Source organism: Myotis myotis, unplaced genomic scaffold (genome assembly GCF_014108235.1).
Source record: "Myotis myotis isolate mMyoMyo1 unplaced genomic scaffold, mMyoMyo1.p scaffold_m19_p_10, whole genome shotgun sequence".
NCBI lineage: Eukaryota > Metazoa > Chordata > Mammalia > Chiroptera > Vespertilionidae > Myotis > Myotis myotis.
Window position 1 is genome coordinate 37,208,785 of NW_023416314.1, and position 70,496 is coordinate 37,279,280.

At 51.9% G+C, this 70,496-nt stretch overlaps 1 protein-coding gene, 1 long non-coding RNA gene and 1 pseudogene across 4 annotated transcripts; all 3 read left to right on the top strand.

The window, feature by feature from the left end:
• Positions 1-5,374: 5,374 nt before the first annotated feature.
• On the top strand, positions 5,375-18,964 carry LRRC32 (leucine rich repeat containing 32). 3 transcript variants are annotated; one of them, XM_036324904.1, is made up of 3 exons: positions 5,375-5,964; positions 10,061-10,151; positions 15,014-18,964. In XM_036324904.1, exons 2-3 carry the CDS (start codon positions 10,065-10,067, stop codon positions 16,904-16,906), a joined length of 1,980 nt encoding a protein of 659 aa, XP_036180797.1. In that variant the 5' UTR covers positions 5,375-5,964; positions 10,061-10,064; the 3' UTR covers positions 16,907-18,964. The 3 variants fall into 3 exon arrangements, with proteins under 3 accessions (XP_036180797.1, XP_036180798.1, XP_036180796.1); XM_036324905.1 differs by having other exon boundaries at positions 5,375-5,713; XM_036324903.1 differs by having other exon boundaries at positions 5,375-5,520.
• A 565-nt stretch (positions 18,965-19,529) lies between these two features.
• Positions 19,530-23,246, top strand: LOC118664613. The gene is made up of 2 exons (XR_004970371.1): positions 19,530-20,185; positions 22,792-23,246. It is a non-coding gene; the product is annotated as an uncharacterized LOC118664613 (long non-coding RNA).
• An 11,896-nt stretch (positions 23,247-35,142) lies between these two features.
• LOC118664220 lies at positions 35,143-36,400 on the top strand (annotated as a pseudogene).
• The last annotated feature ends 34,096 nt before the right edge of the window (positions 36,401-70,496 follow it).

Consider the following 70,496-nt stretch of genomic DNA (forward strand, 5'->3'; position numbering starts at 1 on the left):
ATGGGAATGCTGCCCCTCTCACTGCCCTTGAAAGGCAGTCACAGCAGGTCCCCTCCCCACATCCCCTGAGCACAGCCAGGGGGAGCTTCACAAACCACTTTTCTCCCCTCCCTGAACTAAATCAGCATGAAGAAGATAGAGTTGCTGCCAAAAATGCAAACAATAACCCCGCCAGGAATCACAAGCCCTGCCACCTGACTGGGCGACTGGGCGAGTGCCATGGGCGGGCGGGTGGGCACTTGACACAAGAAGCTCACTCTTCAAGCAGCCCTAATCGTCCCTCATTGCTCCACTCAACAGAGACAGAATGGGTTCAGAGAGGTCAGGCCACCAACTCAAAGCCACACAGCAGTGGGCAGTACAGAGAGGATGGGAACCCAGGTGGGTCCCTCTCTGAAACCTGGGCTGCTTATCTCCATTGGCTCTGCCCTCCTCAGGCCCCTCCTCAGCCACTCAACAAGGACAAAAAGACAACTCCCAGCAGGCAGTCTGTTTCAACACCCTTGGGGGTTCCAAAGTCTGAGAAGACCTGAGCTAGAACCCAGAGGAGCTTGCTGTGTGAGGCAAGTGAGAGAAGGTAGGGGGAGGGGATTCTCTGACACCTTAAGGGGTGACCATTATCTGTGGGGATCACCTGGGAACACATGCGGCTGTTTCTGGAAGCTCTACCAGCCCTCAGGGCTTTGACCACCCAGATGAAGACAGGAGCCCCTGGCTGGCTGGGAGCTCCGCGTAGCAAAGAACCTGAAGTTTGGAAAGGTTAGGGAGTTGGGAATGGACCTCCAGGGAACCTCTGAGGGCAAGGTACCCCCACCATGGGGTGGCCTATCTGGGCCACAACCGTTCCCCCCATGCAGCCCGGGACCCACCTCTGCTCTGGGACCACTGAGCCTGCAGTGATAGAGTCCCTCCTACTCAGCCCCCTCTCAGTCGTTGTCTCCCATCACTGGGTGCTCCATCTGTCCCTTCAGTCAAACCAACTTCCACATGAGGACGACGATATCAGTAATCATACCGACCCCAACCCCTATCCATTCAGGTTCCCAGTGTCATCATCTCAAAACTCCCCTGAAGTGGCAAAATGACTGCCCAGAGTTACAGATGAGAAGCTGGGCCTGCCGGCCTGAGGAAAATGACTTGCCCAAGGCCACCCAGCTCCCTTATGGCAGGCCTTCCTCTAAATAGTCTGCTGCTCTCTCGCCCTGGGCTTGTCTCTGTAGCCGTTGTGAACGTGAAGATGACACGTTATGACATCATGGGCCTAACCAAAGCCCATACCACTAACTCTGAATCATCAAGAAAAGGGTACGTCGGGTTTAACCTTCACATGGTTAAAACGGGGGACCCACAGGGACAAGCCCTCGGGTTCCCAGCAGCCTGAGCGCTGCAGAGAGCTGTGGTTTCACGGTGCATGACACGGCATACTTCAAGTGAGGAGACGCTTCTGATCCTGCCCTGCCTGCTTCACCCAGTCTCGAGTTTTCTCACCTAACATCCCCTCTCTCCCTTGGGGCTGCTGGGAGCCTCCAGGCCCTCGGCCTCAGTTCTCACTGACCAGACTCAGAGCCGAAAGCCTCTGATGAGGCAGCTGGGGCACATGGGGCCTCACCAACACCTGCTTCCCCTGCACTGGTCGCTCCGAGTGCCACAGTGAGAACAGAACACCAGCCAAGCCAGTTGCCGGCCATGCATGAGGGCCTTGGAGCCTGAGGACTTGGGTGGACATGGCTGCTGTGTCCTGTCCTTCCCCATCTGTTAGCCGTGTGACTCTGCACAAGTCACAGTCCTTCCGAGCCTCAGGCCCTCTTCCATAAAAGACAGGCCATGAGCGTCCCCACTTCGTGGATGGCCGCAAGAAGGAGATAATTCAAGTAAAGTCCCTGGCACCGGGCCCAGTCCTGGAAAGCCCTCATTAATCCCATTTAACACTTCAGCTATTCTTCAGAGCAAGGGACGCGCCACCTGCCCCCTTATAAGTGTTTCCCAAGCACCCAATGTTGGCTTTTGGCCCACAAACGCCCTACAGCTGACGCCCAGCAGCATTTGCTCTCCTCTCCTATGGTTCCTCCAGGAAGTGGCCCACTGTTGGCATGATCTGAGCCCAGTTTCCCTAGGGAGCACGGGCGGTTGGGCAGAAGAACTGGGGAACCCAGGGTTCTGCCCCAAAAGGCGGGGCGGCAATAGGGGCTGATGAGGGAACTTCCTGACTCCTGGGGGCCCACAGGGGTGCTGGCAGGGGCACGGAGTGAGGACAGCCACATCCTTGCACTGAGATCTGGACTGGGAGTCTGGAGACCCCGGTTCAATTCCTGGTTCCAAAGCTGGGTGTCTTGGACCAGTTACCAAACTTCTCTGAGCCTCCGTTTCTTAATAATTGAGAATAAAGACACCTAACTGGAATGCTGTCCGTGGCTGTCTTTACCTTGCTTTCCCACATGAGATGAAGCACTGGCCCACGATGGGTATTCAGCAACGAGTAGTGGAAACTAACTTGGGGTCTGGGGTGCCACCATCCTTCTCACACCAATTCCACAGTTAGCAACCTGTCCAAGGTCACACAGCACATGCGCATCATTGCCGGCCTGAGCCACCCGCTCCTCCCTGGGATCCTTCCGTTTCATTCTGACCTGAGGTGAAACCCTCCTGGGAGGCCTTGAGCCTGACTTGGTGCCTGAAAGGGTTTTCTCACCTCGGGATGGTACTCCTGAGGACACAGGAAAAGATGTGTCTCCTGTTTGCACTGATAGATGCGTACGGGACTGGTAGCGTATCTACAAAAATACCAACACGGTGACGACTGAGCGGCCCATTGATGGGCTGTCCAGCAGGACTCCCTGTCCCGGAGGTGTGTGAGCAGGAGCTAAGTAGGCGACACTGGATAGAAGGCTGGCCTTGGTGGCGTTTAAAGAAAGCAACCAGCTGCCAGGCAGATCCCACCTGCTCAGTCCCAACTTCCCTTCCTTCAGATCAAGCTCCGACTCCCAAACTTAGCCTTCGAGGCCTCAGTCATCCTATGTCCTCCTCTGCCTCCCATCTGGACAGGGAGCTCCACAGGGTAAGTCCACCAGTGCCCTGGGACAAGCCCGAGGAGGGACCATGGGCCAGGCCCTCAGTGAACCACTCTACACGCGTTGTTGCATTTGATCTTCACGGCAAGCCAGGACTTCGGGTGCTAATATTAGTGTCACTTTGTAGAGCAGCAAACGGAGGTCAGAAAGATCAGGCAACCTGCCAAAAATCACACAGCAACACGACTGCTGAAAAAGTGGAGAGGTGAAGGAAGGGGTGCTGAGCACGTGGGGTTCCCAGCGTTTAGTTCCCCCTGGTCCCAAGAGGCAGCTGCAGCAGGTGGGCACCCTTGATTGCCCATCTGTGTCTAACTCTTGGGGAGCCCCATCTGGACGCTGAGTGAGGTAGAACCCGGTGAATTAACCACAACCGCAGCTTTTGGGGTTGTGTGGGGAGGCAGGCTGTCTCCCCAGCCGGCCATGGCTCCAGCCCTGCCCTACTCCAGCCCCATCAGAGTTCGTGCCAGCCCAGCATCTGCTGCTTGGCGGCAGCTCAGGAGAGGGCGTGGCAGTGCTCAGCTGACCTGGGGTGCTGCGTGGGGTTCAGGTCAGGTGGAAGACCCAGGAACTGCCTGAATCCCACCCACTCAGCCATGTTCTGCCCGTATCGGAGAACTGCTAGCAATCCCTTCCTGGGCACTGGCTGGCCTCTTGGATAAGGATCCGGAAAAGGAAGCCTGCAGGGTACTGCAGAGATATCACCAATTACCACCAAGACAGTGAGTAGTTACCTAACACCCACTGGGTGCAGGCCCCAGGCTGGCTCCACGACACTTAGTTCTGGCCCCAACCCAGAGAAGTAGCTACTATCTCCCCCACTTTTCAGACAGGGAAACTGAGCTTCCATTTGACCAGGTGAGCACTAGAGCCCAGAGAAAGGGTTGGGATCACCAGCTGGGACCTCCATGAGCAAAAATCTGAGGCCTCAGGTGGCTGGGAGGGAGGGTGGGGGTCTGGACACCCTGCCCACCGCCTGCAACTTCCCTGCCCATGTCTTCATTGCAGCTCAGTTCCCGCCGTAGGACAGCTCTCCCCATCTCCTCCTCTGAGGCTAGGGTAGGCCTGTCTCCTCTGGGCTGCCCCCTTCTGCCCAGGCCCATCCCCACAGTGAGCCAGATGGGAGAAAGAGAAGGCAGCAGCCACCAAGCAGGCAGGGAACCCAGCTCTAAGCCCAGCGCTACCCCGATTTGCCACAAACTTTGGGGGCCACTTTCCCATCTGTAAAATGGGGCACTCGGGCCACTCTATCAGGAAAGAGAAACAGCGGGCAGAGGAATTCCCTTCTACCCTGGAACCTAAGGAAAGACCTTCCTCCTGCAACACCCCCACCCCAGAGTCCACCCCCAGCAGGGCTCCACAATCCCCATGACTTAGGGCCAAGTCATCTAGAAGAGGGGTGGCTCGGGGGAGGACTTGCCGCAGTCTCTGATGTAAAGGTCAGTAGTGCCACCGTGCTACTCTGCACAGCACCTGAACACAGCACTTGAACCTGAGCACAATGGAGCCTGCAGAGGGGCACTCCGCTGGGCCCGGATTTAGCTTTGTGGCCACAGGGGGCTCGCATCCCTGTCTCCTAGAGACTTTGGATATGCCATCGAACCTTCGCGAGACTCGGTTTCCCAAATATAAATGGGGTCTTAGCAAACGCAGACCGGTTTTTGTTTATATTCGCTGTCCCCGTCCCTAACCTCAGTTTCACAAGCTGAAAGCTGGGAGCGTTGATGGGGCCGGTCACAGGGCTGCTTCAGGGTCGGTGACAGGTCTGGATACTAGGCCACATCCAGAGGGGGGTGACTTGCCTGGACTGTCCAGAGGAGGCAGCGCGGGGTGGGGAATCCCCTCGGCGGCCGCCCCAGGGCCAGTGAAGGGTCATTTCCTTCCGCGTTCGAACCCGCGGTCACTTCTCCTGTTTGCCTCCCTCCCTTCCCCGCCCCCCCCCCCCCCCCCATCCTAAGTGTAGCGGCGCCGGCCGCGGGAACTCGGGACCAGGCAGGATTTCCTCTGCGGACCTGCGGCTCCTAGAGCCGCCCGCCCCTCCAGACCCCACGGGGCCACGAGCTGCACGTGCGGCGGCCCAGGGCTGGCCTCGCTGGCACTGGGCTTCCTCGGCGACCCCGCTCCCTCCGGCCCTTCCATCCCGCCCCCTACAACCCGCCGCTTCCCAGCCGGGGTTTCAGCAGCATCAAGAAGATGCTCCCCTCCCTCTTGGGAACACCGGCCGGCGCTAGGACCCCGCGGCTGGCCCGAAAGGAGGCGTGGTGGGGCGGGAGAGGTATTTAAATTGGAGCCCGAGCCGCCCCCTCGCGGGTTCGGCTCCCGCGGGGCAGTGGATCTGCCGGGCGCCTCCTCGGGCCGCGACCCCGGGGTCTGGCGCGGGGTGGGACCGGGGAGCTGGTTTGCGCAAAATGTGCCGGGGCTGCGCGGGAAAGGAGCGGCGGCCGCGCTGAGCCAGGTAGGAGCCTCCGCGCGAGCGGGGCTGGCCCGCCCTCGGGGGACCCGGCTGCCCCGCGCCCCTCGGGAGCCGAGGACCTGGAGCTGGGCGGGGTCCTCCTCTCGCCGCCGTCCTCCACCCGCACGTGGAGCCAGGGCTGACCCTCCCGGAGCGCTCCCAGGCGGCTAACTCAACAGATCTTTCCCGCAAAGGGGTGAGACCTGTTCCCATTTGACAGATGGGAACACAAGGGCAGAGAGGCCAGCACTTGCCGGGAATGTACATTTAGTCGAGGGCAGACTAGGATTTGAATCCAGATCTCCTACCATCCTCTGCTCTGCGCTGGGCGGCTGGGCGTGAGGCTTCCCATCCCACCGCGCCAGACAGCCTGCCTACCTGCGGTGACGGGGAAGGGGGACGCTCACCTCTCTCCAGGGGTCTCAGAAGCAGCCTTCTTCGAGGGTGGTAAGATGTGAGGGACCCCTACCCCCACCCTGAGCCGCCTGAGATTCTGTCATCACAGCCACACTCCTTTGGGTTAAGGTCTAATTCCTCCGTGGGATGCACATGTCTGCCCCTAGTGATTCACTGCTGGGTAGGGGCTTCCACAGCAGCTCTCAGGACCCCACTCTGCCAGGGATCCCTGATGGGCAGGGAAGGGGAAGCCGGGTCCAGCACTGTGAGCCTGTCCACCTGTGGATGTTGGGGGGAAGCTGTCATTCGAGGGGGTTAGAGAGGGAGATCTTGGCCTGGTGCAGGGGAACATGAGCTTTGGAAGCAGACAGACTGGGTTCTTATCCTGACTCTATTAACTGACTGTGTGACTTTGGGTCAGTCACCTCCCTGAGCCTCGTTTTCCTCCTAGGCCAATTGAGGACATTTATAAAGGGGCCAGGCAGTTCAGCACCTGCTGGGAAACACAGCATTCGGGTCATGTAGACCTGGGCTAAATCCCAAAATACTTATGAGCTGGATAACTATTGGGTAAATCCTCTCATCTTTCTGAGCCTCAGTTTTCTCATCTGTAAAATGGAAATTATAGTAACTACTTTACTGGTTTGTTGTGAGAATTAAGTGAGATAATATAGGTCAGGTACTTAGAAGAATGTCGAACATCCTTAAATGGTAAGGATGGGCTTAGTTATGATAGTAGGCATTGTCCCACCTCATCCCACCCCCTCCACCCTCTCTCTTTCTACACACACACACACACACACACACACACACACACACACATGGTTTAACATTTCCCTTCCCGGTCAGAATCCTAAGATAGCTCTTGCCTCCTCTTGCCTAGGCCTCTAGTCTGCAAGCTTGAGGTCTCCATTCTCAGCATATCTCGCCTAGGCCGTTTAGCTCTGCCGGTCATTGTCCCAGCTAAAAAGACAATCTGTCCAGGACATTATCACAGGCATTATCAGCTTGCTCATCGCAATAGTTGGAGTAGCCAGTGGTAGAATGGGAACCAGGCTATTTGCCCTACTGATGGGGCACTGAGGCATTGAAGGGTTAGGGGACTTGCCCCAGAACAGGATGGGGAGCAGTAGTCTAGATGTCAGCCTGGGTCTAAGTGACCCCAGTCTTCTTCCCTCTTGAGAGAGAGTTGCCCTCAAATTCTACACACTTTGTTTTGGGCACTGCTGATGGATGCCCACTGCTGAGGGGCCCCCTTCTGTCAGATGCCAGCCCGAGTTCCATTGGTGCAGGGACCGTCCCTGCTGAATGCTCTGATGCCCACCTTGGGGGCAGGCAGAGGAGGGGAAAATGAGGGCCCCTTTGGGCGGCAATGCCTTCCAGTTCTGTACTGAGCCAGGGCCTTCCTTGTCCTCACCTCACACTTACCCCTCAGCCCGTTTCAGTAGAGCTTCTACCCCTCGCTCCGCCATTTGTTCAATAGCTCGTTGGTGAGCACCACCTGATAGACTCCTGTCCTCATAGAATAAAAAAATTAATGATCAGGAAATCTTCAATGTGATGAAAACAATAAACCATGTGAGGGTGTGGGGAAGAGCCTTCCAGGTGGAGGGAGCAGCAGGCAAAGGCCCTGAGGTAGGAATGCACGTGCGGTGTTTGAGGACTGGTGAGAAGAAGGGCAAACACGAGAATCTGGTGAGGGAAGGGCAAATGGTAGATGGAGTCAGAGAGGAGAGGTATAAAGCCTGGATTATACTGGAGGTTTTTAGGCAGGGAGATTCATGATCTGATCTATGATTTAACGACACCTCTCTGGCAGCTATGTGTAGGCCAGACTGAAAGGGGTCAGGGTGGAAGTTAGGTGTTGCTGTGGTGGAGGCCCAGGGCCATGGTGGTGACTCTGTTTGTGGCAATGATGGAGGAGGGAGGTGGGCAGCTCTGGGGGTTTCTTCATAGAGAACAGACAGAGCCCACTGTCAGGGAGAAGGAGTGTGGCAGGGAGGTGAAGGGAGAGTCAAGGAGAGCAACTGCTCTCGTCAGTGTCACCATGTCATTGAGACTCCTCCTGTCAATTCTCAGTGCCTTCCCTGGCCTGTCCCTCTGCCCTAGGGGCACTTCCCTTAGGAATATGTGGGAGGGAATACTCATAGAGTGCTCGGTGCTGTGCTCACTGGAAGCTCAGGGGCTGTGGGAACCTGGAGGAAGAGCCAAGCACATAGCCCAGACTTGGGAAACCAGAGTAGGCTCCTTGGAGGAGGTGACATCTTAGCTGAGACCCAAAGGATGAGGAGGTATTCAGCACAGAGAAGGGAGGGAGTGAAGGTTTGGAGCAGTGAAAGGGGCTCTGAGACCTGAAGGCAATAGGAGGCTTCCAGAACCCTGAGTGGGAGAGGGGGCAGTGAGAAATGAAGTTGGAGAGAAGAGCTGGCCGCAAGGCATACTCCCCAAGGGCCTCAAAGGGCCCCTGAGGGGTTTCCACTCAATTCTGCGTATACCAGCTTTCGGATGGGTGGTGATGTTCTGCTTTTTAAACAGCAGAACAAAATTTCCTGTAAAAGCCTGACCCATAATGCAGGTGAGAAGAGCGAGCCTTTGTGGGGGCAGAGGCCCATGGCCTAGGGGAACCCAGGGAACAGGTTTTGAAAGACCACATTTGAACAATAAAGGAACTCAGGGCAGCCACCTTCATTTAAAATTCATTGTAAGGACGCTAATTGGGTCGAATAGTAAAGACCCAGCCCACAAAGGTCCTATAAATGCGTCTTCTCCTAAAGCACCCTCAGAGTCACAACTCAGCACCCACTTACTGATCCCTTTTGGAGACCATATAGTGTAGAGGTTAAGAGCACAGACTAGGAGACAGACTTGTTATCTGTGAGACCTTGAATATGTTACTTAATCTCTCTGGGCCTCAGTTTTCCTGTCTGTAAAATGGGAACGCTAATCATGGAGCCAAGTCATTGAATTATTGTGAGGATTAAATGAGTTAATACATGTAAAGTGTAGAGAAGCGTGCCTGGTACAGGATAAGGGCTCCCTGAGTAGAATATACGTCATTTGATCTTTAAGAAAACTTGGTGACGTCAGCATTAACCCCAGAAAAGGAAACCGAGACTCAGAGAGGTGAAATGATTTGCACACGGTCACCTAGCAGGTTAGTAGAGGAATCAGAGGGAACAGTTGGATATGGGTGACTCTGAGTCCAGTGCTCTTGGAGGGTCCCTCCTTCTTAATGCTCTGTATGTATTATGGTCACTTCTGTGCATTTATTTGTGTTCCTAGTTTCCAGCACAGAGCTAGATGTGAGGAGGCATTCAATAAAAGTGTGAATGAATGAATGAATGAATGAATGAATGAGTGAAATTGATAGATTGAGCTGTGTATTCCTAGCCCCTGAACCAGGTCTTCAGTGAGTGAGCTCCTAGTAGCACTGAGATTCCACCCTGCTGAGGCCCCCCTGGCTGCTCATAAAGGGAAGGGCAGGTCCAACAGGCCCGTGTGTCCCCCTGCCCTGGCACGGGTGGTGGCTTCAGTGAAAGTAAAGGGCCTGGCAGCCTGCTTCTGGGGAAGTTCACAGCCACAATGCCGAGCCAGGGCAAGCCTCCGGTGGGGCTTCCTGTCAGGGCTCCAGGCCCAGCCATCAAACAATGGCAGGGGCTCAAGAATCAGAAAATCAAAAGAAAAAGGGCAAAATAAAGGTGTGTGTGTGTGTGTGTGTGTGTGTGTGTGTGTGTGTGTGTTTGTGTGTAATTCCGTTTGGGGTCTGAGGCGCTACGAAGGGGTGAGCTGCTTGTGGTTTGGGTAGAAAGGGAGTCAGAGGCCCAGCTGCCCACCTCACCTCACCCCAGCCCTGAGGTTGGCCCAGGGCAGCCCGTAGGGTCCCTCTGCCTCCTGCTCACCTCCTCCAGATTGTCCTCCACCAGTTGGAGACTTTTGAAACCCAAATCTGCCCATGTTGCCCACTGTTTAAAAACTCTTTCTGGGGGCATGGCCTAGCTCCTTGGCGTAGCATTGGAGGCCCTCTGTGATGGGCTACACCTTCATTTCAATACAGCTGTGGTCTGAGGGCAGGGTGGGAGGGTGTGGGCTGGCCGTGGGAAGGAGCCTGAGATTTTACAATGTCCCCTTTCCTCCCTGCCCTACGCAGAGCCATGAGCCACCAGATCCTGCTGCTCCTGCCCGTGCTGACCCTGGGCCTGGCTACCTCCCAACAGGGAGACAAGGTGCCCTGTAAGATGGTAAGAAGCCCTGCCCAGGCAGGGTAAGCTCCCCCACCCCCACCCCCACCCAGTCCTAGGGTGTTCTGTCCTCCCAGCCCCAGAAGCCAAAGTTAGAGGAATCAGAAAAGGAAAAGGAATGTATTTAAACCTTGCATTTGATTAGCACCTGCTAGAATGTTTAAATACCTTATTTACTATTGATCCTGCCAGGTAAGTACCATCATTCCCATTTTACAGAATTGGAAGCTGAGGCTTGGAGACGTTAAGTGACTTGTCCAAGGTCATTCAACTGGGACCACTGGGGCCAATATTGGACTCTATTCCCTCTGCCCCCACAAGGTGATACAGAATTTGGGGTCAGTCAGCTGGGAAGGGCTCTTCTGTTTTGGGTCCCTGGGCTCCTTGACTTGGGCCCATCTGCCACAGCCCTGCTGGGAAGCCTCACTCATCACTGCCCAGGTCAAATGCTGCCTCCTTCAGGAAGCCTCTTCTGATTCCTCCCAGGCTGACCTGGTTCTGTTGCTCCCTTTGCTGGTCTTCCCCAGCCCCAAGCTTCCCTCCTCAATATTGAGCACGTGGTATAGTTCGCAAGTGGGCCCAAGCCTGCCTCACCACCAGACCAAAGTTCCCGAGGGCAGGGACTGGGCTTGATTCACTCTGTTCCTTTTTCCTGCCCTTGTTCAGGAGACTAGCCCTGACGTATTGTCACCCTGTGGGATGCAGGGAAAAGAGACCACCCAGGTCCACTTGTGAAGCTGGGCAGTCACTGAGCTCAAGGCAGAAGCTTGCCCTGGGGAAGGGACAGGCCCTGTGGCAGCCCCACTTGGACCTGGGACTGAAAGCTTATGACACAGAATGGCCACCGGCTTCTGGAGGCTGCAGGTGCTGGCAGCCAGGCCCGGAGCCCTCCCCTGGCGTTGCAGTGTCCTGCTGTGGTCACCTTACTTCTTGCTCTTTAGAGCCCTTCTGAGTTCCCAGAACCCAGAATCATAGGCAGAGAGGCCTCAGATGTCACCAGACGCAGCCCCACATTCTGCCCGGGGAGACAGCTCAGAGAAGGGAAGGCCCGGGCCACCCAGCAGGAAGGGGAATGGGGTGAGCTTTGGATTGGGGAGAGATGAGATAATAGGCAGGAAGGTGCCTTCTGGACTGCCATAGAAGGAGTCATGATGATTTTTAAGATAATAAAAAAATTTAAAAAACAATTTTCACATGCCGAGGGCTCGCAAGGTTTGCCTGCTGCATGCTGAGGACATTCTCTCCCTTTCTCCTGCCCAGATTCCTTTTTCAGCAGGAAACTGCGGCCGAGAGAAGAGCTGTGGCCACCAGGGTTATGCAGATCAGAAGTAACAGAGCGGTTTCGAACCCAGCTCCCAGGGCTTATGCTGCCCACTGCGAGTGACTTACTGCCCTGCTGCCCTGCTCTGTGCAGGTGGCAAAATGGAGTTGGGTGGCAAGTCCTCTTCCCTCCAAAAAAACAAAACAAAAAACAAACAAAAAACTTGGGGCAGTGGCATCCTGGCATCCCAGAGAGAGTGGGCAGAGTGTTGCTAAGGGCTGACTCCTCCAAGACCCTTCCCCAAGTAAGGCAGTGGTGCTGGGGGCTCGGAGCTTGGGCCATGGGGGGTGCGCTGGAAGTGAGTGCTGAGAGCTACGCTGGCCTTCAAGCTCCTTCCGACTGAACTGCAGAGCCGGGCGGTGGTGCAGCACTGCCTGCAGCCGCCTCCTCTGGGTCCCTGGCAGGGGTCCTGGGCACCCGGGCAGAAAGCAAGTCTTAGGCTCTGGGCTTGGCCAGCCTGTGTCCTGACTCAGCTCTCAGGGGCTGGTGGCCCAGGGAGCCTTTGAGAATTCAGGGGTGAAATGGGGTATGGGCTTGCCTGCTGGAGAACATGTGATGCCTAGCACAGTGCCCCCCACAGGGTAAATGCTCAGGAAGTGGTAACTGGTGTTACTTACTCTGCTGAAGGACTCAACCTGGGTACTCAACCAGCTGAGGGCGCAGTGGTCAAACGTGGCTGGCAGTAGGAAAAGGAACTCCTAAAGGTAGTTTTGAGCCTCTGACATATGATTTGGGGAAGCCACCTCCCTCCTCCGAGCCTCAGCTTCCTGAGAGGGTACAATGAGGTAAATGTGCCTTCGAAGATTGAATGAGGCAAGGGACCTATGCATTCAGCACAAGCCTGGCACACAGCTGGTGCTCATGGTTAGTGGCAGTCACTGTGTTAATGTTGTTTTTGCTGTGACTTCTTAAATAAGGATGGTGCAGGACTGAGGACAGGATGAGGGACCATGCCTGGTGGCCCCAGGTGGCCGAGAGGTTGGGAGGGAGAAAGGGGCAAGGAGCCAGGCAAGACTGGCCAGGTGGCCAGGATAGGTTTCTGGTTCACATGGTGCCCAACCTCAGGGGCATCCCTGGGCCGCTGTGCACGCTGGTTACTGTGCTGCATAGCATAGGAAGAGGCACACAGGTGCCTGTTGGAGGGCAGTCCATTCCTCGCCCTCCTCACCTTGGGGATCTTGAGAGGAAGCTGACAGCTGGGGCCAGGCAGGGAATCCCCTTACCCTCACCCCATCTCCAGGCCCTGCTGGCTTAGCTACTGACTCACCATGACCTCGTGCAGGTCACTGCCACCTTCAAGCTCCGTCTCCCCATCTTGGAATTGGGTGGGCTGGACCCTTTCTGCTCTAACAGTCTTTGACTTCAGTCTGAATATATGGATCATCCCTTTACTTTCTTTTTAGAAAGGTGGTGACTCAATCCCTCAGGCCTTTACCAAACCAATGATGTCTAGGACTCTTTCATTCATTAAAAAGATTTAGTGAGCACCTTCTGTGGGCCAGGTCCAAGGCCTCCACATCAATCAAACCGATCCGTTTGCTCTGAGCTCACTGTCTAGCAGGTCCCCACACAGACAGCCACAATTCAGGGGCCAAAGCTATGACAGGAAGCACAGAGGCTGTAAGAAAACCCAAAGGAGGCCCCAACCTGGCCAGGAATCAGGGAAGGCTTCCTGGCAGAGGCGATCCTGGACTTAGCATGCAGAGTTCCCCGTGCAGATTTCGTTGGGAAGGACATAACCAGCACAGGGGACAGTAAGGAGGAGACCCAGAGCTGGGGCTGGGAGGGTTAACGGTCAGTGGGCCGATATGGTCCCTGTGGGCTGGGCTGGAGTTGGTTGGGAGGAGAGGGGACAGCTCCTCAGGGGCCACAAACAGCCTTGAACCTGCTGAGAGCCCTGGAGTTTGCCCTGGAGGGGTTTCAACAGAAGGCAGCACTCTCTGAGTGGAATTTGAGAGCAATTGCCAGGCATCTGGTTGGTGGGTGGATCAGAAGGGTCAGTGGAGACAGAAGCTGGGGCAGGAGTGGGCCTGAGCTGGGTGGTGGTAGAAGTCAGACCAGCTGAGAAAGGTTGGGGCTTCTGGTATGCTAGAAAAGACGAGAGGAAGGCTGCACTTACATGGAAAGAATTCTGGCCTCAGAAAGCACATGAGATAGGACAAAAGTGGGGCCTTTAGTTGTTAAAATATCTGGGTTGAAAACCCAGCTCTGTTCCTTAGCAGCTGGGTGATCTGAACCCTTCCTTACCTCTCTGGGCTTGCTTTTCTTAAATGGGGGCAATCATATTGACGGGCCGGCTATTGTGAAGACCCAGTGAGACCACGGGTCTGAAAATGCCAAAAAATCTAAAATGCTGAGTGAGTGAGAGGGAAGTATGAGTTACTTTCTGGATAAGAAACCAGGGTGGGCGTGTGACTTGATGGGGCACGCACCACAAAATCAGAGTGTTGTCATCAGAGAACGTGGGCTGGGACCCGGGACATCGTCCCCCCTGCCCCTTACGCCCACCCCATCTCCAGGACCAGATCAGTACTGGGCCTGGGGAAGCACAGCCACTGACAGGGGTGGGGGTGGGTAGCAGCAGCAGAAAGGGCCCTCCTGGGGAGTGTTACCGGGGAAGCAGGCTCTGGGACCCAGGATGAGGGCTTGAATGAGACCTGAGGACAGGAAGCTAAAAACTGATGACAAGAGGGAAAATTGCCTTTTTTCCTTTTGGAAACAACTCCCCCAAAGTGGGCTCATCTAGTCTTACACCCACTGGGTCAACGTAACTACCCGGGCCCATAGGCGGAAGCCAGGGTGTGGAACCAGGAGGCCTGGGTCCCAGCTCGACTCTGTTCCTCATGGCCCTGGGCGCTCTAGACCAGTGGTTCTCAGCCTTGGCTGCACATTAGAATCACCTGGGAATCTTTTTTAAATCCTGATTTCTGGGCCTCATCCTCTGGAAATTCTGTTTCTTTGTTATGGGGTGGGGTCACAACATTCGTAACAAAGAAACAGAATTTCCGGAGGATGAGGCCCAGAAATCAGGATTTTAAAAAGATCCCCAGGTGATTCTAATGTGCAGCCAAGGTTGAGAACCGCTGCTCTAGATCAAGCATGTCAAACTCGTGGCTGCCGGGCGCATGCCTCATTTACTTAAACAAAGCTTGCAGCCTGCCGGCGGCGGAGAGTTTGGCATGCTTGCTCTGTGGCTCAGTTTCCTGTAAAATGGGTTAATGGCTAGTACAGGGTTTTTGGTCATTTGTCCTTCTAACTTCCTATCATCTCTCTGTCTACCCATCAAAGCTTCCTTGAGTCCCTCCCTGATGCCAGTGCTGCACTGGGTGCCGGAGATGGGGGCAAGGAGCAGGATGGGGGTCATCCGGACATGGGTGATTAGGCTGGGATGGAGGAAAGTCGAGCATCCTGGGAGGCCAGGGGAGAAGCCCAGCCAAGCCTGGCGGGAGCTCAAGGTCACCCTTTCTAGAGGCGCGTGTCCAATTCCAGCTCCTACTGCGCCCATTAATGCCTGCTGCTCTCTCTGCCTCCCCGTCCCCAGGTGAACAAGGAGGTCTTCTGCCAGTTCCTTGGCCTGGTGCAGGTCCCCTCGGTGCTTCCGCGGGACATCGAAGCCCTTGACCTGTCTGGAAACCAGCTTCAGAGCATCCTGGCCTCGCCCCTGGGCCTCTACACAGCACTTCGTCACCTGGACCTGAGCTCCAACGAGATCAGCTTCGTCCAGCCAGGTGTCTTCGAGGCCCTGTCCCACCTGGAGCACCTCAACCTGGCCCACAACCGCCTGGCGCTGAGCACTGGGGGTCTGGGCCCCCTGCTGCACGTGAAGTCTCTGGACCTGTCTGGGAACAGCCTGTACAGCGGCCTGGTGGAGCAGCTGCTGGGGGAGGCGCCAGCCCTGCGCACCCTCGCACTGGCGGAGAACAGCCTGACCCGCCTGGCCCGCCAGACCTTCTGGGGCACACCTGCGCTCGAGCGGCTGGACCTACACAGCAACGTGCTGATGGACATTGAGGATGGGGCTTTCGAGGCCATGCCCCACCTGACCCACCTTAACCTGTCCAGGAACTCCCTCACCTGCATCTCCGACTTCAGCCTCCAGCAGCTGCGGGTGCTGGACCTGAGCTGCAACAGCATCGAGGCCTTTCAGATGGCTCCCGAGCCCCAGGCCGGGTACCAGCTCACCTGGCTCGACCTGCGGGAGAACAGACTGCTCCGCTTCCCTGACTTGGCCGCACTCCCGAGACTCATCTACCTGAACGTGTCCAGCAACCTCATCAGTCTCCCTGCGGGGCCGCCCCAGGGTGGCGAGGCCATCTATGCACCCTCTGAGGGATGGTCAGCCTCGCCCCTCTCAAACCCCAGCCGGAATGCCAGCACCCACCCCTTCTCCCAGCTCTTGAATCTGGATTTGAGCTACAATGAGATTGAGCTCGTCCCCGAGGGCTTTCTGGGGCACCTGACCTCCCTGCGCTTCCTGAACCTCAGCCGAAACTGCTTGAAGGCCTTTGAGGCTCGGAGTGCGGGCTCCCTGCCCTGCCTGGTGCTCCTGGACATCAGCCACAATGCGCTGAAGACACTGGAGCTGGGCACTAGCGCCCTGGGGTCTCTGCGGACGCTGCTCCTACAGCACAATGCCCTGCAGGACCTGCCCCCATACACCTTTGCTGGCCTGGCTAGCTTGCAGAGGCTCAACCTGCAAGGGAACCGGGTCATTCCCTGTGGGGGGCCAGGGGGGCCTGGGCCCTCCGGCTGCGTGGACTTCTCTGGCATCTCCTCCCTCCGCAGCCTAAACTTGGTGGACAACGAGTTGGAGACGCTCTGGGCAGGTGCCTTCCTCCACACACCACTAACGGAGCTGGACCTCTCTTCCAATCCGGGGCTGGATGTGGCCACGGGGGCCTTGGTGGGCCTGGAGGCCTCCTTGGAGGTCCTGGCCCTGCAGGGCAATGGGCTGGAGGTGCTGCAGGTAGACCTGCCCTGCTTCAGCTGCCTCAAGCAGCTCAATCTCGCCGAGAACCGCCTGAGCCGCCTGCCGGCCTGGACGCAGGCTGTGTCTCTGGAGGTGCTGGACCTGAGGAACAACAGCTTCAGCCTGCTGCCCAGCAGTGCCATGGGCGGCCTGGAGACCAGCCTGCGGCGCCTCTACCTGCAGGGGAATCCGCTCAGCTGCTGCGGCAATGGCTGGCTGGCGGCCCAGCTGCACCAGGGCCGTGTGGACGTGGACGCCACCCAGGACCTGATCTGCCGCTTCGACTCCCAGGAGGAGGTGTTCCTGAGCCACGTGCGTCCTGAGGACTGTGAGAAGGGGGGGCTCAAGAATGTCAACCTCATCATCATCCTCACCTTCACTCTCGTCTCTGCCATTGTCCTCACCATGCTGGCCACCTGTTGCTGTGTCCGCCAGCAGAGGTTCAACCAACAGTACAAAGCCTAGAGCAGCCAGGCTGCGGACGAGCTCGGCCGGAGACCCTTCCAGGACAGCGAGGGAGCCCGAGGCACAGAGGAGGGTGAGGTCTAACCCAAGGCCACACAGTGGGCCAGGGTCCCAGAACCCTAATCTCTAAATCCCAGCCCCGGCTTCCTTTCCCTGCATCCTGCTGCATCAGTAGGTGACGCACTTCCCAGGCCTCACGTGCGGTCCAGCTGTGGAAGCTGGATGCTGAGCAGTAGTGGGAGTGACAGAGAATGAGGATGAGCCATCAGATCAACAAATCTTCACCAGACATCTGTTTTGTGCCACACCCTGCGCTGGGCACTGAGGGCACTGATGAAGGAGACACATCAAGCATCTCCCAGTCGGGGTGGGGATGGCATCACAGAGCTGTGCAGCGACCACACAGAGTGTGGGGCCCAGGGCTCCAAAGCTCGGCAGTGTGAGCTGAGTGCTGGGGGGAGAGGGGGAGGGAGGGGAAAGTGGGGAGTCCTGCCCCGCCAGGCCAGGGCCAGGGAGGGGAAAGACCAGGAGGATTTGTCTGAGACCTTGCCAAGCAGACTGTTTGTCACATCTTCTGATAATGACTTGCAGCTTCTCTGGAACATGACGAATTTGTAACTGGAAGAGACCTGGAGCCATGAGTGTGCCGTGGGTCCTGCACTATGGCAGGCTGTGGCGGCTGCAGCAGGTCCGGTTCACAGGCTGTTGCCCTGGGCTGCGGCCAGCACTGGACTGTCATTTCCTGCTCTGGACAGACTTTTTGCCCACCTGGCACTCTGGTGTTGCACACTGGCCCCAATACTGCCGTGGCCTTCACTCCCCGCTCCATCCCAGGAGTGAAGGCCTTAGGTCTCTGGTTCTGTTTTGCCCCAGGCTTGGCAGCAGTAACAAACCCAAGTCTGTGTCTGCCTCTTTAGGACAACCCTCTGAGGCTGGCATTTAATCCCAGTTTATAAAAGAGGCTCCAAGTCTCCCTGCAGGGTGTCCCAGCTACAAAACGCCGCACTGAGATTCAGAATCACATCATCCCGACTCCGGGGACTGAGCTTGGCCACTGCGGGGCTGCAGGCTGTCAGGGGGACAGGAAGTGGCCCCCATGCTGGCACAGGGCCTGGGAGCATCCTGCACTGTACACCCCACCAGCTCCTCTCCCTCCACTCTCCCAGGCCCTCTCCTCCTCTGCCTCAGTTTCCCTCATTCCCCCCTTTGCAGACTGGTCTTTTTTTCTTGTTGCCCTTGCATCCCCATTCTCCAATGAGCACAGTCTAGAATGTGAGACCATTGAGTCCCACCTCCCCCTTACACAGATGGGGAAACTGAGGCTTAGGAAGAGAAGAGGACTTGCTCCGAGATGCACAAGTCAGGGGCAGAGCCTGTGGAAAACAGGAGGAGTCAGACCTCATTACGGGTGTCAGGGGGTGGGTTGGGGGGTTGCACCTGAGTGGTTTTCTTCTCTCTCAGGTGTCACATCACAAGATAATGCTCCAAACGCTCTTTTGGGTCCTCCTCATACAGGGATCCTCCCCTCTTAGAAAAATGGGTTTAAAAAATCTAGTTCTAACCCCTTGTCCCTCATATCCATGGAACCATGGGCTGTCCTGGGACCAGCGCAGGACCCTGTGCTGTTGTCTTCCCCTCCCACCTGTGCTTGGCCATGGTCTGGCTCAGGATGGTGCTGGGTCAAGTGGGAGACAATGAAAACTCCACTCTCTCTGCCCCATTTTACAGATGAAAAGGCTGAGGCCCAGAGAGGATCAAGGACTCAGGGAGTCAGTGGCAAAGCCAGGGCTGGAACTTGATGTCCTGGCCCCATCTGGGGCCCAGGGGGCCCGAGGGGCAGCTCAGGGCCCAGTCCTGGTTGGAATTGTGACTATAGGTGCTCACTGCACACACACTCTTTCTCAGGCGTGGGGCAGGCGTGGGCCCCTCCACGCCTGATCTTTGAAAACACTACACAATGCTGCTCTCACTGCCCAGGAGCCAGGCCACAGCCCAGGCCCTGGGACTAGCTCTTTGTATAACCCACATGAATGTATTAAAAATAATGTTGGAGACGCAGTGCGGCCTGCCAGCCTCCTCCTTGCTTCAGGTCACCTGCACCACTGCATTCACTCCAACCCTGCCCTCCCCTACTCCCACTGTGGTCTTTGAACCCGCATGGCAAACCCCCGGAAGGTAGGACCTGTAGGTGGAAGATTGAGGCTCCGGTCATCACCACCCAGGACCTTGGGGCCTCAGCGCATCATGCCCCTTCACGGTCAGCAAACCCCGCTCCCACCACCACTGAGGAGATGGTGGCTTTCAGCAGTTACACCCTCTCAGGCCCTTTCCCTGAGCTCATCCCCTCTGCCCCGCCTTGGGGTCCTCATCCCTCCTCTCTCATTTGCCCCCTCGCTTTCCTCTCTCCTCAGCCCTTCCTCTCTAGTTACTTCTTCCTCTCAGACCAGCTAAGCTCAAGTGGTGCTCATTTGAAAAACAGTGAAAAGAGCCCAGGCCAGTTGCTCAGTGGTTAGTGTCGGGCTGTGGACCGCAGTGTCCCGGGTTCGATTTACGGTCAAGAGCACGTACCTTGGTTGCAAGTTCCCCAGCCCCAGTAGGGGCGCATGTGGGAGGCAACCGATTGATGTGTCTGTCTCATGTCGATGTTTCCCTCTCTATCCACCCCTGCTCCTCCCTCCCTTCCCTTCTCTCTAGAAATCAATGGGGAAAATATCCTTGGGTGAGGATTAAAAAAATAAAAATAGTGAAAAGATCCTAAAGCCACTTTCCCCTGCCTTCTCCTACTTCATGGGTAAACTTCGTGGTTAAGTAGCTTCTCTTTCCTCCCCCCATATTCAGCCCACCCAGCTGCCTCCCGCTCCTCAGAGCCGCGCACTGCCCTGGCTAAGGTCACCAAGAGTTGGCCAAACTCAGTGCACTTTTCAGTCCGTACCCCCTTGACCTCTCAGCTGCGGGGGCTCCCAGCCCTGTCCTCCCCATCACCCACGCCCTCCCTGGCACACCCTCCCAGCATCTAGGATACGTACCCGGTTTTCACCTTCCTCTCAGGCCCCTTGTTTTCAGGCTCATCTGCCTGGAGCCATCTGAACGACAACTACTAGCACTCCTGTCCCGGGCCTTCTCCCCTCGGGAATGTCATCGCCCCCGTTGCCAGAGCCACCCCAGAGCTCGGACCATGCCACCTCGCTATCTCAGCCCAGCCCCTTCTGAGCTGCAGCCTGACACCCAGAAGCCTCCCAGCTAGAGAACTGAAGGTCGCCCCACGGCAGGAGAACGAGGGTGAGCAGCCGGGCTGCAGTTCACGGTTGGCCTTGGAAGAAGAGCCAGGAGGGTCCAGAAGAAGAGCTCTCCCGGGTTCTGGAAGGGAGCTGGAGGGTCAGGGTGTGGGCTGGGAGGGCTGGGAGAGGAGGCAAGAGCACCTTACATGGGTAGGGGCCGGCAAAGGGCTCTGAGGCAGAGTCTAGAAAGTATGGAGTGGCTCCCACACACTCTTTTCAGCCCCCTGTGCTTGTCCTCATGTGGCCCCTACTTCCCCTGACACCCAGATGCTGCCTCTTTGCAGGTGCCAGCCTCCCCTCCCGCAAGTTCCAGCTTAATGATGCTCTAACCTCCACTCCCCGCGCACCCCCCCACCCCCCCCCCCCCCCCCCCCACACACATCCTGGAGATTTCTCCAACCAGCTTCTTCTCTGGTCTGTGAGCTCTTACCTCCCAACTCTGCTCCCAGTACCTACTCTCCAAAGGAAAAGTTTACATGCCTATTTCATGGATGGGGCTGGGCAGTGCGAGAGCATGAGAATCAACACCCTGGCACACAGTAGGTTTTTGATGAAGTCCTAAGGGGAGGCAGTAGCAGGGGCTGAGCTCAGGCCAGGGCCTTACGGGCCTCCCATCCAGCCAGGATCCCATCAGGCCCCTGACCCCTTTTCCTGGCAAACAGGGGTGTTTGCTCACCTGGTCAAGACCCCCCAGTGAGGCAGAAATTCCTGTTTTTAGCCAAACGTGGACATAGCTGCCAACTAGGTCATCAGAGCATCCGGCAAGAGCCAGGGAGAGGGGAGGTCCTCGCCCGCTCAGTCACAGACAGGCTGTGGAGCAGGTCACCAGGCTCATTCAGCTCAGTGAGCTGTGATGGGGAGGTGGGAAGCACCCATGGCCGGAAGGTGTCTTACCAACTCAGTCCTCTGTCCTGGCACACCCCCAGGACCAGGGATCCCCTGCCTGGGTTCTGTGCCCCTGCCCTGTAGGCAGCTCCCAGGCCAGGTCCCTGAGGCCCTCCAGCCCCATCTCTCTCCGGCCACCTCCTGCCTGTGTTCAGAGCTGACACTGAGCACTTGATGTACATTGTCGTATGTTTTTCTAGCAATATGTGAAGAGATTGCTATTATTATTATCCTCATTTTAGAGAAACAGAGACTCAAGTTCCCACAGCTAAGAAGTGTCCAAACTCAAGAGCCAGCAACCTCAACATGAGGCAGGTCCTCCCCAATACCACCCTCTCTCCCACTTCCTCCACCCGAATGTCTCAGCCATCCTGACCCCACCTGCCAAACTCCTCCTTTTTTAACCACGGCCCCAGTCACCTCCTCTGGGGAGACTACCCTGATTGCACTCCTCCCACTGCTCAAAGCCACAGCACTGGGACGTCTACCTACTAGGCGCTCCTGGAGGGAGGTCCTACTGGAGTCCTTTCCCTGTCCCGGGGGGCCTCACGAGCCAATACAGAAGGTGAGTTCAGAAAAGGTTTCCTGAATGGATGGACTTAAAAACATGTGGAGATTAAGATCTGCCCTCAGATGGAGACTGGGGTGACAGGCTTCTCAGACAGACCCAGGGGACACAGAGACCTCAGAGGCGATGCAGAGCATGGGCTGCCCAGAAGCAGCAGTGGCCAGTGGTGTGGCAAAGAAACAGTCGTCTCTCTTCCCTCCACTTCCCTCCACTTTCTTCTCGCCTCTAGGACCTTGTCTGACCTTCTCCTTCCCCTCCCGACTCTGGCCTCTTTTTTTCCTCCCTTGGTCATCTCTCTCCCCTCCCCCATCTTACTGGAAGCAGTTGGGGCTGTGGTGGCAGAGAACACGGTCGGTGGAGGGGAGGGAGGCCTAAGCTGTTTATAGGAACTGGAGCAACTCCATCCATCAGCTCTGTTTGGAGCTGGAGACCAAGCATAATAAATACCTTGGCTCCTCCCCAGCTGTGCTTTCCCTGAACTTGGCCATTTGAACTCCAAAGCTCTCTGGCCTGCTGGTTCTCAGGACCCAGCTCCCCGTCCACCCTCCCTGCTCCCACCTCCCACCAAGCTGCCCTGGAAAGAGCCCTGCCTCTGGGATCAGAAACGCAGGCCTGAATCTAGGCACTGCTGCAGCATTGCTTTGGAAACAACGGCAGGTCAAGCCACCTGACTGTGCCTCCAGTCCCCTATCCATAAAATGGGATTATAACCACTGCCCCTCACACCCACAGCAGGCCAGAATGGCTTGAGCATCCACTCTGTGCTGGGTTCTGGTGGGATCCCTGGGAACAGACAGAGCCTCTGCCTAGGGTGGGGAGAGGGGAGGGAGGGGCCACACCACAGCACAGGCAGGAAGTGGTCAACACCACGAGGGAGGTCCAGATTTTGTGTTGGGGGGGGGGGGGGGGGTGTTTGCAGCAGGGAGTGGCCCTTCCAGCTGGAGGAGTGAGATGGACTTCGAGGACATCTGGGCTGGCCTGGCTGGGAAGGGTAGGATTTCAGCTTATGAAGATGGGAGAGGCTGCTCCAGACAGAGAAACGCATGAGCACGTTGGCCAGTGGGACAATTCCATCCAGAATGAGACAGGGAAGAGTCTGCCTATGCCCAGCCTTCCTCCCGTCACTCTCAGCTTTGTCTTCTTTGATCCTATAGCACCTCCTGCTTTGACCTTCCAGCTTTCATGGATCTTCCCTTCTTTTCTGGAGAACTTCCTACTCACCCAGCTCTCCCAACTTGTGGATGCATTCCTGGAATTCTGCAGTCATGTCCCTACTCCCACCTTCCCCCAAAAAGCCACCCCAAGGAAACTGAAGACTCATATCCGGAGAAAAGTCATTAGCCAATTGCACATGCTTCTGGAATGAATAAGGGAATAGATGAATAAAGGAATGAATATAACAGTGAGTCAATGAAAAAGAGGATAAGTGAATTACTGAAGTCAACGGAAATTTCTTAAGCCCCTGATACCAACCATGCTAGATGCTGTACTCACAAGATCCCTCTGCTCCTGGCTCACTGCTTATGGGGGGAAATAGACATTAAACATACACACACACACACACACACACACACACACACACACACACATACACACACTCAAATAAAGACAAAATGGCAAATTACGATGAGAACCATGAGAGGAAATAGTAAGGAGACATAATTGAGACGGGTGGACTCAGAGAAATCCTCTCCAAGGATGTAATCTGCAAGCTAAGACTGCTGGAGGACTTAAGGTGAGTGAGTGTGTGAGTTAATATTCCTCCTAACCTCTTCCCCTCACTCCCATGAATTTGCCAAAATGCCTGGGGAGAGAAAGCGCAACACCATAGACTCTGAGGTTCATTTTCATGCACTGAAAACAGCCCCTACACTGGGCCTTCCTGGCCTTCCCCTTCCTCAGTGTCTTGCCTACCCATTCTAGAATCATGGAGGAAAATATGGAAGGCCACATACATGGTGGTGAGAGGAATGGCCAAAGAAGGGTTCTCGGGAGTCAATCCTTGTAAGGGTCCAGTTCCAAGGGCCGCTGCTTCAAAAATTTTAGGGTAGGTGGGTAGGATGGGCTTGGCTCCCTCCTCTAGTCCTGCACCACCCATGTCAGCTTGCCCCAACCCTCCCCTTTTAGCCTAAGTAACTTATTAACATTCTCATATCTAACCTTCTGTGTTTTCTCTATAATCAAGTAATCATTGACAGGCATTTAAATTATATGCAAATACACATATGCATGTCTCCGTGTTTTATAGAAATGGGATTATATTATATACACTTTCCTGCCTCTTGCTTTTTTTATTCAACAATACTTCAAAAAATCCCCCCTAAACAAACTGACATAGCTCTGATTCATTTATGATAGTATATAATATTCCACAGTGTGGATATTCCATAATTTATTTAGGCACTTGTCAATTGATGAACATTCAGTTTGTTATATTTTTTTGAAACTATAAACATGCTGCAAAAATACCCTCGCCCATATGCCTATAGTCTCTGGGACTTGTGTTTCTGTCAGATGAACACTGATAAGTGGAATTCTAGGTCAATGGATAGATATTATGTGTAATATGTGTACTTTAATAAAGATTACCTTTCCAAAAGACACTAATGTTTTACATTTCCACAAGCAGCTTATGAGTGTCTTTTTTGTTTTTACATTTTTCTTGTCAAACTAGAGAAAAGTGATTGGCTTCTGTACATTTATCTTGTGTCCAATAACCTTATAAATTTTTATTAATTCAAATGGTTGTTGTTTTTTAATTTGCTTCTTTGTTGTTGCGCTTATTTTTGACTTTTGTTTCTCTGCTAGGGGCTCTCGGGTTTTCTAGGTATACAGTCTTCTAATGGCCTCATTGTTGCCACAGCTCCTTTGATGCCCTCACCATGGTAGCCTCTGCTTCCATTCAGGCCTGTCCGTGCCCAGCCTGCAGCTAGGTTGCAGGGATCCACACTGCTCCCTGCTCCCCTAACAAAAAAAAGCTCCTTCTCCCATGTCCTCTCTTCCCAAGACCAGGGCTCCAATCCCGTCTCCCTGGTTTTCAGGAACGGAGCGGAGGTGGGGGTGGGGAGCTCAGAATCCCTGTTGCTCTGTTCTGCAGAGTGAACTTGTTCCACCCTAACTGGAATTCTGTTCTCCTCCTAGAGCAAAGGTTGAAAACTGGTGGCCTATGGGCCAGATTTAGCCTTCAGGCATGCTTTATTTGGCCCGCACAGGAGTTTATATAAATCTGGATTAGTTGCCAACATTTAAAAATTGGTAGAACTGTTTTATATGGGAACATATAAAATCTGTATTTCTGATTTTTCTTAAAATTCTGGAAAATCTAAAATGAGTGGCAGGAGATATGAAATTGCATCTCCCACTGAGGCTGTGAGCTACTCAAGGACAGAGGGGCTTTCTATCTTCTGTACCCCAGCACCTGACACCGAGCCTGGCTTCAGTTTAATTCCTTTCCTTCTAAATAATGCACAAGTTTCAAAAACATGTGAATGAAGAGCCCCACATTAAGGGTTCTGACCTTTATTGTGCCATGGACCCTTTGGCAGTTCAAAGAAGCCTATGGGTCCCTTTTCAGAATGAGGTTTTCAAATATATAAAACAAATAATACACATGATAACAAAGGAAAACAATTATATTGACAGCAGTTATCAATATATTTTAAAAAATAATTGTGACTTAGTAATACATGTTTTTTATTAACACACTAGAGGCCCAGTGCACGAAATTCATGCGGGGGGGGGGGGGGTGGGAGGGGAGGTCCCTCAGCCCGACCTGTACCCTCTCCAATCGGGAACCCTCAAGGGATGTCCTACTGATGGCTTAGGCCCGCTCCCCATGGTTCTCTGCTGTCTGTGGGGCCCGCTTGGCTGCTCCCAGGTCACCGCCGGCAATGGCCAAGTGAGCCCCTGCGCACATAGGCCCGGAGCAGCCAGGGGGCGGGACACCCACCCCGCCCCCAGCCACTCAGCGCTTGAACACGTGCGTGCTGCCCACAGGCCTGCCATCTTTGTCGGGTTAATTTGCATACTCACTCCTGATTGGCTGTGGGTGTTGCAGAGGGATGGTCAATTTACATATTTGTCTATTATTAGTATAGATTAAATAATGAGATCTAGTGGCAGGTCTAATAATTATTGTAATTTTGAAGCACTGATGATCATGAACAATATTTTGAGAGATCTGCAACAGCTGTAACAAGGCATGAAAACACCTGAGATTTCTCTCAGCAATGGGGCTGCTAATGTCACAGGGACTGGTAATACCACAGGAATTTGTGGCCTACGTTTATGACAGGAAGAGCTATTACATTTTAATTGCAGGCTAATGATGGAGATAAAGATGTAATTTTTTTCTCATCCAAGTTCACAGACCCCAAGAATTCTACCCAGGGGTCCCATGGATTTCAGGTCAAGACCCCTGTTATTAGGAGAAGGTGCTAATGGCAGCTACAGCGGAACCACAATAACAGAGAAACACAATCCCATAGAAACCACCCCAGTCTTGGGTGTTCTCAGGGCAGGATTGATGTGCAAATTAGATCACTGTTTCTGGAGGGCTCTTTGGCCATGTGTTCCAAGAATCTTAAAAATGTGCATTTTCCTTAACCCAGCAATTCTGCTTCTAGGAAATGAAGATGTAGCCAACAGAAAATTGAGTGTGAGGCTGTTTATCACAGCCAGGGGCACAGCCAGCTTTTGTGGGTCCTGAAGCTTACACCATTTAGAGGGCCCCAATTATAAAAAGAAGACAAAATTGTGAATATAAAATTGCTAGACCCTTTTTGGGCATTTGGAAGGGTCCTGAGGAAGTGAAGGACTCTGCAGCCAAAGCTTCACCAGCTTCACTTGAATTAGCCCAATTACAGCATTATTAAGAATAATCTAAAATTAGAAACAACTGGAAATTGCATCAGAGTTTGATAGTAAATCATAGTATATCCACACAAAGGAATATGACCAGTCATTTAAAATAACATGAATGTAGAGATGTACTTATTGACAAGATGCCCAAAACATAATATGAAGTGAAAAAAGGTAGGTCATAAAATACTAGAGGCCTGGTGCATGAATTCATGCACAGGTGGGGTCCCTCTGGGAGGCCTGCAGGGATCGGGCTGGAATCCACAGCACAATGCTGCCTGCAGCTCTTACCTGCTGCTCCCACTCATCTCAGCCCCACTGTGCCTGCCACGACCTCGCACCCAATCAGTCCCAATTGGAAGAGGCTCATGCTTCTGCAGCAGCACTCATGAGCCCTGCATCTGGCACCCTCACAAGGGGAGTGGCCTGCAGGATTAGGCTGAAACCAGCTCTCTGACATCCCCTGAGGGGTCCTGAATTACGAAAGGGGGCAGGCCAGGCTGAGGGACCCTACAGGTGCACAATCGGGCCAGGGAAAGACCAGGGGAGGGCTCCAGGGCGTGTCCAGCCCATCTTGTTCAGTCCGGATCGGCTGGACCCCAGCAGCAAGCTAACCTACCTTTTGGAGCATCTCCCCCCTGGAGGCCAGTGCATGTCATAGTGACTGGTCGACCAGTTGACTGTCTGCCCCTGGTGGTCAGTGCACATCATAGTGAGCAGTTGAGCAGCCTTAGCATATCATTAGCATATTACGCTTTGATTGGTTGTTCAGTTGTTCTGCCATTTGGTCTATTTGCATATTATCCTTTTATTACATAGGATGTGAAAGATCCCAGTTGTGTGACAATTACGTTAGTTATATGTAATGGGATGTTAAATGGGACTTCTCCTGTCTCAGAATGGCTACTCTCCCCCAGAACCTCAAAGGCAGCACCAGATGCAACCCAGCAAGACTCCGGCAGCGGTTGTGACATCCTCACCCTGTCACCTGCCTCAGCCTCAAGCAGGCACTGACCTGGCAAAGGAGGGTGGGTGCCGAGGCTGTCCCCGGGGAGACGTGTCCAAGCTGCGCGTCACCCTGCACGGCTCAAGCCAAGGGACCTGGAGCTTAGAGGACAGAGAGCCAGAGCCCACCTCGCCCAGGGGGAGGACCTGAAATGAGAGGATGGCGGGAGCTGCCCCAGTGATAGCCGAGGTGGGGGTGGGATGGCTGTGAGAGCGCCCTGTGCTTTCAGAGCTTGGCAGCAAAAGGAAAGAGTGTTTCCAAAAGAGGACCAGTTGGACACAGTGCCAGGTCGCTGGGTGTGAGCCATCCCAAAAGATCCCGGGCCAAGAAGTCTGCCGTTTGCCTACGGAAGAACTTCTCAGTTGGAGTGGAGGGGGCAGGCACAGGTGGTCAGCCAGAGGTGTGTCCCCTGAGCCCAGGAACCAGCAGGATGAGACCCCAAAGAAGGCGCCACAACCCCCAAAAGGTCTGCCTCCTGAGAGCAAGGGCCAGAGTTTGGGCATCTGCCACCCAGAGGTGTCCAATGCCAGTTGACAATGATTCTGCTCCAAACAGACCTGTCACTTTCCTTTACCTTCCCCGAGCCCCACTGAACCCTGAGCCCGAATCAAAGACGTGGACGCAGACCAAAGGAGAGACAGGCAATCCTTTCTCTCCCTGCCACCGGCTGCTGGACTGCGTCTGGCTGAGAGCCGTGGGGGAGGAGAGAAGCTCTGAGAAACTCAGCTTGTTTGTGTAATTGAGATGTAATTTCCATCTGGTAAAATCCCCCCACCTCATGTACGGTTCTGTGTTTTGATAAACACATACAGTTGTGTACCCACTGCCACAGTCAAGATGTAAAACGTTTCCATCACCTGAAAAGTTCTCTTGTGCCCCGCTGTTGTCAACTCCATTGTCTGTCCCCAGTCCTTAGCAACCTGTTTTTCTGCTATACGTCTTCCTTTTGCAGAACGCCGTGTAAATGAAATCCCACAGTACGCACGCAGCCTTTTCCGTCTGGGCTCTTTCCCTGAGTATAATGCACTTGACAGCACTGATTCCTTCCTATTACCGAGTGGTAGTCCATTGAGTGGAGGTACCACAGCTTGTTAAACATTCACCTCCTGAAAACATCTGAGCTGTTTTTTTGGCTGGAATTATAAATAAAACTGCTAAAACATTCACATATAAGTTTTGGTGTTGGCCTAAGTCTTGGGCCAATACCTGGGAATGGGAGTGTTGGGTCTTGCGGCAGGTGTTCGTTTAACTTTCAAAGACACTGCCAAACTGTTGTCCATTTTTAAATTCCCATCAGCAAAGTACAAGAGTTCCAGTCGCTCCTCTTCCTCACCAACACTTGGTATTGATATTATTGTTTTTAATCCATTTCATAGGAGTATGGTAGGAGACTAAAGACTTTGTTGTTGCTGTTAATCCTCACCTGAGGATACTTTTTCTATCAATTTATTTTATTTTATTTTTTTTAGAGAGAGTAGGAGGGAGGGAGGGAGGGAGGGAGGGAGGGAGGGAGGGGAGGGAGAGAGAGAGAGAGAGAGAGAGAGAGAGAGAGAGAGAGAGAGATGTGAGAGCAGTCCTTTATCAGATATGTCCTTTGCAAATATTTTTTTCCAGAGACTGAAGTTTTCTTTGAATTCAACTGGATTTTTTTAAAAAACTTCTAGTTTTGAAATAATTTCAAACTGTCAGAAGAATTGTGAAAATAGTACAATAACTCCCATATATCCTTCACCCAGACTCACCAACTGTTAGCAATTGTTAACATTTTGTGTTGTCACCTTCTGTCTCTAGATACACACACGTTTCCCCCAAACCATTTGGGAATATGTTGCATCATTACCCAAACATTTCAACATGTATTTCCTAAGGGGAAAAAGACATTCCCTTACACACCATAGTAGAGTTATCAGTTCAGGAAATAACACTGTTATTATCTAGTCCTCAGGCCAGATGCAAATTTCATGAAATGCTTCAACAATGTCCTTCCTAGCACTTTCCCTCTGATCCAGGGCCCACTCCAGGATCATGTCTTGAGTCTTCTTTAGTTGGGGACGGAGCCCGGTTTCTCGTTGTCTGGTATGACACTGACACTTTAGATGAGTCTGGTTTTCAATCTGAGTTTGGTATTTCCTCTGTCAGGTTCTGCCCTTTTTGACAGAAATACCACAGAAGTGGTGTCTTTCTCAGATCACCACATCAGGAGATCTTTATACTCCACTGAGAACGGCTTTTAACATGCATTTGGGGGGGGGGGGCGTGGAGATATGCTGGAAGGAGGATACTCACCTAAAAATAGAGTTGGGAGGATGTCAGGGGGTTTTACTTTCTCCTTTGACTTATGCGTAGAGTGGCCTTTGCCCAGCAAGCATTTAATCCAGTCACCCACCATCTCCAAACTCTGCCCTCTTACCCGCTTCAAACTAGACCGTGGCCTTCGATGCTCCCGGGAAAGGAGGTCACAGTCAAAAGGTAAAGAATATTACACAATGGAATCTTTGTCTTCTGAATTTGTAATATCCCAGGTCCTCCCACCAAAGGGATTATCTAGGGTCATTTTTTTACTGAATGCAATTTTCACTTCCTACTCATGAGGTCCAATGACACTGTATTTTCAGAGTTTTTATAAGGTCAACTCATACGATTTGTGAGTGATAAGAAAAAAAATGATATTAAAAAAGGTGAAACGTCATCTGCTTCCATGAATTGACATTTTGAACTGCCCCGGGGGGGGGGGGGGGCTCTTTTTGTTGTTGTTGTTTTGTTTTGTTTTTTTGCTCTCTCACCAAGACTGACAGCTGTCAGAGAGGGGCAGGGGGTGGGGGGACTTTTATGTCACTGTAGACATCATGGAAATTCTCAGTGTGGCATCTTCAGAAGGAGGAGGAGCTTGGAGGCCGGCACCTCAAAGGGGAAAATACCTTCAAATCAGTCAACAGGCTGATGTTTCTTCCTCCTAAATGCCTCTCATCTCTCCATCCTCATGCCCCTGAGGGTTCGGCTCTCACCTGGATTGTGGCCTTCCCCACAGACTTCTTGGTCTCCCTGTCTTCAGGCTGTCCTGTGGCTGAATAATCTTCCCAGGACCTGTTCTGTTTCCTTCTCATGGCTCCCCACTGTCCCACTGACTCCCAGGTAAATAGGTTCCCTGAAACACTGACAACATTCACGTGTCCCACCCTCGGGTCCCACCCTGCTGCTGCCCCTACCGGTATCCCACACCCTAGCCAACCGTGGGTGCCCACCCACCCCCGCATTGCCCTTTCTGGCCTAGGTGCCTTTGTCCATGCCGCTCTCCTCCCTGGAAGGCCTTCCCCTGATAGCTCTGCCTGTCCAAACCTGGCCGCCCTTCAAAGGCAAGCATCCAAGTTACCTCTTTTAAGAAGTCTTCTGCAAACCTTTGCTGAGTGGCTCCTATGGGCTAGGTGCTGTGCCGGGCCCTGAAGAGACAACAATGAGAGTGACACGGGCCTTGTCTCCAAGGGGTTCACAGTCCATCAGGGAGTGAAGAAATATACACACGTAAGCAAGGACACAAAGGTTGAATTAGAAGGGAAGGTTAGAAAAATGATATTGGCAGCAACAATTTTAAAAAGTTGCTTCTGTAGGTGGTGTATTAGTTTTGCTAGGACTGCCAGAACAAAAGACCACAAACTGAGGCAGAGGTGGGGAGCTTAAAAATACAGAGATATATTGTCTTAGTTCTGGGGGCTGGATGGTCAAGGTCAAGGTGTCGGGATGGCTGTCCTCCCTCCGAAGGTGTAAGACAGTGGTTGACAAACCGCGGCTCGCAAGCCACATGTGGCTCTTTGGCCCCTTGAGCGTGGCTCTTCCACAAAATACCATGTGCGGGCGCGCACATACAGTGCGATTGAAACTTCGTGGCCCATGCGCAGGAGTCGGTTTTCGGCCTGGGCGAGTCTATTTTGAAGAAGTGGCGTTAGAAGAAGTGGGGGGTGTTGGTCAGTTGGGTGACAGGAGACGCGGCGAGGGGGAGGTACGTTGTTTTGAGGTACGTTCGCTGAGGTCTCCCATCCACACTCGTCTATCTGAAACAAGTATACAAGACGATTGTGGATGGGAGAGTTGGGAGGGGTCGACCTCAGCGAACGTACCTCAATCAGATTGAGGACGTTTTTAGCAAAGGCCAGCTGAGAAGTACCCTAATTAAGTTAATAACAATGTACCCACCTATATAGTTTAAGTTTAAAAAATTTGGCTCTCAAAAGAAATTTCAATCATTGTACTGTTGATATTTGGCTCTGTTGACTCATGAGTTTGCCGACCACTGGTGTAAGTTAAGGGTCTGTTCTTGGCCTCTCCCCTAGCTCCAGGGGTTCCCCGGCTTGTGCAGCACAATTCTAGTCTTCACAGGGAGTTGTTCCTGTGCATATGTCTTTGTGCCCAAATTGCCCCTTTTTATCAGGGCACCAGTCATGTTGGCTTAGGGGTCCCACCCTACTTCAGTATGATCTCCTCTTAACTAATTAACATCTGCCACCAAATAAGGTCATACTCTGAGGTGCTGGTGGTTTGGACTTCAACATATGAATTTTTTTTTGGCAGGGGCAGGAGAGGTACAAAATTCAACCGATAGCAGGTGAGTAGAGGCCAGAACCCAAAGGACACGGATGAGCATGGAAGGCTAGAACTGGAGGCACAGGCTCAAGCTACAGTCACCCATGGGAGGAAGGCAGCTGTGAGGTCAGAAGAGGGATCTGGGGGAAACGTAGAAGTGGCTCACGGGATTTAAAACGATAAGCTATCTCTGTGTGGCATGCACTGTCAAATCTTCCATGTTCCCACGAAAGCTACCTCTGCTCTATACAGTGGAGTGGGGGAGGGGGTTGCAGCTGTGCTGGCTCAAAGCCAGGACAAGGTCAAACCAGCACTGCCCCCAGGAGGCCAGAGCTCCTGGGTCACATGGGCTAACCCACAGCATGGAGGAGATGGGGCAATCCTGCCCGAGGGAGCAGAGCGAGGAGGAGACTGGGGCAGCAGCTTTGTGAGGGAAGAAAGAAGCAGACATAACGTTGCATTTGGCAGCAGACTTCCATATGTATTCATTTCTGAGGGCACATTTGATTCTCAGAAACATCTTGTATGGTAGAAATTAGTGTCCCTCTTTTACTGCTGAGTGTCACACGCTGCACCAAGGCCTGTGTCATGCTGATTTTGGAGGAACCCAAGCTAAGGCCCTAGCGGGAATGAGGAGGAACCCTTCCCAAGGAGGCCATTCTGAATGGACTCAGAGCCAAACATGAAGAAGCCAGCAAAACCGAATGGGTTATGGACCACTGACTAGGGTCTTGCTTTAGAGGTGAAGTTGGAGAGGGAGGCCTGGGCATATCTCAGAGGTTGGCGAGTTTGGGCTCTACTTAAGTACAGAAGAGACATGCGTGGATTTGTATTTCTGAAGGGCCACTTTGGCTGCTGAATGGAGGATGGATTGGCCGGAGCAACACGAGGGTCAGGGCGATCAATCAGGAGACCATTGTCGTAACTGAGTGTAGATTCGAGGCCCAGACGAGGGCAGTGGCGATGGCCTGGAGAGAAGATGACAGGGTCCAGGGCAGTTCAGAAAGTGGAACTGCAGGACTTGGTCAGAACCTGGATAAGTCAGGGTTTGGAGGCGGAGAGAGGTGAGGGGGAGACTGTCAGGGCTGACGCCAGGCTTCTGGTGTCTTTCCCTGATGGAGGGGACCTGGGGAAGAGTAAGGAGGAAGGGGACATGTTGGGCATCAGCTCTCGTGGTTCACAAAGGTCTCTGGAGCATGTGGAGGTCTGTGTGTGGTGCCCAGGAGGGCGGTTGGGCTTGAAGCAGAGGCATCTACCTAGTGACCTCAGCCATGTCCCTCCTTTCAGGGCCTGTCCCTGCTGCTGAACCAAGAGGGTTGCTCGGGGGGACCTCAGGGTCCTGCAGCAGAGGAAGAGCCTCTGCTGCTTCTCCTCCCCCGACTCCAGTACCTTCTTCACCCCCAGCTTGGAGGTGGAAGCAGACAAGCCGAGTCCAGACCTCTACTCTGCCAAGGCCTACCACCCCCCTTTCCAAGCAGGACACTGTGCTTCCACTAGACCCTGGGCCCAGCAGGTCAGGCCTGTTCCAGGAGGTGGGAGATTTGGAGGGACCCGGTCTCAGACTTTGGAAACCTCCCTCTCATTGTCTTCACAGCAGTACCAGCGCCCAAATAATTTAGGGGGCCCAGGGGAAAGCCGACTTTACTAAGTCACTGCCCTCCCTCTGGCAGGAGTGGATGAGGTGGGGGGACATCCCAGTGGATATGGAGAGCAAGGCAGCAAGATGGAGAAGGGTCCAGCTCAGTCCTGGCCAGGATTCCAGCAGGAAACAGAACCACTCAAGGTGATGGGCTGAATGAAAAGATGGGCATGGCGAAGGGAACCAACAGAAGGGGAGGAGCACGCCATTGGCAACAGCAGGACACAGTTACCTTCCTAGGTCTGCAGGGTCCCGAGGCAGCAATGGTGTGTTCCTTCCGGAGCCAGGCTGGCCCTTGGAGCCATAACATCATAATGTAGCGCCTGCCAGCACTATGGCCCCACAGGGAGGAGCAGGGGGACCAAATGCTTTGACCTCTCCCCTCTTGCTGGTCTCCCGCCACAGCCTCTTGTTGGCCGAACCTAACAGAAAGGTGATGCATCCACAGAAGGCAGCCTTCCAGGACACAGAGGGGACAGAGGACAGACCTGGGGCAGACAGAACAGCAGCTCCCTGTGGGATCTGGGTGCAAGTGCCAGCTACATTGCTTTCCAGATGTTCAGGGAGTTTTGTCACATCTTCATTTTCCTCATCTGTAGAGTGAAATAACAACAGGCTAGACGTCTAGCTACTCAATTTCCCTCCCATTGTCACTCCCATGTATTTTATTCAGCAGCAGGCAGCCCCACCCCATGTACACATAGGCATGCCCACAGCACCCCAATGTTCACATGGGATTCGATGCCTTTTGCAGCATCTTAGTGTGCAGTGCTTGTAGTCTGAGGACCTGGGTCAGCCCCATATCCTCCCTTTACGTATCTGAATCTTGATTTACTCACCTATTTAAAAAGTCACCGTAAAAAAAATGTTCATCTTTATCCTTTTTACCCACATCCTTCAGTACCCTTCCCCCATGTGCCCTGAGATGTCCCTTCAGGAAAGAGCTGGATGCACTAACGAGCATGTATAAGCAACTCCAAATTCTTGCAAGGCACTGGGAGGACAAACCATGAACGAGGCAGCGAGTTTACAGGGTATATCTTACTCATATCTGCATCACTGGTACCTCCTCCTCATGGACAGAGGATAAACGTAGAATGGCTAAACTCTCGCCCTGTGTGTCTGTGTTTGGGGTACTGAGACCAAGCCTGGCTCACAGAAGGGGCTCCCGTGTGTGTAATCTGTCCATAAAAGGATTACTGGATTCAGTGGGGCCCAAAGGCCATATCTGGATGTGAGGTTCATGACCCAGGGAAGCCCGAAACAGACCCCCGGGGCAGGATCTCCCACTTTGCATGTAAGAACTCAAGGCCTTGGCAGCAGCTGCAGCCAGCTGGCACCAGGTCCCGGCGAGAGTTATTGTTTGGCCCAAACAGGAAGCCGCCCGAGGGGAAGTGTGGCCTCGCCTCACTGAACCCCTGAAGAATGGCCCCCGAGAAGCATGGGGACGTGCAGGCGGGCACGGGTAGCGTTGCAGCTGCACCCAGCCTCAGGCCCGGCAGTGGACCTCAGTTGACCCCTGTGGCCTGGTGCAGCGAGGACAGGGCTGGGAGCCAGGAGACTGGGTTCTAGTCTTGTGTGACCTTGGGCATGTCACTGCCCTTCTCAGGGCATATCTCCTCATCTGTCAACTGATGGATGTGAGCTATGCTTTTGCAGCTGAATGGATCCCCATCTGGCTATCTCGTTGATCCCTCTGGCTGCCTGCTGCCTCATGTCATCCAATGCCAATGAGGCTCCTGGAATGACCGTTTCCCACCAAAAGAAGGGAAACCTGATGGCTCCATAGCTCCTCACAATCAGTAAATCTCCATCTCATTTCATTTGAACCCCCAACAGTTATATCAAGAGGTAAAGGTGGGGCCCTCTCGCCGCGTCACCAGGAGCCAGCCGCCCCGGCCTCTCCTCTCCCTGCCGAAGCCCAGGGAACAGAGTGGGAAGCGGGACCGTGTTCTGACACAAGCTGACGGCCCTCGATTACCACAATCCAGCCGGCTTCAACTGCAAAGATGAAACAGAATTTAGAAACTTTATTGTTTGGCTTGAAGACCAGAAAATCAGACCCTGCAAGATTGAAGACAGAGGTCATTTAAGAAACATCCACAGCAGTGGCTGGCCCAAGTTCTTGAAAAGCATGTCACAGATGTTAGCTGTCCTTTCAAGATTCAAGATCGACAAGAAGCAATTGACTGGCTTCTAGGTTTAGCCGTTGGACTTGAATATGGAGATGCCGCGGAAAAATACAAGGACTCAGTAATCTGATAATACAAAAAATGCTGACAATGCAGCTAAAAATGCAGAGCCACTGATCAATTTGGATGTCAATACTCCTGATTGTAAGGCTGGTGCAATGGCTTTGGCTAACCTTCTTCAGATTCAGCGTCATGATGATTGCCTGGTAATGCTTAAGGCGATTTGCATTTTGGTCCAGGAGCGCCTGACACAGGATGCAGTTGCTAAAGCGAATCAAGCAAAGGAGGGATTGCCTGTTGCTTTAGACAAGCATATGCTTGGTTTTGACACAGGAGATGCAGTTCTTAATGAAGCGGCTCAGATTCTGTGACTGCTGCAGATAGTAGAGCTCAGGGAGCTACAGACAAAAGTTACTGAAGCCATAGTAGCTGCTCAGGCAATTATTGCAGACCCAAAGGCAGACCACAGACTGGGGGAAGTTGGAAGATGAACCTGTTAGGATCTCAGCCTCTCACCTATTTAGTACAGTTGGGGACCATGCAGACCCTGGTATGTGTTTCGAAATCAAACATCACATTTTCAAGGGAAGAATCCCAGAAAATGGACTATGTTTTAGCGATTTACCATCATTGCTTTTTCTTTAATAAAGTTTGAGAAAACAGGGGGGAAAAAGATGTGAAGGTGGGATTCATGGTTCCATCTCACAGAGGAGGGCACAGAAGCTCTAAGTCAGGATTCGAACCCACACCCCTGGCCTTTATCCTGAAGCTCTTGGACAGCCTCATTTGATGAATGACTGAGTGAATGTTCAGGCTGCAGAGGGAGATGGCCATCCACCACTGCGAGGTGACTCTAGACCAGTGATGGCAAACCTATGACACGCGTGTCAGAGGTGACACGCAAACTCATTTTTTGGTTGATTTTTCTTTGTTAAATTGCATTTAAATATATAAAATAAATATCAAAAATATGTCTTTGTTTTACTATGGTTGCAAATATCAAAAAATTTCTATATGTGACACGGCACCAGAGTTAAGTTAGAGTTTTTCAAAATGCTGACACGCCGAGCTCAAAAGGTTCGCCATCACTGGCCTAGACAGAGGGCCGCCAGCAGGGCAGGCGCTGTGGAAACCCAGAGGAAACAGCAGGCCCCCTGTCTGAGGGAGGAGCTTGACTGGAGGCTGGCAGCCTGAGGCCTGCTCAGTTTGTCTGCTGTGTTTTTATTTTTCTCAAATGAGGCTCTGCCACTTACCTACTGTGTGACCCAAGCAGGCCACTCCACTCTATGCCTCAGTGACCTCAGTGGTCATTGAGAGATGACAGCTGTCCCGCTGACCCTGGGCTGGGTGGGGATCCAAAGAGCTGATGGGAGATGGAGGCTCATGGTCATGTGGATGTGCTGGTTGTTCACCTCTTCCTTCCTCAGAGGACCCCAATTCTGCTCATCCTCCCTATCTATCCCCAGGTTTCACACAGGATCTTAGTGAGTCAGCACATGGCAGCCCCTCAGAGGCTGTTACTGGTTGGAAACACTCAAGTCATCCTAAGTGAACCAAAGATAAAGGCTTACAGTCTGGGGCTGGAAGAGAAGTCCTCTCTTGCACTCTCCCGCCAGTTGCTCACATGGAAGCCTGTAGCTCCCATTGCCACTGACTGGCAGCCGACTTTCATCCCTGAGGGGAGAGACAGCCATCATGGGGCCACAAGGGAACCAGCTGAAGACAAGAGAGAAGTAGAAAAGTCTGTGATCCTGATGACAGCAGGACCTGATGGAGGTGCTGGAGACACACCCTCTGGACAGGCGGTTCCTTGTTTTATTTAGACTTGGAGCCAGGGTGTTCTCTTACTTGCAGCCAAAGGTATCTTCAGGGCCCCTTCTCATCTTGCAGTGTCTGATGCGCAGAGGGGGGATGGGGTGCCCTCCCCACGTTGGCCCACTCTTGATATTCAAGCTGGGAGGACAGTTGCGAAACCTCTGGGCACCAGGCCAGAGCTGATGACTTGTTCACAGCTTTTTGGAAGCTCTGCATTCTTTCCTGTGTTTCTCGAACCAGACAATTCCTCCCTTTCCACAACTGGTCTCTGGCCTGGGCCCAGGCCACCCCACTGACATTAATGCTGCAAGATGGATGGGGAAGGGAGGCAGGGAGCCTGGACTTTTGAGGCCCCAGCCCCAGATGCATTCTTTGCTCAGCCTGTTTTTTTCCCCTTCCCTCCCCACACGGACCTTAGCCACTTTGCAGTCTTAAGATTACAGGTTTCAGAACATAAGGGCCCTTGAAGATGATCTAGTACAACCTCCTTGGTGTACAAAATGGAAACTGAGGCCCAGTGTAGGCCAAAGGCTTGCCCTGAGTCACCTGGAGCTGGGACTGGAACCCAGGTACCTTGACTCCCAGTCCAGGACTCTTTCCCATATACGACAAGAAGGTCATAAATTGACATGACTTTTTCTGTGCTGATACTTGGTGTCTCTTGTCTTGATCCTCCTTTTCCATCCCTATGGCCGCTGCTCTGATTTGGGCTTCATGGTCTCTTGCATGGTCTCTTGCATGGTCTCATCCCTATGGCCTCATTCTAAAAAACTGTCCAATTCCCATCTGCAATCCTGCTCCCGACACAGCAGCTGGAAGGCTTGTCCTTAATACCGACCCGATTCTGTCTCACCTGCTTCACCACCTATAGGACAAGATCCAGGGTCCATAACCTCGCTTAAGGGCCCCTCATGATTGGCCACTGCCCCACATCAGCTGTCACATAAGACCTATATTCCTTACTACTAACACAATTGATGCCTCCTCCCATCAGCTTTCCCAGGTCCCTCCTTCTGTGAATGGCACTGTGTCTGAGTTTATCATGGAACCTTTCTTAGGATGGGAGGGTCTGACCCCAGCTGTCTGCTTCACTGGATGATGAGGGCTTCCAAAGCAGAGGTAATATCCACTGAGCATCACTGCCTGCCAGCACCCTTCACCAGGTGTGACCTTGCTCCTGTGCCATTTCCTCTGGTTGGTTCCAGGTTGTCTGTCCATAGCCCTGTGAAGGCAAAGACCACAGGGGCAAATGATAGGAGAGTCTGATTCTTCATGGGTTCCATCCCACCCAACTGAGTCCACCTGCCGATCTGACTTGGGTGTGAATGTATCTCTACTCAAGATAACAGACACTGAGAACCAGGCCAGGCCTGGAGCTTCGGGAATAAGAAGAAATATGAACAATAAAATGTCAATAAGTACATAGCTATCAACAATTGAATCTAAAAATCAAAATAAACGAATAAGGAATCTAACGAGCAAATAAACTGATGAATAAAGTAGACCCAGAGGCATGGATACATGGAACAGACTGACAAATCTCAGAGGGAAGGGGAGGTGGTGAGGAGAGATTAACTAAAGAACTTGTGCATATATGCATTACCCATGGACACAAACAATAGGGTGGTGACGGTCTGTGGATGGGGTGGGAACTGAGTGAAGGGGCATAATGGGGGGGGGGGGGGCGAGGAAGAGAGGACATCTCAACAATAAAGATTTCTTTAAAAAAAGAAACCCAAACCATAAAATCTATACTAAGCATTAAAAAAAGAAAAAGTCTACTATGAACTTGTTTATTTTATAGTTGGAGAAAATTAGACAACAGTGAGAAAGGAGAACAATTCTAGTTCCAACTCTGTTGACAACTGGACATGTGGCCTTGAACAAGTCAGCCGTCCTTTCCAAGACTCACTTGCTTGTTCATCTGTTCCTTCCTTTGTTCTAGAATCTTTCCTAAGGACCTCATCTGTGCCAGCTGAGGACTATGGATCCAAAAGTTAATCGGAACCTAAAGAAATAAAAAGATGTTCAAACTTGTTTGTAACCAGAGAAAAACCAATGAAAACGGAGCCACAATACCATATCTCATCCATCAGTTTGGCAGAAAACCCAAAATTTTACAATGCACTCTATTGGCAAGACTGTGGGAAAACAGGCCCTCTTGTACATTGTTTGATGGGAATACAACATTGTGGAGGGGAATTTGGTAAATTCTAGAAGATTACCAAATATGTGTTTACCCTTTGATTCAGCAATCCCACTTCTAGGAATCTGAGCTGCAAAATAAGACAAGATGTATGCATAAAGCTATTCACAGAAGCACCATCTGTAATAGTAAAAAAAACCAAACTAGAAACCACGCAAATGTCCGTCAATGGGAAGTAGTTGCCCACACAAGGGATGACTTTACAGATAAAAAAGAGAAGGAAAAGTATATCTAGATGCTGTGATGACATCATTTCCAGGCTACAATGTTATAGAAAAAAAGCAAAGTGGGATAAAAAATATATATAGTCCACTCTCATTTACTAAAGAAAGGGAATACATATTTTCTTTAAAGAAGTCAGTTAAAATATACAAAATAAAACTTTAAAATTGTTACCTATTGGAGAAGGGAGGAAATAGGGTAAAGGGAATGGGGGTAGAAGCTAGACTTCTGTGAATATACCTCATTTTGTAGATTAACTTTAGAACCAGGAAAATGCTTTACATAAAAATAAAACAAAGCTAAACCTAAATAAAAGTCAGAAGCAATCCCCAAAAAATCAAAAGCAAAATTGAATAGTTCAATCTGTTTATTGACTTCACAGCTTCACCATGCCAAGTGGAGTTATTTGGAGTGACTTAGAGACCTGGTGACTGGACTGCACAGCACTCACAGGATATAAATTCTAAAGACAAAAACCTGCAAATAAACTGTAAAGTGTTTTCAGTCATCATACGTGTTTAGTAACACTACTAGTATTGTTATTCTGAGATTTAAAGAAAACAGGAGGAAACAAAGCAGTCATCATGTTAACATTGTTAGGAAGCAAGATTTTCAGTATTAGAGAAAAGAGATACAAATATAAAATCAAAGAACTTAAGTAAAATCCCGATATCTTAGCTTTTACTTAAAATATCAGTATGAATTCCTAATATATATGTACATATGTATTTTTTTAAAGAAAGCATTTCCTAGCTCTGTACATTGAAAAGCCTAAATGCTTTTCAAATAGCACTGAGCACCCCTAGCATTCAGTTTTGTGGCATCTAAATACCTCCTTGGAGGAATAGCTGATTCCAGCTATAAATGAAGAAGGAGTGATAAAATTAAAATATTATTGTGTTGAAAATCTCCAACAAAATAGTGGATCTAGGTAATGGTTTTCAAAGGCTTCTAAAAGTGCAAAAATCAGACAACTAAGCCTTAGGGGCCTTTTGAGGCAAGTACACACACCTCTTATAAAGTATTCTTGCCAAAACTTTGAATCTGAATTTAATCAGATCTAACTACTAATTTCTAGGAAAAGCAAGGGGCCAAAGACTATGTCAAACAACACCTTGGGGGACACAGTAGGAGAAGCCCATTTTGTGGAATAATATAGGGGACAAATAATCTGGTTTATTTGATGAATAAGTGGGATAAAAAGAGGAGAAACTTATAGAATGAAAGAGACATAAAAGAGCTAACAACCAAGTGAAATGTATGGATCTTGTTTGGATCTTCATTTTGAACAAACCAACTTTAAAAAGACCACCTATGAGGTAATTATGGAGAAATTTCAACATTACTGGATATTTGATGATAAAAATATTATTAAAATATAAGTATGATAATGGTATCCCAGTCATGCCTTTATCTTTTAGAAATACATATAACAATATTTATGGATAAAATGATTTGATGTTTTGGAGTTTCTCCAAATAACCCAGCGAGGGAGAAGCTGGGGGATGTAAATGAAACAAGAGTGGCTTCAGTCGGTGAAGGTTGAAGCTGGGGGAGGAATATGCAGGGTTCTTTGCACTGTCCTGTTTTGTTGTTTTGTTTTTTTGTATGCTTGAAAATTTCCACAATAGAATGTTGTTGTTGCTCTCAAGGAGGTGGGAAGGAGGACTTAGACATATCAACCAAAGAGACCAGTTCCCTCTGAGGTAGTGAGGGGGGCCTTGGTTGGGAGTGAATTCAGATAGGAATGTACATGTAGAGGTAGGAGTTTCCAGTAGAGGGAAGAGCAAGTGCAAGGAAGTTCCACATCTGGGGAAAATCAAGGCAAAATCTCTTCCTTGAGTGAACGGAGGGGAATATCAAGGTGGTGGCTGAGAATAAGATGGGGAGTATCTTTGAGGGCCTCGAATGCCCAACCAGGAGCCCCTAAAGGCTCTGTGTTTTAGCAATGCCACCCAGTCAGCTGGGCAGATTGGAGGAAGCGATCTGGATGGGTGTGAGGAGACCTCAGCAGAACTTGGGCAGGGGTTCTAGAGAGAGACGAGGAGGCCAGAGCTGGGGCGTGCCTGGGGTGAGACTGAAGGAGAGGGGCAGCTGTAGTGTGGAAGTGCTGGTGAGACAGGCAACCGTGCTGGGGTCAGTTTCTGAGCAGTTTGGTGGAGGTTGGTGCCATTATTAAGACAGGGTTAGAGGAGCAAGTTACACCCCTTCATGTAGAGCCCTGGCTGGGAGGTAGGGGCCTGGGTTCTGCCCCTGCTCTGCTGTCTGGCTGTGGACCCCAGGGCATGTCTTTGCCTCTTTCTGACCGATGGGTAGGAGCCCCAGAGCGAAGGGTAGGAGCCCCAGATCAGAAGTCCCCCAAATCTATCACCGGACGGATTTGCGCCCAGCCCATGTACGCATCCTTTTTGCCTTCAAAATCACGAGTTCTCATCTGGCCTCGCTGACAATCCAGTTGTGTGATGTCAATGGCATTTCCCTTCAGAAAAAGGAAATGAGGTTAGCAAGCGTGTTACCAGGAAAGGAAAGTTAGCTGGGCCCCACCCTCTGCAGCCCCATGCTCCCCCCTCAGAGCAGGCAGGGCCCCTCTGCCTGAGCCTGGGAACAGGACCCAGAAATGTCACAGTTCAGAGAGAGACACCAACACAATATGGGTGAGTGTTCACTGCTACAACTTTGATTTCTGAGCAGGGCTGCCCCAACAGAGGCAGCGCCCTCTCCAATGCCCATGGCCCAGCCCCTGGCCACACTTGGAGACTGAGCTCACGGGAAGTTCCAGGGGGGCTCATTAAATGTCAGCAAGGCCCTGAACATGAGCTCTTTGTCCGTGAGGAATCTGAGGCCCAGCAAGGAGAAGGGACAAGGACAAGACCACAAGTCAGGTACAGGTCACATTGCACCTGGGGTCAACAGTCCAGAAAGCCTGTCATGCGGCAGGACTCCCAGAATGCCCTGTTCCTGATGGATGTCCCCAGAAAGTCTTTCTCCAGTTAAAAATAGTAAGTGCCTTTATTAAACTAAACCACCCCAAACCCTTAGCTTTTGACAATCCGAAATTCCTTAAAATGCTGTTATGAAGACAAAATGGAAACAAATTCCAATCCATTCGATAAAATTGCGGTATATTTTTGAACTGAAAGAAAAAATTAACAGCAAATTGATACATTTTGTATGTTTGGCATATCGGTCATTTGAAGATTGATCACTTGGCAAATTGGCCATCAAGTGAATATATTTTTAGAAATTTGAGTAAGAGCCTCTCACTGGTCCACCCTTCATCCCTCCTCCTGACTATGAGTTCCGTGGGCAGGACCAGGTCCAGCTGCCCTCTTTGCCCCTAACCATGGCCCAGTGCATGGCACACAGTGGGATCGGGCGTTGGTAGTCAATTGTGTAGTAAACTGATGTTAGACCTGAATGTCCTCAAGGGTTGGAGGTAACAGGGTGGAAAAACCCCTCACCTTTGCTCTTATTGCAAAAGTCAATTTGGGTCATACTTTCCACTGTCCCCCCTGCAGGGAGGGCTTCGTCTGGTTCACCCTCCCACACACCCAGGGGCTGGGGGTTTTCAGGTGAAGCGGAACTAGGTGTCTGTGCCTCTGTACCTTTGCAGGATTGTTCAGCAACAATGGAGCCGGAAAAGGCAGTGTGTACTGGCAATGTACAGCATTGCTGAGCTTGTGTGTGTGCATGCAACGGTGCGCGTTTGTGTGTATGTGTGTGTGCATGCACAGGTGTGTGCACAAGTTTCCACATGCAAGTGTGGACAGCTGTGATGTGCAGTTCTGTTATAAATATGCAGATACCTATGGATTGTGTTTATGTATGGAAATGTGTAATGAAGTATATGTGCATATCCATGTTTATATAGGCATGTGTGTATACGTCCATTTGTGTACAAGCTTTCACAATGCAAGTACATTGACTATATGTCCCTGTTTATCTATGGAAGTGTATATATTTGGGTAAGTGTAAATATGCGTTTATTTAGGCTTCTTGCATCAATACATGTTGTGCATTTGTGCTAATCCATGAGTGTATAGAATATGTGTGCATGTTGGTGTAAGGTGTGTGTGTGCTCTGTAGATGCATCTTAATGTAAGAATATGGTATGAGATGTATGTAAGGTGCCTGTAGACACATGTGCATGGAGATCTGCAAATGTGTGCATATGAGTCTGTGTGTGAAGCATGTATGTGCACATATGAAGTATGTGTGGTGTGGATGATGCACATGGTTGCAGGTGTGCACACGTGAGCACATCCTTCTTGCCCTTTATTTTTCTCTTGGGGATGACAGGGCTTCTGAGTCCTACAGTGGCTGGTGGTTCTTCCAGGAACATGGTTTCCTGGACCTGAAAGGTAAGAACATCAGAAGCCCGTGTGAGTGAGGAAGCGGGGTGGCCTGAGGCTTGGGCTCCTCTGAGAATTGTGTGGACACCCCAAGTCCACTGCTGTGGACCAGGCTGGTGGAGGGGTTGGGACATCAGGGGCCTCTGGCCACACTGTGCGCCCTGCGGAATGTCACTGCCACCTCCAGTCTTCAGTCCACGCCTCATTGGTTTCCAAACTTTTTTTTTTTGGTAGTGGAGCCAAAATAAAATCTTAGGGGTCCTTCCCATGGAAAGCAGATGAATAAGTGGGAAACACTGCGGCGAAGGCTGGGGTTGGGGCGGGGCAGGAGGGTCTCCATGGAATCTTTTCTAAGCTCTGAGTCTACGCTGCTGCTGGGCCTTTTCAGTTTGCATTCTAGTTTGTAGTTTGAAAAACATACCCACATCCATAATCTCAGCTAATTCTCACTAACTTCTTCCAGTCTGTTTGGAAAAGCTGGAAGCAGAACAGAGAAAAGGACTGGTCCCGGCTCCACTCCTGCCCCCTCTTCTGTGTGAGCAACTTCTGCCCCATCAGCTCCTCTCACGGCCTCTCCATGTGAGGTCACATGAGTCAACACCTGGAGGTGTTCCATTCGAAGCTGGCTCACTGGGAGCAGCCCCAAACGCGGGCTGTTGTGCTTACGATGATCCCCGTTATGCAGGTGCAGAAATTGAGACCAGGAGAGGTTTTCTGGATTTGTGTGAAGTCAATCTGGAGATGCTGGGAAAGACTGGGCCCATCCTGACCTCAGATGCCCACCCTCTGTCATTGGAAGCACTTTTTTACTCTTCCAGGCTCGGCCATCCCGTGGTAAACCCCACATGTGGTTCTGTGGTTGCCCACACAAGCCTAAAAATAGCCAATAGGAGGCCGGGGCTCCCCCTTGGTGAGTGGCAAAAGGCCCAGGGACTTGCTCTGCCTCACAGATGAGCAAATCCTGTCTAGCGAAGACTGGTGTTCTGGGTACCAAGTGTGACGAGCTAGAGGCCGTGCCAACCTTGTAACAGAGATTATTTTATTTCCTTGGCTTGCTTTTTAAAGTCTGTGATGTCCCATTAGACAGACATGAAAATCAAGGTTTAGATGAATGAAGTGGCCTGCCTCAGGTCAAGGAGCTTCAGTCAGAACCCAAATTGTTCTGATCCAAGGTCCATGTTGTTCATCCCTCACCCCTTCCTTAGCTTGACCCTGGGGACAGCTGGTGCAGAGGTAAGAGCAGGACCTTTAGAACCACATGGGCTTCCGATCCTGCCTCTCTGGTGACTCCTTGTGGCCTTGGTAAGCCCTTACGTCTCTCTCTCTCTCGGTTTCCTCACCCACGTCACAGGGGCCTTGGGGCCCATTATGTAGGATCATGGTGGGGCCTGACTGAAACAAGGCACGGAGGTGTCCAGGGTAGGGCCTGGCATGTAAGAGGGCTCAGTAAATGGCCATTCACTGCCTCCCCCCTCCCACCCCTTAGTACCACACTTCCAAAGTTGGGGTGAGAGGGGCAGTGTTGGTTGAGCCTCTGGAAGTGTCTTGCCAGGTCATGGAAGTGGAACTACTGATGAGAGGTCAGGAGAGAGGGTCCCTGTGATAGGGCATATTTTCAAAACATGGCCTCAGGGGTATTTTCGGGTCCCCATACTGAAACCTTGTCATTCTTCACCAAGAGATGAGTCTATCGCTCCTACCTGTGAAATTGCGCAGAACTTTGTGACTGCTTCAATGAACAGAATGCGGCCGACGTGACGTTACGTAACTTCCCAGGCTAGATCTATGAAGGTAATACAGCTTCCACCTGCCTACCTGTCTCTCTGTCTCTGTCTCTCTCTGGAATCCAGCAGCCATATTGTGAGGAAGCCCAAACCATAAGAAGAGGCCACAGTAGGTGCTTTGGCCAACAACCCTAGTGAAAGTCTCAGCCAACAGTCAGCTTTGACCTCTGGACATATGCATGGACAGCTCTTTAAATAATTTTAGTTCCCAAACTGCAAACCACCCCAGGTAATGTCAAGTGGAAGAGAATAAACTATCCCAAATGAAGATTTGAGAACAAAACAAATGTCTTTAAGCTCTGAGCTTGTGGTACATAATTCTAGGTCACAGGAACAGCCCTCCTTCCCCCCAGCCCTCTGAGTCACCCAGCCAGGTAGGGAGAAGCTCCTCCCTGTGTCCCCCTCCCACTCCCTCTGTCCCTGCTGAGCCTTCCACGCCAAGCTGCACAGCCCTGGTTCAAGGCCCAGCTCTGTCGCTTCTCAGTGCCCTCTGCGCCAAACAGGAGTTCTGACAGTGCCTCTCAGGAGTCTGGGGATTCATGAAATAAAGTGCCTGGCACATAGTGAGTGCCTCCGAGGTGGATGCCGGCAGGTGAAACTGGAGAGAAGGGAAGAGGTCAAAGATGTGGCCCAGCCTCTGACTTAGTCAAGGGGGAGAGGAGGCCTGGGTTTCAGGGAGCCTGGGGAGCGATGGGTCTGGTGGACACTGAGTGTGAGAAGCCCAGCTCTGTGCAGGCCAGGAGGGTCCCCAGATGGCTCTCAAAACGACCTGAGACATGGGAGTAAGAGGAGCGGGACTGGACAGGCCCTGGCAGGATCCAGCGACAGGTGAATGCGGAGGGGGCAGAGAGGAGGAATGGAGAGCACCGCAGGCAGGAGCTAGAGGTGAGGGGGAGAGGGAACCACACCAGAGCCAGGTGGGCTCGGCCACACCTGAGCATGGATTCTCAGAAACCCAGGCCGCCCTCCCTGTTCAGACAGGGCCAGCCCAGCTCTATCTAGGGAGATAAAGCCCCAGCAGAGGCTCCCAGACCAGAGACGTCCTTATCAGCTGCTGCTGCCTGGAGTACTTGGGAATGTAAACGCGCCTGATGCGCCAGACACAGGGTGACATAAAGCAGACGTGCAGGGGTCAGCTTCTCCCCTTCCCCCATTCTCTCCCTGCAGCACGAAAGTGGGTAACGCGCGCGGGACACCAGCTTCACACGGCAGGACACCACTGGCCTCGGTGTCCTCTGCGCTAACGCCTGGATGGGGGTTTTTTCCCTTCAAGTCACACTTGGATTTGGAGGGGCCTCAAGGAGCCCTTTCTATTAAGGTCTTATTGGCCAACAGGCCCCAGGTGAGCCCAGCACGGAGAAGCAGGGCCTGCAGCCTGATGTGCCTGTGTGGCCTTGAACAAGTCCCTCCACATGACCAACAGGCTCTCCTCACTCCAGGGATGTGCACTGAAATCCCTGCTGGGCCAGGCACAGGGCTAAATAGGGACCCTGAAAACACAGCCCTCTAGCCCGGCTGGATTGTCTCAGTAGTTGAGCATCGACCTATATGAACCAGGAGGTCACGGTTCGATTCCCAGTCAGGGCACATGCCTGGATTGCAGCAGGCTCAATCCCCAGTGTAGAGCATGCAGGAGGCAGTTGATCAATGATTCTCTCTCATCATTGATGTTTCTGTCTCTCTCTCCCTCTCCCTTCCTCTCTGAAATCAATAAAAAAATATATATTGAGGGAAAAAGACAGCCCTCTGGAGTTCTCTTTCTGGTGGGCAAGATGGACAAACAGGTAACCATCATAATAATAAAAGCTTAATATACTAATTAGACTGGACGACCTTCCAGACGAAGCCAGGGCTGCGAGGGAAGCCCGGGTCCCAGGTGCCAGAGGGAAGCCAGTCTGGCAGCTGGGGGAAGGAAGGCCTACTCTTGCACAAATTTTGTGCGTCGGGCCTCTAGTCTAATAATAACCACAAGCACTTATTATACACCAGGCACGGTTCTGAGTGATGTGCACATGTAAACTCATTCAGTCCCACACAGCCCGTGGTATAACGTTGATAATATTTCCCCTTCACAGAGGAGGAAGCTGAGGCACAGGGAGGGGACGCACAAGTTCCCAGAGCTGGGATTCAAGACCGAGAGGCCTGATTCCCTGGGGATGTGAGGAGAGCTGTGATGAGAGCTCTAGTCATGACCAGACAGTCTCTCCTGGCTGAGCGAGAGTGAGCTGGGACGGGACAAGGGAGAGAAAGGTGTTAGAGCTCAAGGCTGTCCCTGCTGCCTTCTTCCTCACACCCTTCCCCACCCTTCTCAGCCCCTGCCTGCCCAGCTGTGCCGGGGCCTGTGGCTTGGAGCTCCCAGTCTTTCTGTGGCCCCTTCACAATGACATGCACCTGGGATCCAGAGGTGTCAACATCAGGCAGTGAGAGCAGGGAAAGAACATGGGTTTGGGGGTCAGATGGATGGAGTTTAAATCCTGGCTCTGCTCCAATGTGGTGGAGCGATGCTCAGCAGTGCCTCATGTCCCCATCTGTAAAACAAGGCGTGTCCTACATGACAAGCCATGAGTTCGGCTGACATTCCAGACTGTGTGAACACCAGTAACTGTGACTGCACCACCAGAGATGCCAGCAAGGGGCATGGGTAGCCATGATAGGGAGATGCAGCCATCTGTGGGCCCGGAGAAGGAGGCATTGAACTGACACCTGAAATAAATTCCTTCCTTTCCCCATCATCTCTGACTTCCTTTCACACTTTTCCCTGAGCCCAAGATCTGGTCCATGGGCTAAGGGGCTCCCAAGCTGGGCAGGAGGCTGTATGTTCAGTGTCACAGGGGTTCAGATCAAGGTTTGACAGGGTACAGGAGGGGACACCTTGTAGGAAAATCTTTAAGGGATGTGATCCTTGAAGAATGGGTAGGTATTTGCCAGGCAGACCAGAGGGAGAAGGAGAGCCCTGGGCAGAGGGGGCTGGGATTGAAGCTCGGAGGCTGGAGTCCAGAAATCTGCCTCCTGTGGGGCTGGCTGGAACACGGGGCTCACAGCAGAAGCATGAAGAAGGGTCTTGAGCAGCAGGCTGAACAGCTTGGGCTTTCCCTTGAGGGTGCTATGGAGCCTGGAAGGGTGTGAGGACAGGAAGGGTGTGATCAGAACTCTGTGATCAAAATGTGTCTCTGGCTGCTGTGGGGAGATTGGACTGCAGTGGGGAGTTGGGTGAGAGGCTGAGAGGCCGCTGGGGTCGCAAGTCTGGAAATGCAGGTAAGAGAAAAGGAGGCCTGAAACCAGTCAGGGGCAGTGGGTGGGGAGGGTCTGTTTCAGAGCCGAAGGGATGGCCTTGGGACACGAGTGATTGCCAGGGGAAGAGGGAGGCAGGTGGCCTCAGGGGTCTGGCTCTCTTGGGCACAATGTCCATGATGGTGTCCATTACTGACAGAAACTAGAAGGTGAGGAGTAGTACTCAGGCCCAGTGACGGTTCTGTTTGGGACACACAAAGCATGGTTCTATGGTGCCACATCCTGGGCTCAGCTCTGACCATGGGAACACAGCCTCCAGGCATCCAAGTGGGAGGCAGCGGTGGGGAGAGGGTAGGAAAGGCGTAGTGAAGACACCAAGGAGTCCTCCTCTAAGGTGTCAGGAGAAGAGGCCACAGAGGTGGGGGCAACAGAAGCCTGGTGAGCAGCAGGGGTCCCTGGGCCCATCCCGGTCTGTAGGCCGGCCTGTCCCTACACCTGTTGGTGATTTGGTTGGGAGCGGCAGGAACAGCGCCAGGAGCTGGAACAGAAGGGTCAGACCGAATCTGGGTTCAGCAACCTCACTATTTGAGTTCTGGGTAGGGAAGAATTCAGAGCCAAGACTCAAACTATCAGAGAACATTTGTTTGGGAAATCATGGAGGTAGAAGTAATTTGTAGAAGAAATGGGCTTAGGAAACAAGTGACAGACATAAAGGAAGGGCCCTCAGTGAGGAAGGTGATGGTAATGCACCTGGGGGGAGGGGCAGCAGAAGAGGACGGCACAGGTGTCCTCCCGGGAGGGCGAGCGCCCTGGGTCCTCCCTCCCCAGGGTTTAAGGGTGCAGAGTTTAGGGGAGCTCCACAGGGAAGATCTCAATAGAACATCCAGCAGCTTTCCAGGTGTGTCCTTTCAGGGTCAGGTCTCCACTGGTTGATTGGTCAGCACCAAGGCAGGGGGTCATTATTCAGTGCAGCTGGTCCTGAGGTCAGCCGTGGCCTCGCTGGTCTGGTTTTGCTGCTTTTCTGGGCCTGAAGCCGAGGCTTTAGGGAGGAAAGGTTAGGGGGTCCAAACCGCAAGACCAGTGATATGCTAGGGGAGGCAAGACATCCTTTGCTCCTCCCTGAGGATGAGGTCCCACCCTACAGTTGTCCTTTGCCTGCACCCAGGGATTTCCACGCTGGTGACCTGCTGTACCTGGCCCATTGTCCTTACTCTGCTCATGTCTGCCTAACTGCCTACCACACCTTGAGCTCCATGGGCTTCTGTCCTGTGTACACCGTGTGGGGGGTTGGACCAGAAGACCTCCAAGCTTCTTCCTCCTCTTTCTGACTTTTCCTGGATTTTTCATTTTCCTCTTCCCCTTATTGTCCATACGGCCTTCTGTCAGGCTTCCTCCACTCTCGGCCTTAGCCACCCCCACAGATCCAGAGCCTGTGTCAGACAAGAATGATCTCTAAGGTTGCACAGAAGGTCTCAATGTTTATCCAAAGAGAAGCAAACAGATCCAGCTACCAAGGCCCCAGACTTTGCTCCTCTCTAAGGAATCTACTCTCAGCCCTGCCTCACCGGCCCCTCTGCCCTCGATTAGTCAGCTCCGAAGCTAAGGACACAGCCGTCTGTTCCAGCTCTCCCACTCCCTGACCCCCCCCGAGGACCGTGGAGCCGGGAGGAGCCGCCTGCAGGCCCGAGGATTTCCTTCCAATCTCAGGATTAGAGCCAGCTCCTCAGTAAAACCTCATCATCCCCAGAGCGGGGGTGTGGCGGCCCTCAACAGACCCTGGAATTCAGAAAGAAGGCAGCTGGTGGCAGAGAGATAATGACCTTCGTCTGGGTTTTTTAGTTTTCTTTACAAATCGCTGGATGCTATCACATGGACCCCCCTATCCTCCCCCCTCCGCCCCCCACACACACCCTGGCCCTGTGAGGACGGTAGAACAGGGAGAGCCATTGCTGTACAGACACAGAAATCCAGGCTCTGAGAGGGAGGAAATAACTGGCCCAGAGTCACACAGCGAGGGACAAAGCTGGGACTTTGACCTTGACTCTGCCACAGAGACTTCTGACTCTTGACCATTCCCCCAGTTTCTCCAGAAGTCACATGCTGTCTGAGGATCTCCCCAGGCAGATGAGAGAGACCAAGAAGACGGGCAGGACAGGACGGCGTGGGCCTGGTGAGCCTCATGCCATCACCTGCATCAGGCGAGAGCTTCACCCTGCTCTGCCTTCACGTGGATTTGAGGCCCTGCTATGGCCCTTAAGTCGCTGGGTGTCCTGGCCTCATTGACCCTCCAGCCTCTTCTCTGGTCTCTTCCTTTTTTTTGTTCTATAAGTTCCTGCTACAAGGTGTGTTCCTTAAACACACCAGGGTCCCAGCCACAGGGCCTTTGCATGGCAGTTCCCTTAGCTTAGGAGGCATGCTCCAATCCCCAGCCCCTTCCATGTTCACAGGTAATGCCTCTCCATCCTTCCGTCTTTTAAACATAACAGACTTATTAAGGTATAATTCATATATCATACAATACACCTGTTTAAAGTATATAATTCAATGGTTTCAGTGCATCTACAGATTGGGGTAACTATCACACAATCATTAGAACATTTGCAAAACCTGTACTCATCAGCAGTCACTGCCCGGCCCCCAATTTGGCAATCACTAATAGAATTTCTGTTTCTATGGATTTGCCTACTCTGGACATTTCATGTAAATAGAATCATACAATATGTGGTCTTTTGTGACTGGCTTCTTTCACTTAGCATGATGCTTTCAAAGTTCATCCATGTTGTAGCCTGTATATATGTACTTCCTTCCTTTTCATTGCCGAGCAATATGCCATCGCATGGACGATACCACATTTTATTTATCCATCTATCAATTGATGGACATTTGGATTGTGTTCACTTTTTAGCTAGTATGAATAATGCTTCTGTGAACATTCGTGTACAAATTTTTGTGTGCGCATATGTTTTCGTTTCTCTTGAATATATTTATCTCTAGGAGTGCGATTACGGGTGATATGGTATCTCTATGTTAAGCCTTTTCAGGGACTGCCAGACTGTTTTCCGCAGAGGCTGCCTCATTTTCATAGCGACCAGCAGTGTTTCAGGGTTCTAATCTCTCCACATCCTCATCAGTGCTTTTTGCTTTTTCTTAATAGCCATTGCCGTGAGTATAAAGTGGTCTCTCACTGTAGCTTTGAGTTGCATTTCTCTGATGGTTAAAATGTCAGAATATCTTTTTGTGGACTTATTGGCCATTTGTACACCTTCTTTGGAGAAATGCCTGTTTTAAAATTGGGTTATTTATCTTTATATTATTGATTCATAAGAATTCTTTTTATATCCTAGATACAAGTCCCTCATCAGATATATGATTTGAAATTTTTTCCCATTCTTCATCGTTACTTGAAGCATAAAAGTTTTTAATCTTGATGATATCTGATATTTCTAATTTTCTTTTTGTTGCTAATGCTTTTGGTGTCATTTCCAAGACATCATTGCTTAATCCAAGGTCAAAAACATATACAGCTATGTTTTCCTCTAAGAGTTGTATAACTTTATTTTTTTATATTGAGGTCTTTGATCAATTTGAAGTTAATTTTTTGTTTAGAGTGTGAGGTAAGTGGTCAACTTCATTCTTTTTAAAAATATATATATTTCTTTATTGATTTCAGAGAGGAAGGGAGAGGGAGAAAGAGAGAAACATCAATGATTGGCTGCCTCCAGCATGTCCCCCACTAGGGATTGAGCCCGCAACCCAGCCATGTGCCCTTGACCAGAATCAAACCTGGGACCCTTCAGTCCACAGGCCAATGCTCTATCTTCTGAGCCAAACCAGCCAGGGCCACTTCATTCTTCTGCATGTGGATATCTGTGCCACGCCGGCACGGCCAAGGGTGATCCCGAGTGGGGGGGTGAAAGGATTAAGGAAAGACAGACAAGAGAATAATAGCTGGGTCTTGGTGGGACGCTGCCTCCCTGATGAGGAGACGACAACGCCCACAAGCCGTGTCTTTATTTTATAGCAGATGCCACGAGGCAAAGTAGGGGCGTGATCAGGTTGTTTACAGCATTCTCATGAGTTTCACCTCACTCAACTACATGCACCTGAACTCGAGCACAAGGCACGTGGGGCTACGTGTTTGGACCACAGGTTCAAGCTCACTACCACAGCCGTTGTCTATAATTGTGCTGGGAGGGCCCTGTCCTCCAGCTGGGACTTTCACGTGGCAATGAGAGGACCCTGTCCTTTCATTAGTCCGAGGCTTGATCCTAGCCAAAACACCGTAACCGCACCCCACAGATATCCAATTGTCCCAGCACCATTGGTTGAGAAGACTACCCTTTCTCTAATGGAGTGTCCGTGGCACCATTGTCAAAACTGATCGCCTGTAAACGCCATTCGTCCACCTCAACTCACGCATCACTTCCTCGGGGAAGCCTTTGCAGACCCCCTCCTTACTGTATGTATGTAAAAAAAACTATGTTCATCTGTACGATGTAGTAGTCATGAGCTCATGAGGTACAAATCTCAGCTCTGCCACATCCTAGCTGCCTGGCTTATGATTTCGCTTCTCTGTACCTCAACCTCCTCATCTACACGTCGGGGATTTACTTACCTCACAGGTCTGTCACCAGAGTTGATAATGTGTGAAGTAGATGGCAGGTGGCAATAAGGCCGAATGTACGAGATCTTATAAACCAGTGTCACCTCCTTACACTTAAGCTCCATGAAGACAGGAAGCCTGTCTATTTTGTTTTTCACGGAATCCTCAGGCCTGGCTCAGGGAGGGCATTCGACACCCGCTTGTTGAAATAATTAGTAGTGAGGGCGCACGTGCATGAATGAATGAGCCTGGTAAACAGGGTGCTAGTCCCACCCTCACACTGTCTGACTGTACGACTTTTCCAGACTCTAAAGCCAGACCATCGGATGTATGAGTGCTTTACTTCCTTTCTCTATTGGGATGCACAACACTCTCTTCATTTGAAATCAGAGGAACCTAATAGATGAGGCAGATGAAGAGGGCTGCTGTGAGAGAAGGCAGGGCCAAGAGCCCCCCTCGCCTGAGCACCCCAAAGGCCCCTCCAGAGCCTCCGGGACACAATGTGAAAATCACCATCTGGGATGGGATCCTACGTGCTCCCCCCGGCTGGGCTCTGAGGAGCCTGTGATTCAGAGGCAGCTGACGTCTGAGCCTCTTAATTCAGCCCAAATGCTGGAGGTCTGGGTCTTGTGGCCTGGGAGAGGGGGAGGCTGCATTCCAAAGGGGAAAGCTCTTTCTTCCTTCTACCCCGGGAGGGACAAGATGAACCCCGAAGTTGCCCAAGCAAATAAGTGGCAGAGCAAAAGTTCAAACCCCGGGCTCCTGACTTGAGTCGGGACTAGCTCTTCAATAGCTGCTTCCAAGCCACTATGATGGGGCAGGCCCCGACCAGCAGGCGCTGGGGGTCAGCCCACCTCTGTGGCCTCTGGGAGGAGGGAAAGCCCAGGGAGGGGCCCTCCAGGGCAGGCCCCTGGCGAGAGACCTAATTCGCCCCCCAGGCAGAGGTCCGGACCACAGTTGGAAGGGCTACCCTGGGAAAGGAGGGGAGAGGGGGCCCCCAGTTGGCAGGTTAGGAACATGAACTTCGGGCCAGACAAATCCGTCGGAGGTACCATGAACCTCTCTGGGCCTCAGGGTCCCCCCACCTCATGACAGAGGACAGTAACACCCGCATAGCTGGGTGGTTGTGAGGGTGAAGTGAGGCGGACGCGGCCCTCTTAGCCTGGTGTGAACGTGGTTAGTATTACTGTCCTCAGTGCTGGGGAACTGTCAGCTGGGCCCACAGGAGTTGCTGAGCGTCTCTGTGATTAGATAGATCAGGCTCATAAAGACCCAGACCTCCAGCATTTGGGCTGAATGAAGACACTGGCTTCACATCCCCCCCACCCCCCTCCCCATCTTTGGGTTCGCTGCGAGTGTTTTGTTCTAGGAACTATATTAGAGGGAAAAGGGCTGGGGAGAGTCACTGGTTAACTGGAGAGTCACTTTGGGTTAATTCAGATTTCCTTCGTCTAGTAAAGACCAAGCGAGTAGACGAGGGGAGGGGAGGGGGGGCTGGGGCTGCCGTGTCGCCTTGCTTTGACTCCTACATGCAAATTATCCAGGGCAAGTCACTCAACGCTGACGAGCCCGTTTCCTCATCTGCAAAACAGAGGAAAGGGAGCAGCTGGGTGTGAAGGCCCAGCCACTGCTCCAGCTGCTGAGGTGGAGCTCCCGTGTGGGGCCTTTAAAGTGAGGTCTACAAGGTGCTGACAAAAGACCCCTTCCAGCGGAGGAACCTGGGAGCACTTCCTGGAGGCAGCGGCTGGGCCCAGAAGAATGAAGGCAGTCCAGGTAGAGAGAGCATCTTGAGCAAGACGATGGCAGTGGGAAACCATCAGGCCCACAAATAATGATGGTGAGATTCACGGCGGGAAGACCAGGGAGGTGAGGAGGGGGATGAGGGTGTGGCGGGCAGCTCAGGTGACCGGCTCGGGGACACCTGCAGAGGCAGGATTCCAGCCGGGCCCGGCCAGCCCTTCTGGCATCCTGGCTGCTTCTGGGAAGAGCTCTGGATCTATTCTCAGAGCTCCCGAGGGACGGGAGGGCCGAGTGACTCAGGTCTGCTCTGCTGTTGACACAGCTTCCTGACCCGCATGTTGAGGGGCAGGTTCCCAGAGCACGTGGCCTCCCACACGCCACCCTCGCAGCCCCGAGTGACCCACAGAAGGGCCAAGGGAAGTGGGTCTGACCCACGCCTGAATTATTCATCCAACGGCCCGAAGAAAGCCAACAGGAGACACCCACGTCAACAATAAAAATAACAATTCCTTAAATGTGACCAGAAGCATGGGCGCCGACGGCCGAGGCACGCCTCCCTGTGAGGTCACGCTCACCGCCCTCCTTCCATCGATGAGGAAACTGAGACTCAGGAGGGAAGTGGCTCCACGGAGGCCAGTCATTAGGATCCTAGGCTCCGACGTGGGGGCGGGGGCATTTGTGTGTGCTGTGAGGGGTGGGGCGTGAGCACAGCAGGAAAGCAACCACTGCCTGGGCACTTTACCCTAGTTCCTGGGAGGGAGGGGTGGTGGCTGGGCCGGGGCCTCTCTGTGCCTTCAACACAGACCCCATAGTTGGAGCGGCAAACTGCAACAGGGTGCACAGTGATGTGGCAGGCAGACCTGGGTGACACGGGCAAAGCTCCGTGGGATGAATTGGGGGCTTGCAGGGGCCGGTGAGGGAGGTGGGCTCTGAGGAGGGAGAGGGGGCAGGTCTCCTGGGCAACCTGCTGACGTACCGTGGGGAGACGGAGGCCTAGGGAAAGGCTATGCTGGAACATTGATATTGCACGCCAGTCTGAAGGGAGTTGCCTTTTCCCTGTGGCTCTGAAGTGGTCCCCACGTGGAATCCTGAAATGTGGGGACCCCGGGCAAATGGCTGGCACAAGCACAGTAACCTCCCAAGGGGGCTGCTGCAAGGGGTTATGGGGCACAGCTATAGTGTTTTGTTCAGGTTCAAGCCTTGGACTGAGTAGAGGGCACAGTCCTCTCATGGCCACGTGCAAGTCCCAGCTTGGATGGCAGAGCCCTCCCAGCACAGTTATAGCCAACAGCTATAGTTGTAAGCTTGAACCTGTGATCTGAACACATGGCCTCACGTGCCTGAGTGATAGAGTTCAGGTGCATGTAATTGAGTGGGACTGAAACCCAAGAGAATGCTGTGAACATCTTGATCACGCCCCTACTTTGCCTCGTGGCATCTGCTATAAAATAAAGACACGGCTTGTGGGCGCTGGCGCTGTCCATCAGAGGGGCAGCGTCCCACCGAGACCCAGCTTTCATTCTCTTGTCTAACTTTTCTAAGCCTTTCATCACCCCCACTCAGGGTCACTGAACCAGGCTGGGCTGGCATGACACATATGGCGCCTGGGGCTGAGTATGCCATGGCCGTGCTGGCTCCCCACATATGGCGCCCGACCAGGGACTGAGTTCTAGGACCAGGGACTGAGTTATGAGGAACAGGGCCCGAGTTCGGGGGGAAATTAAAAGTGGTCAGGTGAAAGGAGGCCCCAAGGCGCGTGTGCAGAAAGTAAGGCTAAAAGCAAAAGTAAGGCAGGGAGCCGAAGTGTGGTCATATTCGCTCGGTGTAAAACTTGGGAAATTCAGGATCCCAGGAAGGGGACCAATCGGTAAGAAATAAGCTGTAGCAGCAGTAGACGTTAGGAAGTAAGCGGCAGGAAATAAGCAGTAGAAAATAAGAAGTAACTAGGAGGTACAGAATAAGGTAGGAATCTCCTAGGTTTTGTTTAAGCCACTGTAAAGTAAAAAATGGCTGTGGTTACGTTGTTTAAGGAAGTAACTTTTATTTCTGACCTAGATTGTAAGTTCTTGCGGCAGTTGCATTGTTTCTGGGCTTTGGTTATCTTTGCTTGTGCGACCTGATAGTTCTCTGGGACTTTGGGTCTGTGTGAGACGCCAGACTCAGAGTTGGAGGTCTTCAGCTCTGCAGGACCGAGGGCTGCTCGTTTCCATGCAGCAGCGGCTCAGGCAGGGGTGGGAAACCTTTTTGTGAGTGTCTGCCTGTTGCGGCCAAAGGTAAACTGAGTTGGGGGGTGAAAGGATTGAGGAAAAGGCAGATAAGAGAATGAAAGCTGGGTCTCGGTGAGACGCTGCTCCCTGATGAGGAGACAGCGCCAGCGCCCACAAGCCGTGTCTTTATTTTATAGCAGATGCCACAAGGCAAAGTAGGGGCGTGATCAAGTTGTTTACAGCATTCTCGTGAGTTTCAACCCTACTCAACTACATGCACCTGAACTTTGGCACAAGGCACGTGGGGCCACGTGTTTGGACCATAGGTTCAAACTTACTACCACAGCCGTTGTCTATAATTGTGCTGGGAGGGCCCTGCCCTCCAGCTGGGACTTGCACGTGGCAATGAGAGGACCCTGTCCTTTCATTAGTCCGAAGCCTGAACCTGGCCAAAACACCGTAACCACGCCCCACATCTGCCAAAACCAACAAAATCTCTGACTCAAAATTCTTCGTGCCAACCCTAATTTTTTGAGAACATGTTACGCTTACTTGATATCTCTTAAGGTGTACATATGTGAAGAACCTTGAAGAAATAATAAAATTCTTTCAAGCGACAAAAACACAGTATATGATGATGAAAAATACATTTATTTTTTAAGGTATACATGTTATGTAAAATTATTTATTTATCTAAGATGCACCTACACTGAATTTATCTGAAAAATAAAAAAGTCGATATTAAGAAAGAAATTGTAAATGGAAGATTATAAGAGAGGGTTTCGCGTGCCAGCAAAAGTTACTGACGTGCCATGTGTGGCACACGTGCCAGGGGTTGCCCACCCCTGGGCTAAGGAAAGAAGCCGAGAAGGGACCAGACTTCCAACGGCGTGGACGGGGCTGATCTGACTGGGACTGATGCCGACTCAGTGCCAAGGCCAACCATCCAAACAGCCTGATCCAGGGGACTCGTTTTGCATTGGCAACATCTTTGCACCGGCAGCATTTTACTACGCAAGTGATCGAGGTATCAACATGGAGTCAGCTGAAGAAGATGGCAACTGAGGCCAAGCAGATGTTAGAAAAACAAGTGGATCCCTGACCGGCTTGGCTCGGCGGATAGAGCATCAGCCTGCGGACTCAAGGGTCCCAGGTTCGATTCCGGTCAAGGGCATGTACCTTGGTTGCGGGCACATCCCCAATAGGGGGCTTGCAAGAGGCAGCTGATCGATGTTTCTAATTCTCTATCCCTCTCCTTTCCTCTCTGTAAAAAATTCAATGAAATATATTTAAAAAAAAAAAAGAAAAACAAGTGGAAGCTATGCTAGCGTTGGTGAACTGCCAGTTTTCTGTAAAATTTTGTGGGACTAAATCTAAGGACTCTGAGTAAGAGATCCTGAAAACGTTAACATGTTTGTAGTTTGGTTTTGCATTGGTATTGCTTTGTTATTAGCCAGAGTTTTGTTCTTTCTGTGCTTATGGTTTTGTTAATAGCCAGAAGTTTGTTTTGGTATTTTGATTATGCTGTTTAGTTTTTGATCATGTAAATAGGCGTGTTTAAAAACAAAAGAAAAGGGGGACATATGGGGCACAGCTACAGTGTTCTGTTCAGGTTCAAGCCTTGGACTGAGGGCACAATCCTCTCATTGCCACGTGCAAGTCCCAGCTTGGATGGCAGAGCCCTCCCAGCACAATTATAGCCAGCAGCTGTAGTTGTAAGTTTGAGCCTGTGGTCCGAACATGTGGCCCCATGTGCCTGAGTGATAGACTTCAGGTGCATGTAGTTGAGTGGGACTGAAATCCACGAGAATGCAGTAAACATCTTGATCACGCCCTTACTTTGCCTCTTGGCATCTGCTATAAAATAAAGACACGGCTTGTGGGCACTGGCGCTGTCCATCAGAGGGGCAGCGTCCCACCAAGACCCAGCTTTCATTCTCTTGTCTGTCTTTTCTAAGCCTTTCACCACCCCCACTCAGGGTCACTGAACCAGGCTGAGCTGGCATGAGTATGCCATGGCCGTGCCAGCTCCCCACAAGGGGTGAGGTCTCTTCAGTAGACAGTGTGCTAGCTGTTCTGGTGGCATCTCTGATATCCCATCTCAGATGATATACAGGGACCCTCCACCCCGATCAAGGTAGGGCCTGCTTGGCCTGCTAGCTGAATACAGTTTGTTAATGGACAGTAGATTGATTTTTGAGCCCTGATCCCTGCTGGACCAGCTACTCTTACCCTGGCCTGACAGCCGGGGCCAAACCAGACAATGGTCAGTCCTTGGACCACATCTAGGCGTGTCCAGATTTGACCTGCCAGGCCTTCCAGGGCTAGAGACCTTCCTGCATGGCTCTGACTAACAGGCTACTGGCTCTGTGTAGCATCACAACAGAGCTTGTTGCCAGGGCAACCTCCAGACCTGGTGGTCTGGGATCTAGTGCTTTGGCCTCTCCCCACTGGCTTCTGGCACAGACACTTACGGAGCAGCCCTCCCTGGCTCAGGGAGGCTGTGACGGAGAGTAAGGCAGGAGGAGGCCCTGTCTGGGCCTTTGAGCTGCTCAGCCTGGGAGAGAGCAGAGGAAGTAGATTCCTTGGCTTTGTTCTCTCCCTGGGTCCTGGTCTCCTGGCTTCTCCAGCAGGGACCCTACATGGCCACCTCATCACATGGACCAGGGCCCCAGGCAGCAGCATGGGTACCTCCCGAGCTTTGCTCACCTCCTCTCCCATCCATCACCACAGCCTGAGCCTCTGCCCTCTCCCAAGCCTCTGGCTTTCTCCCCTCCCCAGTCCCCCCTGCCCTCAGCCCCAGGCCAGCTCGGGCTCCCTCCTGAGCCCAGTCTGGATCACAGCCCAGGCTCCCCTCTAGAAACCTCCAGTCTCCAGTTTCCAAAGTGGCCTCACATGGATCCAGCCCCTCCCTCGGAAATCCCTCCCTGGACTCCTCATCACTGTCAGTCACGAATGAATCTCGCCTTCCCTCCAGTAAAAGCAAAGTTCACGCAATCGAACCAATATATGAATTTATTTATAAATTATATACATCTGCCATCATACAAGTATTTTGGATAAATTATAAAATATATACCAAAAAATAGAACCTGAAAAAAGAATGAAAGGGTAAATATTATATTTAAAGGTTTGTTTTCATTTTATTAAATGTCCTAAAAAAGTTTCTTTCTCTAACTACATTATTACTAAAAATTGTGATTATGTCTTATTTTTAAATAAAATTTTGTTTTAGTGATGCGGTACACTTATTTGAGAATCTGGTACTAATTTCTATTTACCTTTTCACCTGATTTAATGTCTGCTGTAGTTGGAAAATATACCTCACAAGCCCTGGCCAGGTAGCTCAAGCTACCAATGAATGCACAAATAAGTGAAACAACAAATCTCTCTCTCTCTCTCCCCCTTCCTCCCTCCCTCAAATCAACAAAGTTGTTTTTTTTTTAAGAACAATAAATCTCACAAAGAACCCAAGCACCCCATGGAAGAAGCGTGTTCCTGGCTGCACTCACTAAATCACACAGGGCGATTTCCAGCCCTGTGCAGAGGTTTTTGTTGAAATTTGGTTTAACTGATCTCAATCTGTTGTTATTGGAAACTAATCAGAAAGTGTTATTTTAAAAATAATTTTGACAGACGAGTTCAAAACCCACTTAAGCAAACTCTTTACAGACATGTGCCTCATAACGATGTTCCAGTTAACAACAGACAACCTGTGCGAAGGTGGTCCCGTAGATCATATTGGAGCTGAAAAATCCCTATTGCCCAGTGATGTCGGAGTCACATGTCATAGTGTACATATTACATGTTTGGGGGGGAGCTGGTGTGAACAAACTTACTGTGCTGCCCGTCATATAAAAGTACAGCACATGCGATTCTGTACAGCATATAAGACTTGATGATGATGATAAACAACAATGTCACTGGTTTGTGTATTTACTATACTTTTATCATTTTAGAGTCTACTCTTTCTACTTGTAAAAAAAAAAAGTTTGCTGTAAAACAGTATGCCCTTGCCCTAGCCAGTTTTGCTTAGTGGTTAGAGCATCGGCCTGCAGACTGAAGGGTCCTGGGTTTGATTCTGGTCAAGGGCACATGCTTCGGTTGCAGGCTCCTCCCCGGACCGGGCCCTGGTCAGGGCACGTGCAGGAGGCAACCAATCAATGTGTTTTTCTCACATCAATATTTCTCCCTGCTTTACCTCTCTCTTCCACTGTCTCTAAAAATCAATGAAAAAATATCCTCGGGTGAGGATTAAAAAAAAAAAAGACACAGTAGCCCTGTTATGCCAGCAGCAGTCTCACACATGCCATGTTTACCACGTTTCTTGATTGCACCATTTTCTCTTGTACTTGATTTAATCTCATGTTGTTTTGTAGAGCAGCATGCTGTACAGACCTGTGGCCTGGGGGCAATGGCCACACCTCAGGCCTAGGTGTGGAGCAGTCTACACCATGTAGGCCTGTGTAAGTGCACTCTGTGATGCTCACCCAACAATGAAGCCCCTAATGATGCATTTTTCAGAACTAATCCTTGACGTTAAGTAGAGCATGTCTGTACATAGATTTTTTAAAAAGGTTATAAAATTTGATTAAATGTGCAGATGTAACAGGTTGTTCTAACATTCACTTCAGAGATAAAATAATTCCAAACCATCCTTCTGCAAAGTACAGTCTCTATCACATGAGTTCCTTTCCAAGGTGGTTACTTTTTTTTATATACATTTTTATTGAATTCCAAGAGGAAGGGACAGGGCGAGATAGAAACATCAATGATGAGAAGAATCATCGATCGGCTGCGTCCTGCACACCGCTTACTGGGAATTGAGCCCAAAACCCAGGCATGTGCCCTGACCGGGAATTGAACTGTGACCTCCTGGTCGATGCTCAACCACTGAACCACAAAAGCCGGCCAAAGTGGTTACTTCCTTACTCAAGTTTAAAACAACACCTTTACCCACACGACCTTTTTTATCACCTGCTAGATAGTTATCCTGGTCACAGAAAGAGCCGGCATGTTTGGGTCATTTGTTTTTTCATAAAAGAAAAAGGTAAAATATCTTTAAGGTGGTAACTCTTTTAAGTATTGAGCTATCATCAGCAAATTTCTACATGGTACAAAAAAAAATTATGTGCCCCTACCTCTATCCATAGTAAGTTTTGTAAAGATGCTCCATTTGAAGACTTTGTTTTTATAGAATGAAGTGCCTGGATGAACCCTGTGGCAGGCTAACCGAAGGCCTCACGGGGGGCGGGGGAAGGGGCAGCAGTGGGGGGGGGGTGGTGACTGTTGTCAACCAAGCCCACAGGGAGGAGCCCACGATGCTTCCTCAGGAGGCCTGGGATGTGGGACACAGGACCTACCATGGTGTGGACAAGGTGAGGGCACTGATGTCAGTCTATTTATTAAATACTAGTAGAGCTTAAGTTTTTCTTCCTTCCTTAAAAAAGATAAATCTAAATAAAAGTTCTAGAATGTTTTTTCTCCATGAACGGATCCCTTGTGCACCCCATTTTGGACACTTCTGGACTGTTCGACAGGGTCGTCGGCCATGCTCACAGCCCCTCAGGATCAGTTCCTCCCACCTGCTTGGCTCCCACATAAAACCAGATCCACTGTTCCTGAGTACATCACACATTTTTGTGTCTTTCCAATGCAAGTCTTTTTGCCTGCTATTCCCGTCTCTAGTGAACTGGCTTAAAAACCTATCATGTCTTCAAAAGCCAACCCCCAGGCCACCCCTCCATAAAGTCTGTTCTTATTCTCTGGGCAGAGTCATTCATTCAGCTACTCATCACATTCATTTAGTGAGCATCTACTATGTGCCAGGCACTGAGGTAGGAATTGCTGGGAAGACAGCAGTGAACCAAACAGACAAGAATCCCTCCTTCCGGACGCTCACATTCTAGTGGGAAAGAGGTTGATGTTCCAGGGTCAGTCCTTATTTCATTTACCCACAAGGCGGTTGGCCATTTACACGTGTGTCTGCCCACGAAAGCATTTGCTCCCAAGAGCAGGGTTTCTGAGCCTGAGCTCCAAGCACAAGTCCCAGCCCAGAACAGGGGCCCAGTGGATAATGGTTGGAATGAAAGGGTAATTATACAGGGGGGTAACCCTTGTCACTACCCCAGCCGTGGGCAAAGATTTGACACCAAATCCAGACGGAGGTCTTTCAAGCGCCTGAGTTCGCCACAGGCTGGCCGGTCACTCTGAGCTCATTCTCACAAACACCACTCCTGCCAGCCTCATCCCTGCTCCTTGAGAAGGAACTGCACGGCCCCCTGCGGCTGGCAGGAACCACTTCCACCTCCTAGCGTCCCTATATTTAGCCGTCCGTCCGCTGTGACCCTGCAGCCCTCTCTTCTCCATGGCCAGAGGGAATTGCCCAGGCTTCTTTGATGGCCTGTTTTCCCAGGCCCTGCGCCTGCTTCCCAGACCCTTGGCCTCTCGGCAGGGGGTGGGGCCCCAAGCCCAGGCCCATCTCAACTGGCAGGTTCTGAGAATCTTAAAATAGCACCAGCACTTGGCAAGGAGAGACAACCACCTGTAGGGACAGTGCTGGGAGTGGGGGGGAGGGGAGGTTGCTGGGGGGGGGGGGGGGAGATAGAGGAAAGGTTGCCTGGACAGAAATCTCCCAGGTAGTACACTCTGTGTTCCCTGATCCCCCCCAAGCTTGAAGTCCTTGGCCCCTAATGCTCCCAGTGCTCACAGGCTAACTGATTGCCAAACAAGGTCTTGAGCCTCCGCTCCAACCACTCCCCACCCTTACGCAATCTGGACGCGAGCCACACCCTTCCACATGGGTCCCAAATGAACTTCCCACCTCTGAGCCTCTGAAGCTGGGCTTAACCCAGCTCCCCTCTGGCCCCCACTCCCAAGGAACGCCTGCCTTACGTGTTGAAATCCGGTAAATCTATAGAGAGTTCAGATGCCACGTGGGCCCTGAGGCCCTCCATGCCATGGGCTCAGGGGAGTGCTCTGCCCCCAGACCCCCCCCTCTCCCCCTCCTTGGCCTGCCCACCTGTAACTGCACGGTTTAAAACCTCCAGGCTGAAGGTGGCAGGGTGCAGGTTCTGGCCTCAGCTTGCTGTGTGACTGTTGCTCCCCTGTCTGCCCTGTTTCCCTGCCTGTGAAATGGAGAAGTGGATGATGGACCCTCCTGGCATTCTGAGCCTGTGATTCACCCTCATTTTGGTAGAGAGAACTGGCTCTGACCCTCAGCTACTGGAGGTTTGGTCCTCTCCTCTTCCCCCTTGCTCTCCACAAAGCCGGGGGCAGGTGTGGGCTCCCCAGGGGGTTCTCTGGCTGCTGGTAGGGGGACAGGCGCGATGGTGAGGCCGGCTTCCAACCCAGCGAGGCAGCCTCCCATGCGAGGAGGCCGCTCTCTCACCATCCATCTGGTTCAGGTTTCTCTGTTTTGTCTCAGCTGGAGCACTCGGCCCACAGTCTTGCCAACTGGAAGGAAACATCCCAACCACAGCATTTCCATGTTGTTGACTTCAGCAGGGCCCAGGCCCAAGGGCTCTGCACAGGCCACCGGGATCTCGGCAGGACGGGAGGGAATTCCAGCAGAGGGGCTCTGGGACTTGGAGAGGGGGTCACTTCTCACTGAGGTTCCAGGGAGGCAACAAGGAACCCAGAGGCTGTTCAGTGTCCCCAGGCCTTGAACCCCAGTGAATTCTCAGGTGCGCCCTCTCTCCTTTCAGTAGAGACTAGAGGCGACTTCCAGGAACTTGACCATTTAAACAGAACTGTGAGAGGCCGTCTAAACCACAGTCCTTCAGGGCAAGGATAGCAATTATTCAGTGGTAACTTAGTCAGCAAGTGTCCTCTGTGTGCCAGGCACTGTTCTAGGCACCAGGGAGCAACAGTGAGGAAAACTGACACAGTCCCTGCCCTCATGGAACTGACATTCCAGCAGAAAGAAGTCGACAAATAAATAAAACATTCCAGGTAGTCCTAAGTGCTATGAAGGAAAATAGAGTGAGACGAGGAAAAGACAGGGAAACTGGAACAGAGTCTATTTTTAAAAAGCCAGTCTGAAAGGCCTGTCTCTGGAGATCCATGGGAATATCTGGAGGAGGAACAGGCCAGAGAGAGGAAACAGCTGGAGCAAAGGCCCTGGGGCAGGATTGCGCCAGGAGCGACACGGAAACAGCCAAAAATGACAGTGAGGCTGCAGCAGCGTGAGCAGGGGGAGAAAAGAAAGAGATAAAACAAGAGGGTACCAGGGCTGAGGAGTGTCTTAATTTTGTTGATTATAATCCATGGTAAGAAATAAATTTGAGCCGAAACCGGTTTGGCTCAGTGGATAGAGCGTCGGCCTGCGGACTGAAAGGTCCCAGGTTCGATTCCGGTCAAGGGCATGTACCTGGGCTGCGGGCACTTCCCCAGTGGGGAGTGTGCAGGAGGCAGCTGATCGATGTTTCTCTCTCATAGATGTTTCTAACTCTCTATCTCTCTCCCTTCCTCTCTGTAAAAAATCAATAAAATATATTTTAAAAAAATAAATAAATTTGATATTGCAATTCAGTACAAACATACATATACAAAAAAAACACAAAACACCAAAGTAATCATTTCATGAAAGATACCTAGTTACAATGGGTATACACTCTATTTTATTTTATGTAAATAAAATAATGCTGGTCATGATCCTTAAATTGATTTCCTGACCTAGGAAAGGGTCATGGCCCACAGTTTGCAAAACACGGACATGGGCCTTACAGACCATTGTAAAGAGTGAGCTGGGAGTCATGGGGAAAGTTTGTGCAGAGGAGTGCTGTGGTCCATTTGCATTTTTGTTCCATTTCTTTTAACATTAATACCTAATTTACACCCTTTCTAGAGTACCCCTGTCCAGTAAAAGACCCCTTTCTAGAGTACCGTTCTGAAAGGGGTCACACAGGCTGCTGAGTTGAGTCGAGGGGGCAGAGGTGGCCTCAGTGGGGGTCAGCTGGAGGCTGTTGAAATGGCCCCGGTGAGAGATGGTGGTGGCCCAGAGCAGGGTTGTGGTTCAGACCAGAGTGCATTTCTGAAGGGTGAGCTGGTCGGACTTGCTGACATTTGGATGTGGGGTGTGAGGAAAAGTGAGGACCAAAGAATGACTGTGAGGTTCCTGGTTTGGGCAATGAGCAGTGGGAGACAGAAGAGAATAGAGTTTGGAGAGAAAATCACGAGTTGTGGTTCAGACAAGCTAAGTGTGAAAGTCGAGGGGCTAACCCGTTGGGGACGGTGAGGAGTCCCAGAGAGAGGTCCGGCCTGGAGATTTGCACGTGGGCGTCCGTGGTATCTGGCGACATTGAGAGCCTTGGCTGCCTGAGGTGGCCAAGGGCGTTGGTGGGTGGAGAGAGCCCTGCAGCAAGGCCACGTGGAGGGGGTGGGTGGTAATGGTCAGTAGTTCTCAGCAGGAGAGGGGAAATGAGCCCCTAGTGGGGTGGGCGGAGACACAGGGGCCAGTGAACAAAATGCCTCTATGAGGGTGAGACCAGCTGTGCTCAGCTGAACAAGATGAGGGAAGAAAATTGATCTTTGTAGCGGGCTTAGACTTATACAGGAGACACTGGGGGCATAGTAGGTTTCTGAGCAGCAAGTGGCTTGAGTTGTGCTATACTTGAGAAAGATTAATAATAATTACTATTTATTATCATATTATACTAAAGGCCCGATGCACGAAATTTGTGCAAGAGTAGGCCTTCCTTCCCCCGGCTGCCGGCACAGGCTTCCCTCTGGCACCCGGGACCTGGGCTTCCCTAGCAGCCCTGGCTTTGTCCGGAAGGTCATCTGGAAGGACGTCTGGTCTAATTAGCATATTACGCTTTTATTTTTATAGGTTACTTATTATTTACCATTGATTGAACCTTTGCTCTGGCCAGGCCCTGTGCTAGTACATTATATGCATTAACTCATTAATTTTCCCATCAACCCTTTGTGACAGGTACTACTATTATTTCTGAGGTTCGGTGACTTGCCCAAGGTCACACAGCAGGAGAGGTGGAGCTGGGCCTAGGGGAATATTGCCTGTGACCTGTGAAGTTAGCAGCAGGACCACTTGATTCTGGTAGCTCTGCTCCTCTGCCTTTGGCTGCTCCTGGTGTCATGCCCTGGGCACCACCACCACCCTGTGCCTCCTGATCCAGTGGCCAGAGCAGCCCAAGAGGCTCCTGGGTGGGGTTTGGCAGGACTGTGGGCCTTTGCTCTTTGGCTGGCATGGCCTCCCCGGGGGGCCCTGCTCCCTTGCCCAAAGTGGTTAGTTTTTTGAGGAATCTGTCGCCATCTGGTCCCCATGTGCTGCCTGTGGGTCTGTCTGGGGCACTGGAGGATTCCATTCCAGCCCAGAGTAATTGTTACCAGAGGTGGGCAAGACCAGGGAGGGAGGCGAGGGGAAGGGCTGGAGCTTGGCCCACAGCAGCCAGCGGGGCCTCAGGTGACTTGGAGAGAGGGGGCGTGAGACAGAGGAAATCAGAGACAGAAGGTGACAGAGAGACCGGGAGACACTGAGACAGAGCCGGGGCAAGACAGAACGAGCTAAAGCAGACGTGACAGCGGGAGGCAGTCAGATGCAGTGACAGACAGAGAGCAAGGCCGGAGAGACAGGCATTGAGGGGTGGGCCCTGGGAGGGAGCAGAGAGCTGGGGAGACCAGGCAGAGAAAGGAGAGATGGCAAAGGAGAGCGAGAGGGAGCGAGGAGGAGGGGACGGAGAGGGACAGCCTCAACAGGCATAGAGCAAGGCTGAGAAAATGCCAGGCCAGAGGAGCTGGAGAGGCTGGCAGGACATGACGACTCGGGGCAGCTGGAGCTCCCGAGCCCAGATGGCACTGCGGCCAGTCCTGGGGCAGCCACGCCAGCCACGTTCACACCGGGAGACCCCCGCTCTTGCCCACTGACCTTTCAGAGCCCAGCCCCTGCCTTGCACAACCTACCCGAGGACCCCTCCCTCTTGCCTCCCTTCTGAACCGGGGCCTTAGAGCCCCGGCCCCCTCCTCCTCAGGGCCTTGTTCCCAAAACCACCTTCCCCAGGTTCCAGGAAACCATTTCTCTGGGTGGTCTTGGGAGTAGGAAGAGCACAGGACGTGAGCTTTGGTCCTGCCCCTGACTCTGTTCACCACACAGCCTCGTGCATCTTTCCTCCCTTCCTGAATCTGTGGAAAGGGCTGGGCTTGCCCCTCCAGCTCTGCATTCTGAGCCAGCAGCAAACTGGCTACACAGATGGCTGACTCAGGACACGGCCTCTTCTCCCACCCACTCGGTCACTCCCTCACTTCCTCTCCTTTTCCCTCTCCCTTTTCCTTTCCTCCCTTCCTTCCCTTCCTTCCTTCCTTCTCCCTCCCTCCCTTCCTCCCTTCCTTCCTTCCTCCCTTCCTTCCTCTCTCCCTTCCTTCCTCTCTCCCTTCCTTCCTCTCTCCCTTCCTTCCTTCCTTCCTTCCATCCTTCCCCTTCCTCCCTTCATTTCCCTTTTCTGTCTTACTCTTTTCTCTTTCCCTTTTAACTCCATTATGCCCTCCCTTCCTCTCTCCATTCCGTTCCCCCTCTCTCTCTTCCCTACTCACTGAGTGCCCCCTTTGTGCCAACCCTGGGTTTGGCACTGATGCCTAAGAGGTGGGTCCCACAGGGTCTCTGGATCTGGTCGGCTCAGCCTAGGACAAGGTACAGGTGTGGGGCAACCAGGGACAGATCAGAATGCAGGCCTAAATGCCCCTGCCCCAGGCCAGCTTGTATCTCTCTGCCCAACCCCTATGTCCATACAGCTCTGCTTTGGGCAGTTCAACTCTGGACACTGACCCCAGGACGAACAGAGGCTGACATATCACACATTTCCCATGTTAGAGTTCGGGACGGCCAGAGAGCCCAGAGAAGGACAGAGACTTACCCAAGGTAACACAAGCAATCATAGCCTGACTCACTTTCTATTTGGCATCTGTCCATCCTGGGGGCGGGGCTGGAGACTCTATACATCCCACATCTGGGGTGAGGGCAGCCTCAGCCAGACCTTTGAAGGCCAGGGAAAGTCTAGTGGTGGCTAGTCAGAGTGAGGTCACGGATGGGACCCACGTGTTCAGGCCTTATCTCCCCTCCAGCCCTCCCCACCCAGCCCCTGGAGGCTTGGGAGTGAGCCGGGGAGAGGACTGCGGTGTGTCAGTCCAGGCACTGAGCCCAGAACTGATGAATTCGGAAAAAAGGAGCGAAAGGGGCCCCCACCCTGGCCACCTTAGGTCTGTTGTCACAGGTGAGGGAGGGGGGAGCTCTGGAAGGATCGAGCCTTAGGCTAGAGTGGTACCAGCCTGATGCAGCTCCATGGCCTCAGGTAAGCCCAGACTGGTCCCAAACTGAGTCCTTCCGACTTGCCAAGCCAGCCCCACACTCCATAAGCCATTTCCTTGCGATCTGTCTCTCAATGTTCATCGCTCGTGGCTCTGCTTCTCTGAT

Coding starts and splice junctions, on each gene's coding strand:
- LRRC32 (XM_036324904.1), top strand. CDS start 10,065: ATGAGCCACCAGATCCTGCTGCTCCTGCCCGTGCTGACCCTGGGCCTG. Junction 10,152..15,013: donor ACAAGGTGCCCTGTAAGATG/GTAAGAAGCCCT, acceptor CCCCGTCCCCAG/GTGAACAAGGAGGTCTTCTG.